Source organism: Mytilus trossulus, chromosome 9 (genome assembly GCF_036588685.1).
Source record: "Mytilus trossulus isolate FHL-02 chromosome 9, PNRI_Mtr1.1.1.hap1, whole genome shotgun sequence".
NCBI lineage: Eukaryota > Metazoa > Mollusca > Bivalvia > Mytilida > Mytilidae > Mytilus > Mytilus trossulus.
The window spans coordinates 3,488,938-3,546,719 of record NC_086381.1 but is presented as its reverse complement, the minus strand read 5'-3'; the positions used below and the strand labels follow the sequence as shown (position 1 = coordinate 3,546,719).

Genomic DNA, 57,782 nt, shown 5'->3' with positions numbered 1-57,782 from the left:
ATATTAAGACTATAAAGCAACTCAATTTTTTTTATAAGGTCAATGTTACTTCCAATTGACAGAATAAAAAAATGTACTGAAATTTATTAGGACAATATCAGCCAATCAAATTGCGAGAAATTACTCTAAATCAGGATAAAACTGTTTACAGGCCTACTAAGCTTTATTGCTTTTAAAAATAATAATTGTATCAATTTTGGTAATATATAGTCTGAAAATAACACATGAACAAATGAAAATTGATGAATTTATTGTTTACATTGACAAATGATTACAAATACATTTGTACATTGTTCTATGAACTCTACTCCATGTTTTTTCTTTAAATTCTAATGACACAATAAAACTTGTGACTAAACATCTACTCTGTGGACTTGGTCCTGTAGTAATTCTATTAAATTATTGCAGTCTGAATAATTAACAGACCTTTTTTCAACATAGTTTAGATACTTTTGATTTGTATTAGGGCAACAATGAGCATGTTGGTCATTTTGTAACCTTCTAACTTATGACCTTTAGCTAAGAAATTTTAGAATGTGGTGAAGTAAAACATTTCAGAGATAGTTAGTGGCCTATTGTATTTTACATTATTCTTAAAGGAAGCAAAAGGTCTCATAAGATTGGTTCAGTTTGAGAGGACTCTTATAAGTTGATTACCTTCATAAAGTCAGTAACATGCCTCCACCAAACAAACAAATAACATTGATTGTCAGTTAACTGAATCAAAAGTGTATAACTGTGTAGAATAAATGCTTCATACCTTAATCAATAGCATGTAAGCTGGCGTTTTAAAAGACTTTAACAATGAAAACTAATTTGATCCTTTTTTATTACCAATGTAACCTTACTTCTAGACAAAACTTAGATTGTGTAATAAGTTGTGTTTTGACCTATATAAGCTAGATTGACTGTTAGTTTAAACATATTTTATTGTTCAAAATGACAAAAGGATCAGACACAAGTTATACAACTTAGTAACGTCTTCTTCGATTGACTGTTGATCTCTGTGTAGCAACAGTTAAGAACCAGATTGACTAAACTTTGGTTTACAATAAACATGGTACTACTGCCAACAAATCATCCAGTCCAACCGATTAAGATTTCACTGTATTTCGAAAAAATCAAAGGATCAAATTTTCAATGATATAAACCTTTACTGTCTGCATCTTTGCGTAACTGTCATGACTGTTGGGAAATTAATGTGTTCAGGCAAGGAAACTTATCACCCTTTCTGATGGGGAATTATTCCATTGGATATTGTAAATCTAATTTACACAATTTCTCTATTGAGCTTTGTAATCTGCTCAATTGAGACAAATGTTCCTGTCTGATTTGGGGTGCATGTGTTCATAAATGAGCACAAGACTGCATACTTGTTTCTATGTAAAACAGTTATAAGATTGTGTTTTGGTCATATCAATGATTGTACTTGTCAACTGTTGAGGTATTTTTTTTAAATGTAATTACCATGGATTTTTATCTGTACATGAATGATGGGGTGGACAGATGCTGCATAGGATGTCAGAATCAATTACTGACCATCTAGAGAACCAAACTGACCAGGTGACCACTGATCCCTTATTATTGGTTATGAATGTGTTTGCACCAATTAATACAACCAATGTGGAACAACATGTAAGTGTATGACAAATCATAAAAATAAAATGCATTACATGGTTAACTCTGGTTTTTCACAAACTGACATCCTGGAAACTGTTTGATACGTGTCTTAACCAGTTGCCTATGTTAAAAGATTATTTTTGGATGAAATTTGGAAGACTGGTACAATCACTTGCCCGAAAATTACTTTATATCAAAAAATAAAACAAAAGGGGGGTTGACAACTGAAGCTTTTGCTATTAATCCAAGGGAAGTAATTCGAAACAAATAAATTTAATTTAATTTGATTGAAACCCAAGCTGAAAATCATTTTAGATGACTTCCACATTTAAACAAAATCAATTTTACGATATTTAATAAAAAACAGAAAAAAAGATCAGGAAAATTATGAAAATCCAGTTCTGTTACACTCTCTTAAAACAGTTTTACCAAAACAAATTATAAAACTTATTTACTTCAAATATCAATTACAAAATTGGACCAATCAAAAAGTGTAAAAAATAATTGCAATAAAGTGAGGTCAGGCTGTGTGTCCAGCATACAGCAACATTTTATTTTGATGATAGCAGAATGAAATTAGATTAAAGGAACCTCATGAATGCTGTTTTTTTCTAATTTTGTATTTTATTCATTTTTTCTTCTTTATACAAATACAAATGAAATTCTTGTATGTGTGCGATCATCTACAAATGATAATATGGACAATGTAAAAATACAGTATAAATGAGAAACATTAGTTTTTATATTAAAAAAACAAAAACATGTTTACATTTTTACACTGTTTTGGGTATATACCTAAATTCATTTTATTGCAAGATTTTTTTTCTGTTATTGCAGCAACTTGTCATTATACAATGTTATGGTGACCTTGATCTTGACTTATGAACAATTAAAATCTTAGCGATAACAAATTTATCAAAAAAGTGCTGACTATGGTCCTGTACTCTCATGCATGGTACCAGTTTAACATAACATGCATGGTACCAGTTCATCATCATAATTATGAAATATACAATAGTTCTCTTAGTTGTCAGACTTATTGTTTAAAAATAGTTGCCTAAAATTTGTTATTGACAAATCAGAAGCTTAAAAATTTACAGTGCCTACAGCAATCAGTTCCAAGTTTTATATATATACACTCCTACAACAGTTAATGCCCCAAGTCCTAAAACAAACATCATCTGGTTTTTTGGTGTTCCAAAATATTCTTCAATGGCTTCCTACAATGAGAAGGATAAACAAATGTTTATTTTTTATGAGAAACATACCGGTATTGTTCATACAACAGAAATTGTCTTTTGTTGTACTGAAAAATACATAATACAAAAAAATGAGTTCACCAATAGAAGTTAGATAACAAGTTAGATGAACAGAAGTAGAATTTTTGTACATTTTTTTTGTTGTTGAAAATTTACTGTAACCTGTATAAAGCAGAAATAAACAGTATAATCTCACTTTAAGTATTTCAAAGTGTTATTTACAATGAACATGAAAGTAGAGTTTCCAGATTGTGTGTGCTATATGTAAATAAGGAGATTTGGTGTGATTGCCAATAGGACAATTTAACTATAGACAACAGGACAAAGATGTCTTTTAGACAGTTAAGAAATAAAGTATTAAAGTACTGGTTTTTCCATGTTGATATTCCAAAGAACTTTTTTTAATATGAAGTAGCTTTCAAAAAGTAAAAACTGATGTATTCTAATGAAATGTCATGCAATTAATAATACCATTTATAAATGTTCAATTATGAAATAAAGTTACCATGGTTATTATACTTACCCAACCTCCTCTCTCTATAATCCAGGGGGCAACATAATCTGTTATAAAGTTCACCACCCAATTTATTATTGCTCTTATTAATGCTATTTTATTCAAGGCCTGTAAAAAATAAATAAATAACTTGATTTATATCCTGTTGATAATCAATCTATTAAAAAAAAGTGCTTACTTACTACCTTAATTCTGAAATTATATCTTATGCAGTTGCACAACATTCTCAATAACCAGATGTGTTTTATTGTTTTGACAGTGTAATTCCACCTTATGTAATCATGGTAATAATGCTGTATTTTGATTGGATGAGAAACATGGTATTTTTCACCAATTTCTATATATTGAGATTTTCTTTTCTCTGCCGGGGTATTTGCCATTAGGGAATTCCATGTGCCGGGGTATTTGCTAGCAAATACCATGGCAGATGGGAAATACCCTAGCAAATACCATGGCAGATGGGGAATACCATGTCGAAAAAAATAACTCAATGAATTATTTCTATTCTAATATGACAAATTCATGGTCATTCCAAATATATGGTTCCAGATGAAAAATTTAGGATAAAAAGCATCATTATTGAACTTGAACCGACTGACGTAAAAAATCCGTGAATGACGTCATAAATAAAACTCAAAGGAAACGAATTGTCAACCGGTCACATAAAACTGAAATCCACTTGTATTAAGCTTCACTGAAACTGATGAACAAAGTGTAGTAGTCAGTCGAGAACCAGCTTATGATCATAAAAAGGGAGAGATATATACAGTCAGTGACTGTACATCAAAAAAATGATAAGAAATGATTATACGGTTAATGCAACTTGACCTCGCGAATAGCACAGCTGCAGTGTATACAAAAATTATACATTCAAGTCGAAGTTTCATATTAAAGATACCTGATTATAATCAACTTTCTGAGGTGGAACATTCGGTGGAATTAAACAATTATATCATGCTTACAAGGGGTATTTGCCAAAAATACTGGTTTCGAGGTAATTAAATTTCCCTCGCCTAACGGCTCTGGAAATTTGTACCTCTCAACTGGTATTTTTGGTAAATACCCCTTGTAAGCATGATATATTTGTATATAAAGTTTGTTATCATGCTAGCACCTACAATTCACCTTTCAAGAAAATACATAATTAAGGGGAAACAATCCAAACAAAATATGAAATGCATTATGAATGTTTCTGGCGGGGGGGGAATGTAAAATTCTATGTATCCTGATAATATATATTTTGTCATTCTATTTAATTGTTTAACAGAAATGCATCATGTTCATACATAGTAAAAAAAATCCAAAAAAGGCTCGGAAATTGTATTCAGACTAGCTAGTTCAGTGGTGTCATAAAGTGTGTCTAGATGAATCATGAAACATGTACATGGCAAACTTTGAATTCCCTGACATAGTTAAGGGCGTAAGTCACGACAACATAATATCCTTACCTTGACTACCATTTTATAGGCAAAATAAAATAGACTGCCTACACGTCCCCAGTTATAAACTCCATCGGAGAAAAAACTCTTAGCCACTGTTAGGAATGTATCTGTTGTTGCTTCTGGAGAAACTTGTGAACATAAACTGAAACACAATAAATACTGGTATCTATAACAAGCTTACATGATATTAACAGTGACTGTAGAGATCTTTTAAAAACCTAGCAACAGTCATATCAAACTATTTTTACTCCATAATGACTTTTTGTTTACCTCAGTTTTTTTTAGATACCTCAGTTTAAAATCTATTCATTAATTATGGAATCCAAGGTTTAAAAACTTTTGAAAAAGCACAAGAAGAGTGATAATTAGCATTGATATGTTTAACCCTGCCACATCCTGTATATCCCTGTTGTTTGTTGCTCTTTATTTGCTTTGATTTTTGTACAGATTCTTCTGGTTTAGATCTGCAGCACTTCTGTTGAGTGTTCCAGGTTAAGGGGGAAGGTTGGTGTCTGCTAGCCTATTAACCCTGAAACATTCTGTATGTGCCTGTCCAAAGTCAGAAGATTGTCTGTTGTTGCTGTTTATCATATATTTGTTTTTAAAATAATATGTTTTGCACATAAATTAGGTTAGCAGAGAACAGATATCTCACACCGATCAAGAAATGTAAAAAAGCACAAAAATTAGAGAAGCAAAATTCTATGTCATTTGGTCTCTTGAGGAGATTTATCTCATTGACATCTTCTTGTAATTATATACTTGTAATCAAATTTACCACATCAATAAGGCTTTAACTGGTTTTTTTATTTAGTATCTAATAGCTGATGACATGTATGTAAAACAAAACAGACCCATGATTTGAGAATTTTATTATGTGTTTAAGAAACACAGGTTTATGCAACATTTGTCTGTGTGCATATAATAAAAATCTAGTTTAATGTAAACATGTTTAGGTATTGGATGAATATATATGTATGTAAAATGTGTTTATCATGTTTATGTTTATGCAATTTACCAATTGTTGAAAAAATTTATGAGCACTATTGATTAAAACACTTGTATCCTTCATTTTTTTGTTTTGCAATTGGCTCTTACTAATGAACTTTTCTTCATTTTATATCATCTTCATTTATCATGTTTATATACTATACCTCTGAATGTTTTCATTTTTGTCTAATTCATCTCCTATACATCGTAATGCTCGTCCTATTTCTTGAATGTGTTCTAATGGTGGACCTACAAATATAATCAGCTTATATTGTAACTTAAATCATTGGGTGATGTTCATGAAGGTAGTTTCAAAAAAATAATTATTAACAGGAATTAGTTTATATGTTAAAACATTTACGTACATCAGGTGATTTGAGAGAAAGGATACATCAAATTTCAGGAAGCTCTGACAAACATATCTGATTTATAATTGGTGAGGAAAAAACATGTTTCAAACATACAGAGGAAAACATTTGACATTGTTTGTAGCTTGGGGTATTATAACAAGGGCTGTCTTCTCTAACCTGTTAGGGTACCTGGCTTTGTAGCTGGGGTATAATAACAAGGGTTTTCTCTAACCTGTTGGGGTACCTGGCTTTGTAGCTGGTAGTATAATAACAAGGGCTTTCTCTAACCTGTTGGGGTACCTGGCTTTGTAGCTGGGGTTATAATAACAAGGGCTTTCTTCTCTAACCTGTTGGGGTACCTGGCTTTGTAGCTGGGGGTATAATAACAAGGGCTTTCTCGAACCTTGGGGTATCTGGCTTTGTAGCTGAGGTATAATAACAAGGGGCTTTCTCTAACCTTTTGGGGTACCTGGCTTTGTAGCTGGGGGTATAATAACAAGGGCTTTCTCTGGACCTGTTGGGGTACCTGGCTTTGTAGCTGGGGGTATAATAACAAGGGCTTTCTCTGACCTGTTGGGGTACCTGGTTCTTGAAGTTCCTCGGTAGATGGCACTTGTTCCTCTCCTTGTTCACGAGATATTCTGTCGTGGATGAAGTGGTTCAACAATACTCTAGCTTGGTTGCCTATGTCATCTTTACTTAACTGTCGCTTGTATTCTCTTGGCATCTTTTCTAAAAGAACAAAAACATCAATTTATTTCTGGTCTAAGCATTCTTTTCGTTACTTGTTCAAAAGAAGGTTTAATATAGATCTATAACAGAAATGATACAAAAATTAACAACTATACATGAAGGTCACTGTACCGCATTCAACAATTAGTAACATTAGTCTGGTTTATATTAAACTGACCTTCAAGACCTAATAACCTAACTTTAAAATGGAAAATATGGAAAAGTTTCTTACATGTTTAATTCAATACACTATAGCTTAATAATACCTATGATAACCAGGTTGGGCAAATAAACTAGATCTGTGTAAAAAAAAATCTTACATCTCTTATTCACAACATGCAAAAGATAAAATGTCTGACACAATAATGACCAGAGCATGTAATGAGGTTCCGTTTAACCCATATGAACTTTTGATTTCATGCAACTATCACATTTCCATTGTGGTGTAAGATATTTTCTAATGTGACATGTTAAAGGACCTGTGCGACGTCCAGTAATGGTGGACAAATAGCGATAAGGGGTGTATTGCAATGACAAATTATTATGGGGACGAAGTCCCCAATAACAGTAGAAAATTCAATAAAAAAAAAATCGTGAAAATTCCCCAAATTTTTTATTGTACTAATGAACTCAAAATCGTTCAATATTTTCTTATGTCATGTTTTGAAATCCCGGACCTGCGCAGAAATATACAATGTACTTCCTCGTATCCTGTTTAGCTGTTTAGCTACCCTCGTTATGTAGAGGCTTTTACATGTTTTAAAATTTTTTGGTTCTAGTATTGTATGAAATTACACATGGGTCAGGGATATTTCAGTGACCAAGATTCAAAATTTTGAATGCGAGGATATATATAACTTGCCAGAATATTCATCATGTTTATTGTGGGCATGGTATATTTAGTGTGGAAAAGAAAGAATGCGGCCAAAACTTATACAAAATTGATTTACTAATTGATAAAAGTTCTGAGAGAGAGAGAGAGTGTAACAATCATGACAGACTGTCAGCTTACTGGAAAGTAAGGGGTTGTATGTTCCTTGTGCTGCTGCCATTTAAACTAAGGTGCTTTCTGTCCGATTCGGTAAAATGTTGAATTTCTTTTCGACAGTGGTAACCTTCATAACTTACTTCCGGCTTTAATTCTAGGTCGGCGATACGTTTGGATTTTCAGGTAAGATTACTAACCGAAATAAAAATATAGACAATAGAGGAAAGGAACGTAACGGTCTTACTAATGATAGACAAAACAAAAAATAAAAGCGAAAAGAAAGTTAATCAACTTATAGATTTATTGAAAATAAATTATCTTATTATACCATAACAAAAAGAGAAAAATGGCAATTGAAAGTTAAAAAAAAAAATATATATCAAGTTTCAAGTTTTTATTAAATCAGGAAAATCAATACAAGTATAATGATGTCTTCCCCCACATTAACATGATATTACATCACATGAATAAATATATATTATGTATGACAAAATATCAAATCAAGGTTAAATGAATAAAATTACAAAGATTCAAAGCATAATTGTATGTAATGGCATATATTTTTTGTATCATCAATATTTTGTGGGTTAAGTAAACTAATAATGGTTTCCATAACTTTTTCAGGGCACAGATCTTGTGAATTAAAATTTAGTTTATTAAATAGTTGTTTTCTATAATTTTCAAATTTTTTGCAATAAATAAGGAAATGTTTTTCATCTTCTATTTGATTGCAGTTAGAGCATATTCTGTTTTCTCTCTTAATTTTTGGTCTGAAATATCTACCCTTCTCAATCAAAAGAGGGTGGGAACTAATTCTTAATTTTGTAAGATTTCTTGTTATATTAGGAGAACATTTATAAGATAGATAATTTTGCAATTTAAATTCTTTTGAATAAATATTGGCATAGAAATGTAATTTATTGTCTTGTTCAATTGAACGTAATTTTTCTAGATTATGCAAAGTGTTATTAGAATGTTGGTTATTAATATTTTCCTTTAAGTTCTTTAAATTGAGATTATTGTCTGTTAAATTATATTTTTCAATAGAGTTAGAGATAAATTTGTGCCAAGATCTGTGTCCATCAGTATATAATGAATGATCTAATTTATATGTTTCACTAAGCAATCTGTCAGATGGAAGCTGTTTAAGTCGATCATAATATTTAAGGGCTAGGGTTAGTATATGATTCAAAGTAGGTTGTCTTCCTAATTCACACTTCACTGCCATATTTGAACTTCTCTTGTGAACTCCTAAAATATTTTTACAAAATTTATTATGAATTTTTTCAAAAGGTAATTTATCAATATTTGAGTCTTTTATATTGTAGTCACTAATCCATATTTCAGATCCATAAGTACTTATGGGTTTTATAAGAGTATCAAAAAGTTTTAATTTTAGTTTATGATCTATAGTATTGAATCCAAATGTCTTAGAATGCAGAGAAAAAAGTGCCTTTAGGCTTTGTTTGTATAAGTGTTCTGCTGCATGTTTAAAATTTCCATTAAAGTAAATGATAATACCCAGATATTTATATTTCTCAACAATTTCAATTTCTTTGTTATCATAAAAAAATTTAAATTTTTTAAAATCTTTTTTACCTTTACTGAAGATCATAATTTTTGTTTTATTTAAATTGACATTTAGCTTCCATCTATCACAGTATGTTTTTAGAGAATTTAAACAGGATTGAAGACCTTCTTTGCTTTCAGATAGTAACAGTAAATCGTCAGCATATAATAAGCAATTCATTCTAGTGTCTATAAGCTGCACCGGAAAACACGATTCTTGGGGGAAAATTGAATCAATGTCATTGACATATATATTAAATAAGAGGGGGCTTAAGCCATCACCTTGTCGCACACCTTTTCCTAATTTAGATGGCTCAGTAATAGTGTTATCTTTTTTTACAACAAATTTTGCATTATTATACATATGGTGAAGTAATTGGAAAAAATGTCCTTTTACTCCAAGTTTTAAAAGTTTTTCAAATAATCCATCATGCCAAATTGAATCAAATGCCTTGGAAAAATCTACAAAACAGGCATATATCTGTTTTTTATATAGAATAGAATTTTTTCTGCCTTTTTTATCATGTACATGTACCTTTTGTGTTTTTTTTTTTTTATTATTTCTTATCAATGATGTAGATATTTTAACAGTTTGTCGTGTCAAGACCAAAAAATACAATTGAAATTTAATAAAAGATGGAAATGACCCCCCTTTTTAATCGAAACATCCGGCGACACCTTTTATTGTTGTTTTGTTGTTTTTCTTTTTTTTATCAATGATGTAGATATTTTGCCGCGTTAAGACAGAACAAATTCTGCTTTGCATTTATTTGTATTTATCCTGCAATTGGCACGGTGTTCTACTATACAGATTATACAGCCCTACAGATATCCGGCGCTATGCTGTATCATGCTGTATACTATACAGGACCGCGTTCAATATCGTAGCAGCTACGTAGTGCTACCTAGATTTCGACTATTGAACGTGTACCTATAGACTAGTTGTTACATAGATATTGATAGCAGCTACGTCACTGCTACGATATTGAACTTAACCCAGATATCGTTTTAAAGTCCGCCCACTGCCGCCTTAGACACAGAAATATAGTACACGTTATAATTTGTAAAATGCAACTTGAAATACAAGTTTTAACATGCACAAAAGAACTTTGTACAACATGCTTAAAAATGGTTTCAACAAATCTATTTATTTAGAATAATTAATAAAAAAAAATCTAACGCTAAAATTTGTTTTCTTGGCACTAAATTATACCTTTTGTCGCTAATTTGATTCTTCTTGTCTTTAATTGGTTTTTTCTTGTCGTTTATTGACGCTTCTTATCGCTTATTGGCGCTTCTTGCCGCTTATTTTAGTGAGACTGAACGTACGAAAACGAATATATTTTATTGAATAAAAAAAGACCAGCCAACTATCCAGATTCATGAGGAATATAACCCATTAGAGGTTTCTACCTGAATTTTGAACATCTTTATTCTATAACTTGAACATGTTAAATCAGACATTAAAATGTCACCATGGGTTAGAAGGGTATTTAAGCACATAACGTGGCAAACTCATTCAAACAATAGACATGTATAGAAGTAGATAAAACACTTTCTGACAATAACAGCGGAACATAGCTCTTTTTATGTTTTAAATTCCCCACGGAGACTCTCAGATTTCAGTGAAAACTGGACAGTGGTTGCCAGTTATTAAGATCTGATCCCGAGCATGAAGTAAAGGGGTCTCCAAAATCTCAAAACTCAACTGTAATAGAAAAAAATATGATTACGTTTTGCTATATGTGAACGTTATTCTCAACCACTTATCATTTTTTTTTTATATGTTTATAATGCCAAATTTTATTTATTGTCCGTTAACTTTGCATTTTTCTCAGTAATAATAAATGAAATGATATATAATTGCTTCAGTTATCGTAATAGTTGCTACAGTATGCGCTTCTCTATTAATTTATATATATATGCTTAATATATGCTTCAAATTCGTTCAGTGTATGTTTTGTTTACCGTTTTGTTAATCGAGTTGAGACTTGCAATTGATATTTTATAGTTTAGTTTGTATTTTGTACTGTTTTACTGTTTCTGGTTAGGGTGAAGGTTAATAAATTGGCGCCTGTTAAAATGTTTAATCTATTTGTTTGCATTTAAAGGTTGCTGTTCGGTGTGAGTCCAGATTCCGTGATGAATGCCGTACTTCAACCTATACGCGTATATGGTTTACTTTTTACAATTGTGACTCAATGGATTACGAATTCTCTAATGAACACTTATACAACTAGTGACATATATATATATTCCTATATCTATCTATTTAAGGGCAATCGGTGGCCGAGATGTCTAAGTAGTAACACTACTGTATTCCCTAGTATGTCAACACTGAGGTTGTTAGTTCGAACCCGTTTGCACCCTGTTCGTGCGCTCGACTCCAATATCTTAATTGACTAGGATTGCCAGTTTTCCTATCGGAGTTCGGTGGGGTTGGGGTGGGGTGTTTTTTTCGAGCACTCCGGCATCCTCCACCAATATAAACTGGCCACAACGAAATATTCTGAATTCGGTGCTTAAAAGTGGCGTTAAAACACAAAAAATCAACCAATCCATTAGATCTTTTAGTGCTACTGAATTATGTGTAAACTATACGCTTATGGTTGATATGAGTCATTCCAATTGAAATTTTATCGTGTGTCTTTCTATATTGTGATGTTACACTATTGTTTCAGATAAGGGACCAGGAGTGGTACCATTGAAGATTTAATCCTGCTACAATTGTTTGCATCTGTCCTAAAACAGGAGTCTGATGTTTGCAATAATTGTCGTTTTTTCTTAAAGATTATACCGTTGTTTTTCACGTTTGAATAGTTTAACACTAGTATTTTTTGGGCCCTTTCAATAGCTTGCTGTATGGTGTGAGCCAAGGCTCTTCGTTGAAGACCGTAATCTTGACCTATATTAACGGTTTATAACAAAGCAAAACAATGTCAGTATTCACCTCAAAGCTAACAAAACTTTTAAACAGACTTACTATTAAGAAGGAATATAGTTATTATACTGTTATTAGGTCATTAAAGGTTGCATATTTTGGCTTCAATATTGATACACTACATCGGAATTAAACACATTTATTCTAAAACCAGTTGTTGGCATGACATGGGTTATGTTATTCTTATATATTTCATGATGATATAATTTTAAAACCCTAACAGAAGGGATTATGCCCGATATTCATAATTATGATGTAGACATAATGTTACACTGAAATAGTTTAATTGAAGTCTGGAGCTGGCATGCCGTCAGTTAACTGCTAGTAGTCTGTTGTTATTTATGTATTATTGTCATTTTGTTTATTTTCTTTTGTTTCATATTCTGTAATCGGACTCGGACTTCTCTTAAACTGAGTTTTACTGTGCGTATTGTTGTGCATTTGTCAGTTTTTCTACATTGGCTAGAGGTATAGGACGAGGGTTGATATCTTAAAAAAAACATATGCTGTTTAACCCGCCGCAAATTTGTACCTGTCCCAGGTCAGGAGCCTCTGGCCTTTGTTATAGTATTGTATGCTTTATAATTTTAGTTTCTTGTTAAATTCGGAGTATAGTATGACGTTCAATATCACTGAACTAGTATACATTATAAGAGTAGAATAAGAATAAGAACATTTTATTTCCAATTAAAGGGCCCTATAAAGAGCTTTCATGACATTACATACAATAACGTAAGATTAGACATGTGCATAAATTAAAGACATATAAGAAAACAACATTGTTTAATACTATTAAGAATTCTATAAAAGGCCAGGACAGAACCAGATAATACAATTTACATCTTTAAAATATATCATTTAAAATCATATACCACTCAGAATATGTATATGTGTGGCTAATTTGCATTTATTATTTTTGAACTTCTCCATATCTCTAGATTTTTAGATAAATACTTTCCTAAAAATTTATACACATTTAAATTTTCTTGTGTAAATAGCCATAAAAACTTTGAAAAATTGTCTAAAGATTGATTTTTTTTACAATTTAGAGAATGATTTCAGTAAAAAAATCAATATATAGTGGACATTCAGCAGTTACCGAAAGTGTATCTCATCTTCAACTTTATTTGAAGTACAGTATAAACATTTTCTCAGTGTCCTATTCACATAAAGTTTGGCATATCTACCAGTCTCAATCCTTAATCATGTTAATGGATGAGCGCTTATACTAATTTTACAGATTGATTGTCATTATACATATTTGTTTAGGGGCCAGCTGAACTTGGACGCCTCGGCGGTGGCGGGAGTTTCTCGCTGCATTGTAGAACCATTGGTGGCCTTCCGCTGTTGTCTGCTCTATGGTCGGGTTGTTACGTTGTCTCTTTCACACATTTCCCATTTTCAATTTTACTTTAATAATTGACTTATTGGATGGAGAGTTGACTCATGATTGGCATTCATACTGGGGCACATCATCGTATTATATCTATCTCCCTCAAAATCTGTCAAAATCAAAGTTAAAGAATTCTTAATAAAGAGTTAACATAATGGTCCCAGGATAAGTTCATACATGATAAAAAAAAATTAGCCTAATTATAGATCATAAAAAATAAATGAGTCGCAAATTCTAAAGTCAGACCTCGCCTGAGAGTCCGACAAGCTATTTGGAAAGCATTTACTTTATTTCTATTTTATAGATATTTATACACGATTACTATTTAAAGATTACCTTCAATTAAGGACTACACCAGTCCTAGTAATGTAAATCAGTGGTTAGATTTATCATGGACTTCCATGGATTTATTAACTAGAAAAATGCAATACAAATAGTCAGAAAATAATCCGGATAATTTTGCATCTCCAAACCGACATATATTTTTTTACAGATTTCATTTCCTCCGCATGCGCAAATATTTCTGATCGAAAATTGAAAGTTCAAAAGAAATAACTTTATTAATTCTTTTGATTGCTTGTTAATAAGGAAATGATGAGTCATACTTTTGACAGTTATGGTAAAAAAAACCACATAGTGATTTAGAATTTGTATTTACTTTGTGATATATCGGACAGCATCAAACAGGCACTGTGCACACTGTCAGAATTATGTTTGGCTGTCAATCAACACATTATTTATGCACACTACATACCCTAGTCCGAGATTACTCTGACGTCCGACGGCTGTTTTGCCAGACAAGCTGGGGCCGTGGGTGGGCAAATATCCACTTTTTGATATGGGACAAGCTCTGACGTCCCACGGCCCCAGCTTGTCTGGCAAAACAGCCGTGGGACGTCAGAGTAATCTCGGACTATACATGTACCCCAACATGGGATCAACTATGTAGTGAAGTAAAGTCATGAAATGAATAACTTGGACCTAAACATACGTGTACTGAGCGGCAGATCCAGCCATTTTAAAAAGGGGGGGGGGGGGGGGGGTTCCCAAACCAAGATAAGAAAGGGGTTCCAACCATATGTTCCCATTCAAAATACATTGGTCTGTGTGTGACGGCATACACCTTATCACTATTCCTGGCTGACCGGGGAATTTGTCCTGCTTGAACTATTGACACCATACAACAATCATGACAATTACTTTTTCATTGGGAAGTTTTACACTCCTACAGGTCTAGGAGTCTACTCCAGTATTAGGAAGAAGATGAAGTGGTGTCAGATAATTAAAATTATGACGTCAAGATTTATCAGGAACCTGTGTGATCAATGGTGATCATCATCATCCAGAAATGGCAGTCAAATAGCAATCAGGTGTATTGCTACCATGAGCTAGTAGATACTTAATCAGCTGTAAGCTGTTGAGCTAAGGGAATACTTCTTTAACTCATTTTGTTCCAGTGTTCGAGCTAGGCCGTTTTCAGAGGGCACGGTGCCCGCCCTTTTCCGAGTGGCGCCCTGTGCCCTTTTTAGACTTTCCAGGGCGCCCTGCCTTTTTTGAAGATCGATTGCATATTTATTTGTGCGTATTGATATGATACGCTAATTACTAAATTTTACCTGGGGAAAAGTTTATGACTTTGTTTACAACCCCAAGCTAATCAATGGTTACAACTGGTGTCATAATCTGTTGTTATACATGTAGGTAATCGGTTTATCGGATGGGTCATTAATGATCATCAACATTAATTCATTCAAATAGAATTGGTCAGTCGGCAATTATCTTTAAAGAAATGTGCATACAACAACTTGGGCACAATTTGCGATGTTTACCGTAGTTTCATGGAGGAAGCGTAATGACAGAAAGTTGGAAAACCATAATGAACTGGTTGAAGACATGGTTAACTTGTTTTCCGTAAAATAAACAGAAAATTCAGACGTATTTGTCATTGACTGCCTTCATTTTTGATACGAAAATAACAAAATCGGCCGCCATATTGTGATCATATTTACATCATATTTACGTACTGTTTATAATCCTCCAAAGAAGGAGCACACCCGAATAAAGAAAGATTACTCAATCTGATTTTTTCCCTAGCATTAAGTAACCCATTTACATATTCTAAAATATGTCTCCATACTTCTTGCTTAAGAATATATATGTTTAGGTATTTATTTTGAGTTATGGGAAAAGTTAAAGAGGGTCTTAATAGCTGTGTTGGTAGGGTGCCTTGGTCATCTTTTTCTGTATTCTTTATTTTTGATACTATTTTTCACTGGTGCTTTATATCCTAAACTTGTGAATTTACTGAGCACAGCTGTTTTGTGCTGTATTGCCATTAAGCACAGCAGGGGTAGAAAGGTGAAACTGATAAAATGTGGCAGACCATAGAAACAGTATGAAACAGGTCACCTTTCAAAACATACTGCATATAAAGTTCAACTGTGCCAAGCGATGATAAAAAAAACTTGAGTGACAAGCTGCTTGACAAGTTTTTCAGCCTTAAAAGTAGAAAGATAAGAGTTCTATATGGGCTAATGATGTTGTTCTTGTATAACCTGTGATTCAAGGAATAAACACAAATGTTTGATTAACATCTTTTATTAAAATATGCCCTTTTCATATTATCATATCGCGCTTTAAATGCCCTTTTTCAGTAAATAAAAATTACTTGAATAAGTAGTACCCCTGACTTGCATGTGTGTACAAGTCATAATGATATGATGACTAGAGATGGAGGAAGTGTGACTGGATTGCCTCCCTCTACTACTATGATGACTAGAGATGGAGGAAGTGTGACTGGATTGCCTCCCTTCACTAGTAGTAGTACATACTTAGTGAAATTAGTCAGCCATACCATGTCATGAATGTAATCAGTCATGTGTCAGTCAGGGATAGTGATTTTAAGATCAATTGAATATAATTCAAGTTATGACATTAAGAAAAAGACAAATTTAACATACATTATTATTAATTATTATTTTAATTTTAGTTTCTTGTGTACAATTTGGAAATTAGTATGGCGTTCATTATCACTTAACTAGTATATATTTGTTTAGGGGCCAGCTGAAGGACGCCTCCAGGTGCGGGAATTTCTCGCTACATTGAAGACCTGTTGGTGACCTTCTGCTGTTGTTTTTTTATTTGGTCGGGTTGTTGTCTCTTTGACACATTCCCCATTTCCATTCTCAATTTTATTTATACTTTATCATGGTTATCCTTTATTGTTTTACATGTTGATATTTATTTGCAGGAGAATCCAGTCCTATGATGATGGGGTCTCCTAATAGTCCAGCTAGTCCCCACCAATCACAGTTCCTGCCAGGCTTTCTTCTGGGTGAAACTTCACAACATGCTGGATCAGTAAATATCCTATTATATTCAAGATATTTAACATACATTGTACAATCATTTTGTTAAGCAATAGATATTATCCCAGCCTAGACCCAGGATCAGTTTTAAGTATCATCAGAATGCAGTTATCATCTCAGTCTGTGGTTTTGATATATTAAATCTTTTTGTTTTGTATTGATGTTATGAGTTTCGAAACATATACCATCATAACTACATTGAATTTGTTAGTTGTTGCCAACCATGTACATTTTTTGGGATGTTTTTCAAATTTAAACTATAAGAGATGTGGTATGATTTCCAATGAGACAGCTCTCTAGCACTGCAGCAGATACCAAATGACATAGACGTAAACCACTATAGGTACATTTCTTGTATAAATGACAGACAAGAAAATAAGGAGATGAGCCCAATATTATGACAACCTTCAATACAAGAGAACTGATATATTGTACTAAATAATATGAGTATACAATTTGTAAATGAATATAACATGATCATGTAAACTTTTATTTACAGCCTAGCACACGTTTATGGTCAGCAGTTACTAGCCCAAGTCCTCCTAAGTCAGCACACAGAGGTAGCAATATAACTTCACCGTTAAGTGCCAGTTATATCACATCACCAGGACCCAGGTAAGACATGACTTGGTCCTTCTCTGGTTATAATGTAACCATTAGGTACCAGTTGTTTAACATCACCAGGACCCAGGTAAGACATGACTTGACCCCTCTCTGGTTATAATGTAACCATTAGGTACCAGTTGTTTAACATCACAAGGACCCAGGTAAGACATGACTTGGTCCTTCTCTGGTTATAATGTAACCATTAGGTACCAGTTGTTTAACATCACAAGGACCCAGGTAAGACATGACTTGGTCCTTCTCTGGTTATAATGTAACCATTAGGTACCAGTTGTTTAACATCACAAGGATCCAGGTAAGACATGACTTGGTCCCTCTCTGGTTATAATGTAACCATTAGGTACCAGTTGTTTAACATCACAAGGACCCAGGTAAGACATGACTTGACCCCTCTCTGGTTATAATGTAACCATTAGGTACCATTTGTTTTACATCATTAGGACTTTGGTATTGCTAGATAATATCCAAGTCCAATAAAGTAACAATTTAAGTTCGAGTTGTATAAATCTGACAGTCACCAACACTTTTGAATACAGGGAAGATGTAATTATTTTTGGACTCCCCTTTTTTTGGATGATCAATGCATTTGCCATTTGTGTGGGGACTTGAAGCTGGAACCCCCCTTTGTCCTGGGTTAGGACACAACCCTCCCCCTTTTTTTAAAAATGGCTGGATCCGCCCCTGTATTCACATCATCATGTCTTACTTAATATGCATTGAACCTCCCACTTAATGTTTATCGGCCATCCATCATCATAGGATCAGGTCAATATCTATGAGACAGCAACCTTACAACAATAAGAATAAATATATATTAGATGAATGCATTGAAAGTTCCATTAAACCCCATTAGTTAATCTATTTATGATGTTATTATAGAGAGACAATCAGACCAAAAGAAAGACCTGGGGCACCACCAACAAAAAGTTTGATGTCATATAGCAGTCCGTCTACAGCTAGTCCATTCGCTACTTCATTCCATCAGGTAAATATTATCAATAAAAGGAAGTATGGGGTTGACATCAAGGAAATAGCAACCCGAGGTAGTGTCATACAAAAAAGAAAAAGACATCTTAAAATCCTGTAAGGACTCCAACAATCATGACAAAAGTTATAAAACATCCTAAGTATAAAAAAAAAGATGAAAGAATTCCACTGAGACTATCTTTAATCAAAACACAGAATTTCTCACAGGACAATTGTAAAAAATATATGATAAAAGCATGCAGCCTTTTACAATGAGAAAACCAATACCTCATAGTCAGAAAAAGAAAAACAAGAAAACTGATAGCTTAATTTATTACAATACACAATTTACCAAATAAAATATGACAGACATGAATCAATGGCAACCACTAAATTATAATGTATTGGTATGCATGGCATGATGGGATTTTTTGATCAAATTCCTCATTCTTATTCAAATTTTATACAAAACCTGAAGTATTGGAACAATTGATCCTTTTTAACTTTAAGACAATACTATACTGATTGTGTACATGATCTGACATATTTTATACAAAACTTGAAGTATTGGAACACTTGATCCTTATTAACTTTAAGATAATACTAGACTTATACTGATTGTGTACATGATCTTTCATATTACTACATTTTATTTTCAGACACCTTCACGAGGATTCCATACACCTGGAACAAGTGCTTGTGCCCCACCTATATCAGGTATACTTTATTTAATGTAGCATGTTCTATCAAATTCTATTTTTGTATTGTAAACCTAACCTTCCTATTAAAGTGAAGTTAAAGTTAGTATATCATATATAACCTTATGCACACATATTGTTTGTTATGTAGGATAAGAATAAAGGTTAGTAGGTCATTTTATTTTTTGTTTAAATGTTTTATTATAGAATTATTGTGCTAATCTAAAAAATACCATAACATCAGATTGCCTTCACATAGTTTCAAAGTCAGGGCTACATGAATGATTTTTTTTGTTTTATCTTAAAAAGAATAGATATTTTATTAATAATTTTAATTACAGGTCTTTCCTCCAGTATTATGGAAAATATGAATGACACATCACAGTTCCATTTGGCAGCAAATACTAAACTACCCCCATCTCCTGCTCAGATGGACCCATTCTATACTCAAGGGTAAGTTAACCTGCTCAGATGGACCCATTCTATTGGTGGATAGGGGGAAGTTAACCTTAATGGTGAATGTGTCAAAGAGACAACAACCTGATCTGAACAGCTGCAGCCCAGAAAACAGCCTAAGGCCACCAATGGGTCTTCAACACAGCAAGAACATCTGTTACCCAGGGTTGGGCTTTAGCTGGCCCCTTATCAAAATGATTACTAGTTCAATGAAAATGGATGTCACACCAAACTTCAAAACATATAAATTACTGTGTATTAAAAATAAACTAGTCAGATTTATCAAAAGATTGATCAATTCTACTTTCACTAAAAAGTTTCTGCTCTTCATTAAATAAAGGATTCTATTTTTATGCCCCATTTATGGGCATTATGTTTTCTGGTCTGTCCGTTCATACATTTGTTCGTCAGTCCATCCCTCCGTTCGTCCAACTTCAGGTTAAAGTTTTTGGTCAAGGTAGTTTTTGATGAAGCTGAAGTTCAATCAACTTGAAACTTAGTACAAATTTCCTTTTATATGATATGATCTTTCTAATTTTCATGCCAAATTAGAGATTTTACCCAATTTTCACCGTCCAATGAACAAAGAAAATGATAGTGCGTATGGGGCATCCGTGTACTTGGGACACATTCTTGTTTAAAATGGATTAAGTTTTTATGCCCCCACCCTGTGGAGGGAGCATTTAGTTTTACCCTTGTCTGTATGTACATAAGTCCCAAAGTTGGTTTTCCGTTCTCTAACTTTCGTTAGTCTCACCCAAATGTAATGAAACTTATACACAATGCTTATTACAACAAAGCACAGGTCAACTATGAATTTTGGTGGTGTCACTTTAACCTTTCTTATACATAATGCTTATCACCAGAAAACTCAGATCAAGTACCAATTTTGGAATATTCACCTTCACCGTTCGTCAGTTATCTCCTTTTATAACTTTATACTTTATGCAAGCAGGGGCATCATTTATTCCCCATTTATTTCCATGTATCACTTCAATTTTGTAACCATTCCTTATAGTATCTAAAATCAAATGGTCTGTGGTAATATTTCCTGAAATATCAGAAAATTCTATGACTAATCCAGCAACAAAAATTTGCTTCTACACAAGCCATAAACATGATATATAATTTTGATATTTATTTGTTTTAAAGGGAAAGTTTGACATCAGAAGATGTTTTAGATGAAACCTGGATTACAGTTTTTGGGTATGTTAAATTGTGATTAATGTTTCATGAAACTTTTATCTATAACACCAATAATCATGATAATAACACCATTTTTTTTATATTATGTGATTTTTTAGCTAAAAATCATCAACTTTTTGTATTTCATGACTGCTGCTAATTCATCAATCTGTCAACTTGATAATTTGAGTCAGATTTACAGCATGCTAGGTCACAAATTGTCAGTTCACATGAACTTTTTTTATTCTGTTTTGACAAATTAACACATTAAGCTTACCATTATTTGTTTTAATTCCCTATTTTTGTGTGGTTTGTCGAGGAGCATTTGTTACCATCAAGTCCATTGTGTAGGTTATATGGCCAGCTAAATTAACAGAAAGTATTGAATATTTATCAAAAGTATGTTCATGATGTTTTGAATATCTGAATTTTGGTTGTTAATTGATATCTTTGTGTAAAGAGATGCATATCAGGGGAGTTAATTTATCTTTTTAGCTCACCTGACCTGAAAGTTTTTGGCTTATATATCTAAAACTAAAGCATTTAGAGCAAATCTTACATAGGGTAAAAATGTTCATCAGATTTTAGAAGAATCTGACATCATATTTTTGGGTTGCTGCCCCTGACTTATCTTAGGTGTCGTTATAGTATCTAATAATATCCAATATTTAATGCTATTAATTATAATGTTTACCTTATTTGACACGACTTCCAAATCATCAGTAAATACAGGTGAGCGACACAGGCTCTTGAAAGTCTCTAGTTTAATGTATTGAAAGAAGCAGAATTCTCTTTTATAAAAAATACATTTAAAATATCTGTTATTTTAGAGATACAAGAGGTTTGACAGGGGAGATAATTTATCTTTTCTGTATTTTAATAGCAGCAGAATCCTCTTTTGTACAAGTTGCCTACATTTTAATATCTGTTTTCTTGGATAGTTTTCAAAGGGAGATAATTGTTTTGTTTCAGTTTTCCACCAGCGGCAGCATCCTTTATACTCCAGCAGTTTTCTCAGTATGGAAACATTGTCAAACATGTGGTAAGTGATGAATAATAATGCTCAAAATAGTTTTGATTAACTTACAAAACTGTTTATGAAAATCTTAACCTTTGATTTCCATTTTATCCTTAACACAGAATAAAATCTATCATGGTCAGTTATGTAGGCAGACATTTCAGGGTGTGCACTATTTGTTTATTTACTGATTTTAGATGTTATTTTTGGGGAAATACAGCTTCAAGCAATCAATCCTCTATGAGATTGGTCAGAGTGACAAGCCCTCATGTCAATTGTTTTGTTTTGATAGTATGGAAAACCCTCCAAAAAATCTTACTGAGATTGATGAGAAGGCGACACAAAAATAAATAGATTGAATTTAAACACTTTTTAACACATTTCCCTTCTGTTTCTCTCGAAATTGTCGGATATTGAGCTCTCCCTTACACTATATACGTTTCTTTTACAATCCGCAAAATTCTATATTTCGAAATATTCTAAATATATCCAACCTATTATTGTAATGACGTCAGTGTTGGAATGCCCCACTACATAGAAGCAGGGATATCCTTTACTGATTATTAAAATCATTCTCGGAATTCATGCACTAATTTAAAATCGGTGTTTGTTTCCAATAAACATAATTACCTTTGCTGTAGATGATTCAAACATTAACATGATGCAATGATTTAATTTCTAGGTCAAATTGCAATATATATAATCATAATATGTATGTAGACTATCAAAAGATACCCCCCTCCCCCCCCCCCCCCCCCCCCCCCCCCCAAAAAAAAAAAAAAGAAGAAACAAACTATTACCGTCTTTCCCTTCAGAGCTATTCAGCTCTTTAATTAAGTAATATTTATTAACATATTTTTATATTTATGTATTTTACAAATTATTTATTGTTTTGCAGATAGCTACTGAAGGAAATTGGATGCATTTACATTACCAGTCCAAACTACAGGCAAAAAAAGCTCTCAGTAAAAATGGTAGAATGTTTGCTGGTAATATAATGGTTGGCGTTACTCCTTGTATTGATAAAGTAAGTGGATCTCCATCACAACTATTTGGGGGCTACAAATAGGGAGAAAAATCAATCTCAGTTTACCAAAATGAAAAACCCCATTATAGAAATAAGGAGATGAGGTATGATTGCCAATAGGCAATTACTCTGAAAAAATTGTGATGATGCTTCAATTAAATAAAAAAAATCTGCAGATGTTTCATGTATTTCAACCCTAGGCTCTTTTTTATCCTTGTTATATTTGGAAATACATGTATAAAGTATCAAGTCACATCGATTGAACCAAATATACAAAGAAAACACCTTGTGTATGTAGTATCTTAATTAATATCACGAATGAAGCAAAAACCTCAGATTTTTAATATGTCTAAGGGAAAGCCTTCCTCCTTATGTATCTAATTCATATCAAGATGTTTCTATTTATTAAAAACACACTATGTATTTAGTATGAAACCTAACTTGTTTAATTTCAGTCTGTGATGGAAGATAAGGAGAATCCTTCTTTCTCTGGAACACCTGTATTAGGATTAATGGATACACCTGTAACATCAAAAGGAACACCTGGGACATCGAAGGGAACACCTATCAGACCATTGACAGCTGCTTATAAATCAGCAAGGAGTGAAAATGATGTAACTATAGGTTTTTCTTTGTATTTGTATTCAGTTCCTTTAATATTTTGAATTTAAAAATATATTAATTTAGATTAGAAATCAATTGTTTGAGAAAAAACCAAATCACAGAATATTCAATGGTTGTGCAGCTTCTTTTAAATTTTTACAAAGAAACTGCTTTTCTTGTTGGTATTTATCTTCATCAATATACTCTCAAGTGTAAATAGATAAACAAAAATTATATATATATATATATATTTCAAGATGTGCCAAAACCTTTTTTTATTTTATATATTTCAGGTTAATAAATATGAGTTTTAAAACATGCAAGATTATTTAAAAAATTTTCCTTATTTTTTGCAGGTAGTAAGAAATAACCAAGTTCCTCAAAAGTCTAATACATTTGCCTCCAAGGCTATGGAGTATATGTTTGGTTGGTGACGAAGATAACACAGTGACATTATCACAGGGTTCTGTGCAATGGCAAAAGTTAACATCGAAAACACCATGATCTGCAAACTTTGTATTGTAGTTAAAAATGTCAGCTGAGATTATATATTATCATGTAAAACAATCAAAAGTATGAAGAGTTAATAAAGGGCTTTCATGCATTGCTAGATTAAGACTAACTATGCATTAAGATAATGTTAATTAACTGTGTAGTAAAATACGCTCAAATGAAACAACTAATTATGTAAACATTAATAGAAGCATCTTTTTCAGAGCTTTAATGCTGTATGCTTTTTTTTGGCAATGTGCATCATCGATCATGGAAGAGTTGGAGGCTGAGTATATTGACAACACTTCTGTTTACTGACTTTTGTATGTTCACACATACTCATTAAGTTTTGCATATATTATAAAGAAGCTTCACTCCATGTAAAAAACTAGGTCAATTTGACATATATTTCATGCTAGAGTAACTCTTAAAAATTAATGTCAAACACTGATCAGTCACTTTATTTGAACTTGCAAGGGGTTACACTTTGTCCCTTTGGCACATTCCCCATTTTCATTCTCAATTTTACTTATTGAGAATTTTCTTTTCCTTTAGATTGGCTAACATACCATATCTCTTTATGTTTTTAGCATTCAAATTATAATAGGTTATTTTAAACTTTTTTCATATTTCCCTGACTTATATGTTTGTAACACTGTTAAATGTACAAATAAAACCAGATGTATGGTATACATCAATAAGGAGTGGCTCGTGGAAAATAAAACATCTACATTCTTTTTGCCTTCTTATTTAATATTTTATATCATTAAATCATGTATATTTTATCCCAGTTTACGTATGACATAATATATTTATCATTCTTCCTTAGTTCATCTCATATTGAGGTTAATTTCCTTGGAATATTGTGTAATTTATGTATGACTTTTCCAACTGTTGCTTAATAGTTTTTTATACTTTGCTAAAATTTATGGGTAAATCACCAGTAAGTGATTTCTACTTCAGGTAAAAACCATATAACAAGAAAATATATTTTTATCTGATGAAACTTTAAATTTATGCTGGCTTATATAGTATATATATAGCTATATTACTATACAAGGAAATAATGATTATTTGTGATAAAATATTCTTTTATATTTTAATGTATTGTATATATTTGAACAAATAAATGATTATATGAAGTAATATATCTCTGTGGTGTTAATAAGTATTGGTGTGTAGCAAACACAAGTAAAATCAGGAGAAGAGTATGTGAAAAAAATGGTGAGGTGCTGTAAATTTTCTCATGGTTGCACTTTGTAAATACAGCTGTTTCTCAAACCAAGCCTCTTTTGGGGAGAGTTATAATATTCATAGAAAATTAATTTTGTTAACATACTGGTTCCCAGTTATGCTCTCTGTGTTCCATCTCATAGACACATAACTCTTGGAATGTTACCAATAAATATACACGTGCATATGGTTTACATTGAAATCTGTGGTACCCTTTATTCAAGGTAGGGGTAGTTAAGAAAATGAGTTTTAGGTTAAACTCTGAAAAGTTCAGGGCATATAAACATTGAAAATATGCCGCACAGCCCTATATTTTAACCTTTGAAACAAATTTGTAGTGCATATGAGCTTTCAAATCTAGGATAAGATTTTTTTCAAAACTTCATAGTAAAAGTGGTACAGTTTTAGCCGTAAAAGGAGTTTCTATCGGAAATTGCATTGTCAATATTTATAGAAATGCAACCTTAGACTTATTTTTGTTGGGGTGTAAGTGTAATGAATTGGCATTAGGGGAGGATATTGTGAAATGAAGAGGTAATTCTGAGTAACTGATGACAATATTCACAATACATTTAAATTCTGTATTAATTTTGAGCCTTACACCTCATCAGTGTATTCAAATGCAATTAAACAATATAATACTTCAGTATACTGCAAACATCTTTTGATACCTATAATGATTATACCAGTATTGTTTCTTTTATTCTGTGGTCTAAATTATCTATTTTACTGTTAATTAGATTGAAATCTCTCAGGACATGCAGGTTTATGTGTATGGTCTACGTCAGGAATTTGCCAGTATTTGTCTATTGTCATATCCAAATCCTCTTTTGTAAGATACTGGATAGTCTTGATCAAAAGTAACATAACAAATGCATCTTAGTGGATCATCAGTTTTTAGCTCACCTGGCCCGAAGGGCCAAGTGAGCTTTTCTCATCACTTGGCGTCCGGCGTCCGTCGTCGTCGTCCGTCGTCGTCGTCCGTCGTCGTTAACTTTTACAAAAATCTTCTCCTCTGAAACCACTGGGCCAAATTAAACCAAACTTGGCCACAATCATCATTGGGGTATCTAGTTTAAAAAATGTGTGGCGTGACCCGTTAAACCAACCAAGATGGCCGCCATTGCTAAAAATAGAACATAGGGGTAAAATGCAGTTTTTGGCTTATAACTAAAAAAACAAAGCATTTAGAGCAAATCTGATAGAGGGTAAAATTGTTTATCAGGTCAAGATCTATCTGCCCTGAAATTTTCAGATGAATCAGACAACCCGTTGTTGGGTTGCTGCCCCTGAATTGGTAATTTTAGGGAAATTTTGCGGTTTTTGCTTATTATCTTGAATATTATTATAGATAGAGATAAACTGTAAACAGCCAAAATGTTCAGCAAAGTAAGATTTACAAATAAGTCAACATGACCAAAATGGTCAGCTGACCCCTTTAGGAGTTATTGCCCTTTAAAGTCAATTTTTAACCATTTTTCGTAAATTTTATATATCTTTTACAAAAATCTTCTCCTCTGAAACTGCTGGGCCAAATTAATCCAAACTTGGCAACAATCATCTTTGGGGTATCTAGTTTAAAAAATGTGTGGCGTGACCCGCCAAACCAACCAAGATGGCCGCCATGGCTAAAAATAGAACATAGGGGTAAAATGCAGTTTTTGGCTTATAACTAAAAAAACAAAGCATTTAGAGCAAATCTGATAGAGGGTAAAATTGTTTATCAGGTCAAGATCTATCTGCCCTGAAATTTTCAGATGAATTGGTCAATCTGTTGTTGGGTTGCTGCCCCAGAATTGGTAATTTTAAGGAAATTTTGCTGTTTTTGGTTATTATCTTGAATATTATTATAGATAGAGATAAACTGTAAACGGCAATAATGTTCAGCAAAGTCAGATTTACAAATAAGTCAACATGACCAAAATGGTCAGCTGACCCCTTTAGGAGTTATTGCCCTTTAAAGTAAATTTTTAACCATTTTTCGTAAATTTTATATATCTTTTACAAAAATCTTCTCCTCTGAAACTGCTGGGCCAAATTAATCCAAACTTGGCCACAATCATCTTTGGGGTATCTAGTTTAAAAAATGTGTGGTGTGACCCGCCAAACCAACCAAGATGGCCGCCATGGCTAAAAATAGAACATAGGGGTAAAATGCAGTTTTTGGCTTATAACTCAAAAACCAAAGCATTTAGAGCAAATCTGACGTGGGGTAAAATTGTTTATCAGGTCAAGATCTGTCTGCCCAGAAATTTTCAGATGAATTGGTCAACCTGTTGTTGGGTTGCTGCCCCTGAATTGGTAATTTTATGGAAATTTTGCTGTTTTTGGTTATTATCTTGAATATTATTATAGATAGAGATAAACTGTAAACAGCAATAATGTTCAGCAAAGTAAGATTTACAAATAAGACAACATGACCAAAATGGTCAATGACCCCCTAAGGAGTTATTGTCCTTTATAGTAAATTTTTACTATCGGTAACATTTTTTCACAGAAACTACTGGGCCAAGTTTATTATAGATAGTGATAATTGTTAGCAGCAAAAATGTTCAGTAAAGTAAGATGTACAAATGTACAAACACATCACCATCACCAAAACACAATTTTGTCATGGATCCATCTGCTTCCTTTGTTTAATATTCACATAGACCAAGGTGAGCGACACAGGCTCTTTAGAGCCTCTAGTTTTGCTAGGTTCGTACTGTTCAATATTTAGTTTTGTGTGTAAAGTTTGGTTATTGTTTTTTTATGCCCCACCTACGACAGTAGAGGGGCATTATGTTTTATGGTCTGTGGCTCCGTTGGTTTGTTCGTCCGCAGGTTAAAGTTTTTGGTCAAGGTAGTTTTTTATGAAGCTGAAGTCCAATCAACTAGAAACTTAGTACACTTGTTGCTTATGATATGATCTTTCTAATTTTAAAGCCAGATTAGAATTTTGACCCCAATTTCACAGTCAACTGAACATAGAAAGTGGAAATGGGAGTTTCAGGTTAAAGCTTTTGATGAAGCTGAAGTCCAATCAACTTGAAACTTAGTTCACTTGCTGCTTATGATATGATATTTCTAATTTTAAAGCCAAATTAGACTTTTGACCCAATTTCACGGTCCATGGAACATGGAAAATGATAGTGCCAGTGGGGCATCAGTGTACTTTGGACACATTCTTGTTTATTCATTATTCTTAGAATGATTGTAACTTCCCTAAGGCAACATTTTCTTCTTCTAAGATGAAGCTTCAATACCAACTCAATTTATTCACTCCGAAAAGTAGTGTTTTTAATTCTAGGTCATCAAGACTTTCCTCTACTCCTTGCTAATGTCATTAGTATAAAGGAAAAGCAGCAATACCATTTCGTTTACTTTATTTGATTTTTTTTAATACTTTTTAAGCAACTTATATATAAAGAAAGAGATGTTTTTAATATATCGGGGAGATAGCAGTTCAAGATCCAAAGACCAAGGGTTTGATTCTTGTATTATTTGTTTTTTATCATTAACTTTAATGACATGATGGTTTGTACACCAGACAAGTCGGAGTTTGTCACTTGGTAAAGACTCATATTTTGGTCTAAAGGGCGTTTGTTGAATATAAGTTGTGAGTTTTTATACGTTTTTAATTCTGAAACCGCATTTTCCCTGTAGTTCCTCCTTGTGTTTAATGCATTTTCCTGACTTGGTACATGACATTTTATTTCAATGTTTAATATAACACTTTAAAGATAATATTTCATGACAAGAATTCAGTACAAATAAATGTAAGAACATTCTGGTTGGAAAAATGCACAAATAAACAATACAATAGTTCATTTCAACATGCTAACCACTGAAAAAAAACTGAACACGTAAAACAAAATAGGACAGCACACACAAAAGCAGCACTGATCTACAAAATATATTACTTTTCTTACAATTAAAAAATGAACAATTATATCAAAACAAAACAATGTATATTACATTTGGATCGACTTGGCAAAGAAAGACAGGGTTCATACAACCGTTAAATGTAATTATTTAACACAAAGATCAATAATTATGCACTTCTTTTCAGGCTGTTCATTGGGCTTATATCATATATCTATTTAAATCAATATACAACTGCACATTTTATTAATTATTTTAACTATTGTATATAGTGTCTCTATGCGATATGGTGCGTTTATATTTTGAAAGATAATAGAAAAAGTTGTTTGCAAGGTATGCTATATATATTTTTTTTTTATAATTTTCTAAATCTACTTATGATTAGAATTCATCGTTCCATGTGTATAATTTTCAATTGTTCGAATCATTCAATGAATTACAAAAGTGCCTTCATAATTTGGGTTTTCATCGAGACTCCTTAATTAAACCGTTTATCGTAGGATAATATTACTGTGTAATATTGTATGAAATGTTTGATCTTTGAGTGATTGGTTAAAGTGTGTATCCTTCAAATGTTTTGAAAAAGCCATCTGAATGTACAATAGAATGGAGAGTGGAAAGGGAGAATGTGTCGAAGAGATAACAACCTGATAAAAAACAACTCAATGCCACTAATGTCTCTTCATCACAGAGAGAACAATCCCCACCGGAGGCGGTTTTCAGTTGGTCCCTTAACATCTAATTCTATATAAATGTATACAAATCCGCTTATTAGTCATTACACTTATTTCCGAAACATAAGTATAAACCATTTAGAAAAAAAACCACAAGACTAACAAAGACTCATGGGTTAGATAAAAAGTATGTGTCTGGGTTAAACATAGTTTGTGGTATCTCAACCATCTCTCCTCACATCTAGCCAATTCGGAACAAACAAAAACAGTTAAAAAAACCCAATAAAAATGGAATTAATATAAATATTAGGAGACTACTAACAAGAGTTTACATGCCAGCGTCAGACCTCTAGTATTCTTTTTAAGGATAAAAAGAATGTCATCTATGTATCTATTAAACATAGACCAGTGGCAGTAATGTTTTAGTATTAACAAGAACTATCTTTAAAAAAGATATCCGACGTATTTAAATTTGAGTATATGCTTAAAAAAACAACGCGGAAATCTCACATGCGTAGGTGCGTTCTGAAAGTCATGTACGTTCGTAGAACAAAGTTTACATTAAAATTATATAATTGTCCGGAATAAACAGCTGTCATGATGCAAAGAGCTATTGGAGAAACAATTATTTCAATAAAAATATAAATCTTTGTAAGATCTAGTTCAAATATTTATAGTTCTCCCTTGCTTTCCATCACGATATAATTAACGAGACGTTTTTTCAAACACAACCAAATCACCCACCATGACAGCATTTTGTCCAATCACAGAAAGGATTTTCTAGCGTGCGTATTCTGTTGCCATAGTTAAGCGTCCTTAAGTTCAAAGGCCACAAACCGAAACTATATACCGACTACGTCGGAAAAACCTTATCACTGTGATAAGCCACTAGTCTTAACGCCGACTGTTTAGAAAGTCGGTAATATAAAGTCGTTACATAGTGTACTAGTGAACTAATACGACATATATGGGGGGGGGGGTAGTAAATTTCGATCTCATCTTATAAAAAATGTCCCAACCCCTTTTGTATCGTCGTATTATATCAGAAAAACTCTATGTAACTAATAATATTTAGTGCCTCGGATAGGTAAGTATAAAACACAAATGTGTATGGTTTAGGAAACGCAGGAGTAAAATATAACATGCAATCTGAACCAAAGCCGCAAAGACTGAAAAAAATAAGACTTATAATATAAATACTTTATATATTGTAGATGTTAAGGCAAATGCTGTTCAAGAATTTTATCCACTTCAAAGAATTCCAATTGTTGACTTTTGAGAATGGGTCACATTTTTTCATTGGGGCTAATTCTTCTGGAAAAACAAGTGCAATAGAAATAATCAGAAGATGCATGTCATCCGATATCAACACTTCAATATCATCGTCATATGACGAAAGTAAAATAGCTTATGCTTTTTGTAAATTTCATATACCATCTTCTACAAAAATAGAAAACTTTAAAAACATTTCCAGCGTCTACACCGGTGTGGTTAAAACAACAGATAAAAGTTATATCAAAATAATATGCCTCAAAAAGCAGAAGTTCCACAGATCCATTATTAAAGTTATCGCTCATACTATCGGGGACAATGACAAGCTTACAGAAATATACCAAGTGACAACCAATGCGGAAACATCGAAAAAACTGACTGAAATTCTAACGAGCCTTTTCTCATCTTCCACAACAAATAACCAAATGTATTTTGAACAAAACTTTATCAAAATAATTGTAGGGTCCGTAGAGAAACTGCCGTCAATAACAGACGAGGAAATCAAAAGATATTGGACAGAAGGAAAAATTACTGTTAGGAAATTCAAAAAGAATTTGGCATGTATGCAGTTTCTAAAAGATATAGAATCAACTTATGTTGCTACAATGGCTATGAGAGCCATTGGTCCTCTGCAATGGACGAAGAGTGATAAAATTCAAAACAAAGACGAAAATTTTCGGGAGACATGTGTAAAGGCCGAAATTCTTCAAGATCTAATGACGTCAAAAGATGTCTGTAAAGAAAAAGAAAAGCGCATATTAAATTTCCTCACTCATCCATTTCAATATGTATTTACTCTGTGTAAAGGACTAATAACTATAAGAGAAAAACATTCTAAATTTGAATTTCCTCTCCTGAAAACCCCTGAATGTATCATCGAAGCTAAACAGTTCTCGCTTATAATGGCGAATGAAGTTTTCCACACAATTTGCTTAGAAGAACCTGACCGATGCATGCATCCACAGATGGTCGAAAGGATTCGAGATACATTCCAAAGTGAAAGTTAGAACAAAGTTGTAATCATTATATCCCATAATCCTTTCCTTATAAACAGCATTACTGCAAAAAATACTCGTGTGTTCTTCCGAAAAAGCCAACAAACGCCATCTCAAGTTCAATGTGGTATTATATCAATTGAAGCTATAAGTAGGCAAATAACTGATGTGGATAATCTAAAGAAATTATTATTCGCAACTAAAGTGTTGTGCGTAGAAGGCAAAACAGATAAAATACTAATTGAAGGTGTATTTGACCTTATTTATAAAAAGTCAAATTACAAACTCAATGAAAAACATGATATGATTAGCCATCAACTGATAGACATAGAGTCTAAAACATCCGATTATCATGTCGGGGAGTTTTTGCAAAAAAACAAGTTTGCCTTGTAAATTCGTTTTTGATCGGGACAAATATGTCCAATTTGGGCACGGCAAAAGCCAGACCAAACTAGTTAAAATTCACCTACATGAGGATGTTAAAGAAGACTACTCAGGATTTGTTAACAAACCGATTCAGGAGTTTCTTGATCATTCAAATGGTTTCCATAAATTGTCAGATGAATTGTACAAAAAAGGAATTTTCTTTTGGAAATTTGGCGATTTGGAGGACACCATCATGGATGTCTTATCTCCAGAGAAACAAAGCGATATATTTGATGAAAGTTTCCCAGGATTGACCAAACAAAAAATAAAAAAGAAACTATCAAACATCCCAGGCGACAATTTGGAAATTCTCGCGAATGCAGTTATAGAGAGTAAGGAAGGTATCAGGTTTTCAAATTTTCTAAAATTGTAATTAATGAGAATTAAAAATAAAAGTACGCAGTAATTCAATCATTATTGGAACAAGAATTCGTCTAAAAAATGCAACAAGTCCTCCAAAAAGGGTGGCATGTATTAATGAGCAAGGTAGAGTTAATTTAAATACAAACCAAACAACTGTAATACTTGTAGAGATTAAAATTACTAACAATTCACTTTACTGAAATTAAATTAATTCAATATACTTTCTAAAAATCTGGGTGCATATTGGACCGAGTATATTGTACATCTGATATATAAAAAAAAAAGAAGAAGATGTGATATGATTGGAAATGAGACATTTTTTCACAATGACGATGAAGTTATTTGAGATTGTTATAACACAGCGCTAATAAAATTGAGACTGGAAATGGGGATTGTGTCAAAGAGACAAATGTATACTCGAAGTACATAATGTTCAATAGAATATGACAAACTTGTAAACGTTGTTGTGAAAAGGGATATAAAATGAATTTTAAACCTTTTTGTATCACAATTCTTGTGAATGAAAAGTAAAATCACCAAAATACTGAACTCCAAGGAAAATTAAAAAAGGTGTATTTTTTTTTTCTTTTTTTCTCATTATCGGCTTATTAGTTAATGATTATATACACATTGAAAAAAAGTATTGCAACACCAAATTGAAATTCAAATTAAAAAAGCACTCTTTATTTTTTGGTGATATAAATTGTTGAAATAGAACTAGGTAAATATTATTTAAATCTCACTTGAGTTTAATCAATAAATATTGAATCGATAAGTTCTTATCTGCACATGCAGCAACTGTACCCGTAAACAATAAAACAGATGTGTTTATCCTTATTGTTTTCAACATTTCAATAACCAAGTTTATAAATTTATGTGATTGACACCTTGAAATTGGTCTTATACAACTCTCAACTGCAGCAAGATGGCAGATTATAAGCATGAGAGAAGTAGGTATGTCGCTGTTACAATTGCACGTATCATTGGTCATCACCATTCCACTATAAGTCGTCTTGAGAATACAAATCAGGCAACAAAGACCCTCCGAGATCAAAAAGACCCCCTATAACATCTGCAAGGGAAAATCAAGCATAATGAAAGTTGGTCAGAAGGAAACCCATTACAAACAATACAATCCTAAATAGAGAGTGGTAGTCATATATGAGCCTTTAAACAAGAACTGTTCGACATCTACTCATCGCTACTGGTTATCATGCGATAAGACCATTTTGTGAACCCTTGCTTACGAACAGACACACAGTTGCCCGTATCCAATGTAGTGCAGAGCTCGCCAAAGGTGGAAATTAGCATCGCGGAGGATGATCCATTGTTCCAATGAAATTCTGTTTATCTTCCTTGGCTCGATTGTAACCCGGATTTGAACCATATCGATCATTTATGGGACACTATTGGGCGTAAAGTGCGCGTAAGGACAACCCAGTTCAAACACGTCATGACATAAACAATGCCCTTCATCAGGAATGGTTGCTGCTACCTAAGCAACAAAAAAGTCGACTTATGACATGAATCAGGCGGTTATCCGTTTCAATGGAAGCTGCTCACAAAGTTCTAATTCTTGGCGTATAACGATCAACGATGATGTGAACAATCATCTTAAGATTAATTTTGAAATATCTGAAATTGTAATGTTCGACTACAGTAAAAGTTGTAAAATGCATTTTTTTGTACAAAAAAACACTTCCATTTGCTATATAAATTGTTGTTAGATTAACACATTTTTTCATATATTGTTTTGTTCGTTTTAATGCCAATGTTATCATTAACTATGTTTCAATATCATTTTACAATTATTTTATCATATTCCATCCAAAATAGGAGGCTGATTTTTCAAGAAAAATCAAGGTGTTGCAATACTTTTTTCCATGTGTATATTTACTAGTAAATCTACTGTCCTGCTACTTTTAATCATGCCAACAGTGTTCCCATAACTGACTGTTGAAATGCATGTGTCCCATTGTCATCTGTGCCCATGATCCAGCGCAGTTTACTTAAATGAATCTGTAATGATATTGAAACAAACTTTCTAGTCGATATGAATGAGGATTATATTTCCTTAATGATTTTTTTCTAGTTGCAATCAGATACAAAAGTTTTGCAAACTTAGCTTGATAATAAAACCGAAGACGTATCATCAGAAAGATTTTTGTGCGTTTAAAGGGAGCGTACGCCCCTTACTACTATCTTATATCTGCTATTGATAATTGACTGAGGATTGGAACATCCACTAGCAAGTACGTTTTAAAAGAAGTTTGAATTTATATTGTCAATATAATAGACTTAAATGGGCTCTTGTATATGTGAGAGGTTTAGCTATCTAAAATAGCACGTTTTATCCATCGTTTTCTATAAAAGTAATTCCTGTATGTACCAAGTCAGACAAATACACCACACCTTCAGAACAAACTGTAAAAATCAGCCGAAATGAAGAAGTTCATAGATTTAGTTACATTTATGGTGAAAAGTGGTTTCATTGACCATAATATTACATTTCTAAATTTTTAAATTCAATCACCAGATCAATCAACATCATTTGTTTTTCGTTTATTTTTGTAGTTAAATCAAGTTTGTTTTCATACTCTTTTGAATTGTATTTGTACCCACTGTTCCAGGAAGGGTAATGTTGAGCAATCATAACCATGTTAAACCCCGTCATACTTTATATGTGCCTGCTTTAAATCAAGTACCTGTCATGTATTGGTTTTATTGTTTGCTGTCTACCATATCTTTTTTTTTATTAATTGGGTTGTACAAATATAAACAAAAACAAAAACGCAAAGTACTGCTCATAGGAACGTCAGTTACGTCAGCATTCTTTGCAGTATTTTCTGTCTGATTCAACGCGTAACCCATAGTAAAACTTTAATTCATGCTGGCTGGTAAGATAGTAAGTATAGTTATATTACATTACAAACAACAAAATAATGATAATTTGTGTGATAAAATATTCTTATTTTTATATATTTAAACAAATAAATATTTATATCAGTTGAATGAATTCGTATTAGGGGGAGGGAAGTAGACCTCCATGTCTATCTTTTCATAAACTCAGAATTAAACATATGGTAAAGAAGTTAAGTCTTTGATAAAAGACCATCTGGTGATCTTTTATATGTGATTTTTCAAATGTTTCCCGAAAAAAATTGGATACATAGTCTTTGCATTGTGTCTTAAATTTTGCTTTATTATACTATCTTCCATAATCAAAAGAATCTTAAACCAATAAAAGAACTTTTGAAAAGGATGATTAGAAGCAGATTGATCTTTGAACTGTTTTACTGAAGGCGTATATATTTTTTAGATGAAATCTAGTATTACTAAATATCAATGTGCAGTTTGGGGAAGGAATGTTGGTTATATATCTTCCTGTTTTATTCATTTGTTTGAACTTCACCTGTACAACACAAAAGACGCACCTATTGTCGCACGAAGAATAATCTTTTAGATTTGATAGTGTTTAGTTCCATATAGTTTTAGAAAACTTGAAGCATTTAGAACATTGCACGATCATTTCCTTCAAATTTCATTTATTGCATACTGAAAGTCAAGTGATAATTTTAATTTGACATTTTTTTCGAACACACGTTGTCCGGAATACACAGACCTTTTTATAACTCCTCATCCCAAAATGATTCCAATGAGAATGGGTTCTATAATTGGAATTTTAAAACACGTGATGAAGAAGAAGAAGAAGAAAATGGTCGATATTTTGATATGTATATCTTTTGTTTAAATTATTTGTATAACCGTAAAGTAATTTTTATATCGCATCAATATTTAAACAGCTTGATACCAATAATATGTCAGTGATCTATATTGCAGATCAACATGAACATTGTACCCCATATTTCATAATTAGAAACAAGGACTTGTTTATAATAACATTGACCTTGATCACTTCGTGTTTACTGCGCATTTCACAGTTTAAGTAAACGAGGCAAATGTTAGCTTGTTTTCTTTTTAGCAATAGAAGGTTTTATGCAAAAAGGAGCAACTTAATTATGTCCAAAAGGTTTACACATTCGCCACTGTATAGCATATAACAATTACAAAGGGATAACAGAAACAACACATACTCAAAGATTATAGAATAATAATGAAAGAGAAACTAATCTATTCTTAAAACCTCAAATCCACTACAAAAAGGTTTAAGAGCAATATCTACTGCATTGCTATGTGGAATTTACTTTGAAGTATTCGAAAGGTAAAGATCTCAAATTAACTTCATTTGTAGCATAATAAGATAGAAAATCTGACTTTGACATTGTACATTGATACAAACTTAATACGACATCTTTTCCAAAATAATCTCTTTTATTGATCTACAATTTATCGCTCGAATCCAAAAAAGTTAAAAACAATAAAAAACAAAAGGAAAAAAGCCAAATAAGTCCGAATTGAAGAGCATTGAGACCAAAATTCCTAACAGTTTTGCTTAATACAGCCAGGGTAATATATTCCTGAAATAGAAAAGCCTTTGTATTTTAAAATTTCAAAAGTTTTATAAACATATGATTTATAAATATGACTATATCAATGATAATTCATGTCAGCACATACGTGCTGACTACTGGGCTTGTGATACCCTCGGGGAATTAAAACACCACCAACAGTGGCATCGACCCAGTGGTTGTAAACAAACTCATCAAAGATACCAGGATTAAATTTAGTACTTACGCCAGACGCGCGTTTCGTACAACTGTGTGTGAGCAAAGCATAAGATTGTGGAAACTTTTTTTTATCAGTCTGTTGGTTTTGAACAGATATATAATGTAATTGAGGGATATTTGCGAAAAATACCAGTCAAGTACATACCCCACCATAACATGTTATATCTGTTTAATTACACTGTATATATGTAGGACTCAGAACCGCGATGGTACTCCGAACCGCGATGGTCACGCTGAAGTGAGATGGTTCACGCTGAAGTGCGTTGGTTTAATACGCTGAAGTGCGATGGTGACATTGTGACGTTAACTTGTTGATAACTATATGTACGCCGAAGTGCGATGGTCTTCCTTTGATATTGAGTAAAAAGCAAACTGTATATATGTTCTGTTTAAATGAAATAACATCATTACGATAGACAAAAGTATAGCCCTTAGCTAAAATTCTGTTTAGGTCAAACAAAAGGATTTAAATTTTGATTTTTTTTAATCTAATTTTAAAATATGCTTATTCTCCGATTAGCACGCAGAAGTTAAGAGTAAGAAAATATGCCGTTCAAGACAAAAAAAAAGATGTAGGTCTATATAATAGAACTAAGAAGGGTCCATCTCATTTCCTTAAATATTACGACAAAACTTAGAAATTGCTCACAACAATTATTCATCCATTTATATATATACATGTACCTGATTGGCCATGGAGTAAACAACCGCTCAGTGTATTTATGTTAGACTAATAGCGACTCTTGTCAATTATTCCACGAAAATATAAGGTGATGACATATTGTAAAGTACACGTAGGGATCAGTAAGGTCAATTATGGTCTAACATGTTGTAAAACATCTACACTGTAACCACTATAAAAAGACTAGAATGATGGTGTTCTTGCAAATAAGGATTAATCTCTGGTATAAAACAACATTATAGCAACTTAATATAGTACTAGAAGTATTATTTTTTCTATAAAATTGTCGACATAGAATCACGAGACTTTTACTTAAAGGTAAATCCAAATTAATATTTAGATCAATATACTTAATTTCTCATGCAAAAGGTTTGTGGCATAATTCTTAACACTGGTTTTCTCATTTGCAGACCAAGTTCATCCATCAGCTGCTTTGCTCTCAATGATTTGATGCACGACTCGTTTGTAACCTCCACTTGTAATGCTCAAAAGTGTTCGGAACTTGAATCGTTCCGTACTTTCTTTTTCCCTTCTTTTGCTTTGTTAACACGAAACCTTCATCTACACAACCTTATCGTTCTGCCTGCAAATCTATATTGTAATTTATTTAGACTAAACGTCACAATATGCTGACGTCAAGCCAAACCATCGCAATTCAGCGTCCCAATCGCACCTCCGAGTCCTACATACATTTTGATTGAAACTCTGTACAGGTGAAAGGAAATCTTTTTTCTTACTAGAAAGCTGAAATCAATAAATATGATTATGCATACTTTTCCGGATTAGTGGAGGCTATCAAAGTACCGCGGGAATTATATATGTATGTATATGTATTAGCGCAGTCTGTGTTTAACGTCATATCCAATTATTTTTGGCGGGAAGAGGATTCCGAGGGTAAAAAAGGAATATCCAAAATGACATAATAGGAGAATTGAGGTATATTAACCAAACAGACAAAATCGTTTAAATGAGAAACAATTGTTAGAATAAGCGAAAATTCACTGGCTACCAACCCATCAAAATACACCAGTCTTATAAGGTGTAACTATTACTGTAAGTTCCCCATTGAAAGTTATTTGTAAACCGAGCTGAAAGCAAAATTCTTTAAATTTTCATAAATGTGTCAATGTATTCAAAAAGGATTTGATCTTAAAAGGTAATTTCTATTGAAGTTATCTCTGCTTTTATTTTCCAACTATTGGTCACATATTTTGTTAAGTCGAAATAAAATTGGAATCCAAGACTTTATTTTGTCTGTAAGCAAATCTAAAATGTGCACACGTTTTGAAAATGAGCCTTATCTTTAATCAATAGTTTACCATTTGGATACTTCCCTATATAGCTTATCTATTTATGCATACGTATATAACGTAAGGGTACCCAAATTTCACCGAGTACCCAAATTGCACCTATTTAGAAAAAATAGCAACAAAAATCTTACAAGATTTCCTAGAGACTAAACAATTTGTATTTTTATGATTTGATACTATGCACGTCTTTCAACATAGGTAAACATATTTAGATATACACAAAACGTTCATAGCTTTTATCAACAGATGGACTGTTTACTGAAAAAGCAAAATGTACGAAAACGTCACCATGCGACGTCATCAAAACGTCATCTTTTTAAAATTAGCAAATACAATATATTATAAGTATCCATTTCGTAAAATATGAAGAGTAAGCATGGAAAAATATCCAACTGTTCAAAATATTTGAAGAAATTAAACAAAAGCCCGGTTATTAGACTTTTGACGATGTGAATCTAAGCATGGATGCAATTTGGGTACTCCTCATTACAGAATCATGGATAGTTTGGAGGTTGATTCAAACCCATTTTTTAATGACTCAATATGGATTCAAATGTTAATTGGTGTACCTATACAATCAAGAAGGATAGGGCTACAAAATAAAATATAGACATTTTTTTCTTGATCATAAAAAAACATAGGTGTAAAAACTGTCAAAATAGGTGCAATTTGGGTACCGTCACGTTATGTACATTGTACTAAACATTTTCATTATCAGAGACAAGGATGCATATTTAAACATCTGCCTTTTCATTACATGTACATCTGCACTTTTAGTTCTACTATGTGTAGTGTTACTTAACAATTCATACGTTAGTTTTAATTCAATTAAACATTCGAAAGGAGCAAGGTATGCATTTTACTTTCGTTGAAATTGTCTGTTTCCAATGTTCGCAACTTTACAGCATGTTTTGTTGAATATAAAAACAAGAAGTTATATTAACAGCAAAACATCTAATGAGACAACTGTTAAGTAGGATATTGAGTGACCAGTATATACAACATGTGAAATAATTCAAAAGAGTTGAGAAACTAACACGATTTAAACTAAAAAAAAATAAACGAAAATCGAATATAGTTGTTTGATCTGGTGATTGAATATAAAACTTAGAAAATATAGTAATATGGTCTATCAACCAAACATTCACCTGTGATGCAAACAAAGTTGTCATAGATCCCAGGGGAAAATCGGTTTTGCGCCAGACGCGCATTTTGTCTACAAAAGAATCAGTGACACTCGAATAAGAAAAGTTAAAAGGCCAAATAAAGTACTAAGTTGAAAGCATTGAAGACCAGAAATTCCTAAAAGTTTGCCAGAAACAGCTAAGTAAATGCACTTCTTCATATAGGCTGATTTTTACAGCTTGTTCTGAAGTTGTGATGTTTAATTATATTCACTGTTCCAGGTAAGGGTTATGTTGAGCGATCATAACCATGTGAAACCCCATCATACTTTTTATCTTACCTCCTATACATTTCTAGGAATGTGATTGGTTAAAAGCGTCCTCGGGGAGACCGTGTATATTTCATATCAGGTTAGTAGTGGTGTTACATCCCTTTATTAACCATATAAGGCAGTAGGGAGGAGAGACTTATTATTTCATACACGGTTAGCAATTTCAGAGGGATTACACTTTTTTACAGCAACTGCACCTACTCGAAAGATTGTAGAGATAACTAAAAAAAGAAAAAATATCAAATCTATATGCTAGACACGTTTCTAAGACTGTTTTTTTTTTCGCAGAGTCAGTAGAATAAATTTGTAAGAGGGGGAAGGAAGTAGAAATGTCCATCCTTTCTGATCTCAGATTTTAGATATGGTAAAGACCTATTATATGTGACTTTTCTAATGTTTCCCTGAAAAAAAATAAAGTTATACTCTCTTGTTTGATTGATTAATTCTTAAACCAATGAAAGAAATTGAGCAGAGGATGAAGCATATCGATCTTTATGTCGAAGCAGGAGTTTGTTGGTCGCTGGTTTGTTTTGGATGAAATCAACTTATACAATCTATCAAGAATAAGTTTGTGGAAGATTTGTTGGTTATCTTTCTTCCTGTTTTATTCATTTGTTGTTGATTGATATTTGATTGACATATCTATCATTTTAATTATTCTAATAATCGTCAAGTAATTTGTATATCCTTTTTCAATATTTAAACAGCTGAATGTCAATACTTCAAACTGATATATATTGTAGATCAAGATGCATATTGTAGCTAACATGTCATTATCAGGAACAAGGACAGATTTATGATAATATTAGCCTTGATCACTACATGCTTACTGCGCATTTTAACAGTTTTATTAATAAAAAAAAAGGCTCACGTAAGCTTATGTTCTATTAAGAAATATAAGGTTTTGCGCCAAAAAGAACGATTAGTGCAATTAAGTATGTCCAAAATTATAAAACATTTGCCACTGTTTTGCATATAGCAATTTCAGAGGAATTACAGCAACTGCAACTACTCAAAAAATTGTAGAGATAACTAGTAAAAGAAAAAAATATCAAATCTAAAAACATTCAAATCCACTACAAAAACAAAAAGGTTTACACCCAAATGTGAAACTTTCATTTAAGAATGAGACAGGTAGAGTAAATTAAGATCCTAAATTAACTTTTTATGTAGAATGATAAGATAGCAAACCTGCCGTTGGCATTGTAATTCATACAAATTTAATTATGCATTTATTTTTTAAAACAATCTATATCATGTATATTATTGATCAACCATTTATACAAAAATGTAACATCGATACGTTAATAAAATGGGGCAATATTATCCCAATGCAACAAGAAGAGCAAGGAGTACGCCGATGTGTTGCTTCCATATCAACCATCAAATTCTCAATGAAGAAATCGGACAAGCGACCGGTGTTAGGAAGATTTTAATTTCAGTTTCCAAAATTGATTGATCAGCATTGATCATTAGTTATCAATATCGTTAACTATTTGTTTATAGCTTAACGCTTTAAATAGATGACCACGGCTGGTTGCCTGGTATTCCTGTACACCTTATGCTACGAATGCTTGAAAAGTACAGTCCTTTGTTATGCGAATTTCATACTTATTATGAGAAATAAGGTAATTAAATGTGGTAGATGGGTTCCGTGAAATATTTACATGACCTTCAGACAGGGTAACATTACTTCCAACTGGAATCACGGCTCCGGCATAATTCCATGTACTTTATACAGATAGTATCTCAGAAACGGACGTAAGCGCGTAACTTTAACGTGGTTATGTTTTTATAATTTAGTTTGTATTTCAATTTCTTGTAGCAACAGGACAACCATATTTTGATTATGGAATAATGGCAGGTATCATCCCACCTTGAACTAATTTCTATGGTTCATTGGTCAATGTTGAGTCCTCGTGCATTGGTATATTGTTGTTTTCAATAACCATAAGCAATATTTAAACTTTACTGAGCCAAGGAATTGTATATTTAAATTTATGCAATTCCTTGACTGAGCCAACATTTTGCTACAGAACTATAGATTTTATTCTATTCCAAAATCATAACAACATATAGTTTTGATAACAAAAATGGAATTATGACATGTAAGAAGCAACAAGCATGTTTATCACTCACATAAACTATGACTTTCTTCGTTTGGAGTGCAGTGGGGTCAAAATGCGGAAATAAGTATAGTGTTATTCATTATAAATTTCTCGTACATACTCCACATGTAACGATGACGGATTGGCAAGCACTCCAGTGCCTGCCCTTAGTCAATGCACTACTCGTGTGGTCGGAATAAACTTATGCACACTAAATCGAGCCGCGACGTCGTCAACACTCATTTCGACATCAACCATTCCAAGAGGTTTCTGACGGTCATTTTCAGGGGAGGACTGGTTAACGCCCCATACATTTTTTCTAACGTTAATTTCTTTTTCTTATCAATGGTGTGTCTCTTTCGCTTCGTAAGTTGTCAAAGAAACCAGAATTATAATTGAGTACGCCAGACGAGCGTTTCGTCTACATAAGATTCAGCATGTTGTTATATATATTGTCAATGTATATGTTTTCTTTATAAACTATTGTCACACTCTTGATACAGGCATTTTTATGTGGAATAATGGTTGATTAATTCTGGGTTTTTTTTGTAATTCAGTCGCATAGTTTTCATTTTTACTATTAGTTCCTCATTGAATATTAATTTTAAACCGAGCTGTAAGCTAAATATTTTTTCTTATGTGTGTCATTGTATTCTAAAATAATTTCATCTTTTAACGTAATTTCTGTTAATGTCACACCTCTGCATTTATGTTTCAAACTTGTCTATTTTCTCAAATTTTGGTATTAAGTCGAATTAAAAAATTTCGACACTATTTGCGAGGATGGTTTTTAGGAACATGGACAGTTCGTTGGAATGAGACGGTAGGTAGCTGGCCCTTGTTATGAGAGAGAAATATTTCTAGCTCATAAAGACACGTTTAAAGATGTCGCAAAAGAGCAGGCTAATGCTTCTATAAGGCAACACTCGAACTCGCAAAGTGGAAAGGGGGTTATATTAATTAAATTAATAACTTGTTTTCCAGACTTGTTTTTGTCTGTTTGCTAGTTGAAAACGTGAACACTTTTTATCTTGAGTCAAAACTTAAACACATGTTATCAATTGCATATATAGGTAATCTATATTGCATCACATATGTACATCGTACTTTAAACTTGCATTATCAGAGACAAGGACGTATATGTAAACATCTGTCTTTTCACTACATGTTCATCTGCACTTCTACTATCCGCCGTATAGAACATTCTACAGGAGCAAGGTATGCATTTTACTTATGATATGTTTATATTGTCTTTATGCAATATTTGAAACTTAAAATACCTAAGCGGTCTTACAAAAAGGACATTACTTTCAAAATCAAACATACAAAATGTGCTGCGTTTGCTGCAACTGTAGATTTGATTAAAATCAAAACAACATATTTTAAAATTTTAAAACAGAGGACATATTTAATTTAAATGTACTTAATATACACTAAGATTAATCAAACACATATTTATACGGGCTGTACATTGTGTCTCTGTCATAGCGATTTAAATAAGACATAAAATGGAATTGAAATGAAATTGGGAGTATTTTCTTAATGTGTCGGATCATCCTTGTGTAAAAAAAAGAAAGCTGTCCAGACAAAATTGTTTATTATCCTTGCTTAAATCTAAAGTATTATAAACGCATACACCAATAGATGATTTAGATTAGAAGAGAAAGTGTTTATTTTACTTTTGATGTCAGTTATGATCGCTTTTCCGGCAAAATATCTTTGTTTAATCAAAAATTATCAGATTAAATATTGTTAGACTTGCTCGTTTCAAGGCTTTTTATAGTCCAACTAGTCTTAACAGCAATTAGGAAAAAAGTAAATAAAAAACTTCGGAACTCCTAGGATTACCTTATTCCGTATTCAAATGGCAAAATCACAGGCTGGAACAATCAAACGAAACTACTTTAACTTGAACTTTCAAACTCAAAAATATATAATTGTTTTGCAAAAATGTGCTTAGCTATGTAAAGGTGGGAAAACTAGTAAAAATGAGAAAAAAAAAGGAAAATAGTCTCTCTTCAGTGTCAGTATATATGTAAGATCTGTACATTAGAGGACACAATTGGTTGTCCTGTCCTGTCCGTTTACAGAAAGTCCTTTTTGTTTTTATTTGGCAAATGATTGGGTATATTTCAATATAATTTTAATATAAACATTTATTTTCTGTTTGCAAGTTTCAAATGTAATAAGCATCCGTTAATGAGACCCGTGGTGTTGTGGTAAGTGCACCGGAATACTAACACGAAGGTTCCTTGTTTGATTCCTGTTCCGGGATGAAAATTTCATGGACTGAATTTTCGGCTGTCCCTTGACACTATTTGCGAGTATGGTCTTGAGTATACGATGATAGTCCGTCGGTAGGGGACGATAAGTATCTGACCAGTGTTAAAAGACAGAGCCATATCTCTTGCACATAAAGGACACCCCTGTCGAAAATAACAGGCCAATGCCGTTACAAGGCAACACATGCACCTGCAAAGTGCAAAGGTATAAATATAAGTTGTAAAAAGTAAAATCACAAAAATACTGAACTAAGAGGAACAGCTTGTTTCCCAATCTACTATAAATAAGTATGTTTTAACTAAACATCTAAATTCTAACTTGACGTACTTCAAACGCTTTGAGTACACACCCGTGGTAAAATACGAATATTTTGAATTGGCTGTTCCGATCGTACTTCCACGTCATAAGTCTTTTTTATGAATTAAGTAACCGACTTCATAGAATGATGACGTAATAATTTAAGCATTTTACGAGAAATACAAGTTTGTGAACCGTAAATCATCACAACAAGAAAACGTAAACAACGCTATCGTTCAGGGTAAAATATTCGTCATAAAAGGCCAACCCGTGGTAAAATCACGATATATTCAAGATCCCATGAATAATTTCTTAATTAAACCAAGGATTTGTATAGTTAGATATAAAACTTTAAATAAAAGAATGATCAACAGTAGATGTTAGTAGGTTACTCTTATAGAGGTGTTGTCCGTTTACGATTATCAACGAATCGATTTGGTAGAAGATGCAGGTGAGCGACACGTGCACAGGCTCTTGATAAATAAAGGCAACAGTAGTATACCGCTGTTCAAAACTCATAAATCCATGGACAAAAAAACAAAATCGGGGTAACAAATTAAAACCAAGTGAAACGCAGTAAATATAAGAGGAGAACAACGACACAACACTGAAATGTAACACACACAGAAACGGACCAAGCATCAGACAAAATCCCACGAGAATAACAAGTATAACACCAAAACCAAATACATGAATTTGGGATAGACAAGTACCGTGCCACGTCTTATCTTAAAATTGATAAATTATGGTTTGTTTGTATATGACCGATGATATCAAAATGAATGCAGTTGAAGACGGTAGGTTATATATTTATAAATGTTAATAAATCCCTGTTTTTTGTAGATGTTACGGCAAATGGTATTCAGTAATTTTATCCAGTTTAAAGATTTTCAAAGCTTATCATTCAAAGATGGTCCACACTTTTTCATTGGTGCCAATTCTTCTGGAAAGTCTAGTACATTAGAAATACTCCGAAGATGCATGTCAACTGATATCAACTCTACAATGTCATCCTCATATGACGAAACTAAAAATGCATACGCATTTTGTAAGTTCGAAATCCCTCGTTGTACCAATTTAGAAATCTTTAAAAACATATCTACCATATGGTCAGGCGTTGTTAAGAGAACAAATAAGACCTTCTTAAAAATTGTCTGGCTAAGAAATAGCATGCTGTCTACATCCACACTGGTTCAGGTCGTTGATTACATCATCGATGAAAATGGCGAATTTACAGTAAAAAGACAAAAGGTAGTGAATGCTGATCAATCGATCGGAGAAGAACAATTAAGTAGAACGATGAACAAACTTGTGTCCATTACACCACAAAGAGACCAGACGAATTCACAACTTAACACACAGAAGGATGATCATCTTGAACTTGCTCTTGACTTGGTTGACAAAATGTCGCTTATAACTGACGAGGAACTGCAAGCGAATTGGACATCGAATATCGATGATTTCAAAATGAAGTTAGAAGATATGCAATTCATTAAAAAATTAGAATCAACATACGTTGCGACAATGCCTATGCGAGCAATTGGTACATTACAATGGACAAGAAGTACAAAAATTGATAAAAAAGAAAAGAACTATCAAGAAGCGTGTGAAAGAGCCGAAATTATAAATGAACTCAGAACATCAGATGACGTTGATCAACCGGAAGCGGAACGTATATTTAAATTTCTCACTGATCCATTTGAATATGAATTTTTTACGGATCCACAAAAGCCAGGACTAATGTTAGTAAAAGAAACGAATACAGCTGAATTTCCACTTCTGAAGACACCAGAAGGTGTTTTCGAAGCTAAACAGTTCTCATTACTGATGGCACATAAAGTTTTCCACACAATTTGTCTTGAAGAACCCGACCGATGCATGCATCCGCAGATGGTAGAAAGGATGCGAGATATCTTTCAAAGAGAGAGTTTACATAAGAACAAAATGGTGATTGTAGTATCTCACAATCCTTTCCTGATCAACAGCATTACTGCAGAAAAAACTCATGTATTCTTCCGAAAAGTTGAACAAATGTCATCTAAAGTTTCCTGTGATATCCGGGCAATCGACGACATAAACAGGCACATAACAGATGTTGATAATCTAAAGAAATTAATTTTTGCTGCCAAAGTACTTTGTTTGGAAGGAAAAACAGATAAAATTATAATCGAAGGCCTCTTTGAACATCACTTTAAATATTCAGATGACGATGACAATATTAGACGTGACATTCACAGTCATCAACTGGTAGTTCTTGGTTCTAAAACATTCGATTCTGAAGTTGAAAAGTTTTGTGAACAGACCAGTTTGCCGGCAAAATGGATTTTTGATCGTGACAAATACATTACATTAGACAAAACCAAAAAAAAGATAGCGAAAATTGACACAAAAATAGATCCTAAAGGAAACTACTCACAATTTAAAGATAACACGATTGAAGAATTTTTACAAGATCAAAATGGATTCCAGAAATTGTCTAAAGAATTATACAACAAAGGATTATTTCTTTGGAAATCGGGGGATTTAGAAGACACCATCATATATTCTTTAAATTCCGCCCAACAGAAGGAAATATTAAGTATGACAGCACCAGACCTGACTGGAAAGACACCTGAAGAAGCACTTAAAGCGACAGAGACATTTAAGGAGAAAATCAAACGTAGAATATCTCATATTGATAGAGACAAATTAAGAGTATTGATAACTTATATGTCTCAATCGAGCGAAGTGAAACGATTCTTTGATTTTTTGCGAAGGAGATAAAAGGATGCTTGGAAACTTTTCTCGTTAAATCACCAGACAGTTGAAATAAGGTTTCTTGAAGTAAATCAATTAAAAAAATGTAGATATATTTTTGTTAACAATTGACACGAGCAAGGCAGATTATAATTATGTCAATAAAAATCAATACTTTATATACAAAATATATATATTCACGTTTTTTTATTAAATAATTTTTACTCTATCATTCTTCATCTTTAGGTTTCATGAACTCCTCAATGTATTAAATTGCAAATTGCACGTATTTATTGCAACAACTGCAAAATAGACTTATATATTACAAAGTGCTCGAAAATAAGACCTTGGATTAAAACTATGTACTTACTCGGGGAATTTGTGAGTTACGTGAAGGTGTGTGGAACATTTGAGATGAGATGCTCTTTAAATGTTTTAGCATAGAGGTATTTACTTTTTTGTGTGGGTAATGCATCCAATTGATTAAGCGTACGCAGCAAATTTTGAAATGAAAGAATTAACATGCATCGATGGAGCAGAAAATTGTCTATATATAAACTTGGAGGTTGCGCTGTTTTGACTGTTCGATAGGTTAGGAATAGCCGATTGAAATGCTATAGTTCAATTATAGTTGATTAGTTTCTTTCAGTTTTAATATTGCGCGTAGCATTTTCTCCTGTAGGGTGTGCCTAGTTAGGGTGTTTATCATTTCTGTTACCCTTCTTATATTACGATATCGGTTGCAGACATATATGAATTATCGTCTTTGAAATATTTTAAATTTTCAAGTCTATTTAAATAATTGAAGGTCAAAAACTGAATACGTGTTTTTCTTTTTGTGTCGAACTTTTAAATGATATTGTCAGTTTCTTTTGGACTTTGAGTTTGATTATATATTTGTATCTTTCGTTATTGTTTTGTGACCGATATGTCTGACTCTTGGTGTTCCTGATTGGTTAAAATTTGTATTAAAGCTTAGCGATTTGTTTTTGAAAGCTATAATGTCCCCTGTATATTTTTACATTGTTTGTTGTTGTTTGTTTAGCTAGACACCTGTGATTGTGATTGTGTACGCATTGTTTCTTAAATTTGTTCTGATTATTTTTTATCGGCCTGGATCATTTAATGGTAGATCAAATTTATAAGGTGTTGCTTTCAATTTCCTGGATCAGAGCAGACACTGTGATCGATATTGAAGTCACCACTTTTGAGTATGTTAGCTTTTTGTAAATGTTTGAGTAATGCTTCTTTAGTGATGATTCTAATAGAGTTACCCGTCATCTAAGAACTTCCGGTAAAGATGGCTGCGTCCAGTACATTGTAAAAACTCGGCGTGGTTTTGTCCTTTTAGATGACTGACCAAGAAAAGGATGAGAGTTTTACCCTTCTATAAACACTCATAAGCATTAATATGTCAATATAGATAAATACCAGTGACAATTCGGCGTTATTTCTACACATAAAATGTCAAACTCCTCGTCTGCACACGACGCACAAATCAGCATGTCAGATAAATTTTCATTTGAGATACACGAGGATGAAATTGACAAGTCAGTCACCCCAATATTTAAGGATTATCCAAGAGAATGTCTTCCAGAAAAAATTTAAGAATCCCTCGGGTGCAAAAGCCAAGAAACTACAATACGAGATAATTGATCCAAATCTTTATGAGCCCCCCCCCCCCCCCCCCCGCAAGAATGGTTGCATGTAGAATTAAGAGAAACAGGTTGGAGGCTTGGATACGTGCACTTGGTGTCTTATATTATGAACATTTTGGTAAAAAAGCTGAATTGTTTCAAGTTGACTGGTACGATGATCCTCACCAGTGGGAGGGGGAAGGTAACAAAGCTATATGCATAAACCTTACCAATTGCAATGATAAACAACTTGTATACAAGATAACATTATTCATCACTACTGGTGTGTTGCAAGCTCAAGGACTTAGCAAAGACCTCTTCACCACAAGGGACTTCCCAACATTAATAAAACTAGTTAATTATATTTGTGTACACAATCCTTCGTTAATAGTCAACACGGATGTTGATTCTACATGTAAATCTTCAGACAAAAACTCAATCGAAGAATCTACACGTGTAAAATCAGTTTTTAACTCAACTGCTAGTTCTGTAGACAATAAATTAACAGATAGCAACAACAACTCACATACAAGCATTCAAGCAAATGTTCCCACTTCTAATACATGTACAGAACCTACAATTGCCACAAAGGCTAAGATTTCTATCGGATATGAAGATTTAGATAGGCTTCAGTCTACTTTTGTTGAAGCTTTTGCTGGTATCACCAAATCTCAAACGGCACTTATAGTGCAAGCAGAAAAAAGCTTTTCGGATGTAATAAGATCAGCAATTACACCAGTTGTAGAAACAGTTAAAAAGCTACAAGAGCAGGTTAATAACAAACATTAATCAGAAACAATTTTGCATAATGCCTCTACGTGTAATATAAAGGAACACAGCAACATGGAAAAACAATTCAATAAACTAGAACATCGCATTGTAGAACTAGAAAACAAAGTCCATAACCTTTCTATGGACAAACACAAAGCTGCATCTGATTACGCTGAGCTTGATTTCAAATTTCGCATTGAAAATAATAAATTTGAAATAGCTAAAACTAGAATGGACCAGAAAATGGAGGATATAAATCATAATAATGATGATCTCAAGGTAAAATTGAACAACTTTTAAAAGAGAAAACTGACTCTCAATTTAATGAAATATTATCTCTCAAATCACAGCTATCGAGCATGTATTTACCTACACAGCAACAAAATTAGCAGCAATGTGCTAATGGGTCCTTCAACAATGAAGGCAAATCTAACAAACCTACAGCTCTATTTATTGGCACATCAAACACTGATAGAATTAATGAAAACAAACTCTCAACGGCAGTGGATATAACGAAAACTACAGCATATACTTTAGATGAAGCCTACGAGGTAATCTCAACCGCACAGTGTAGCCCTGATGTTGTTATCATACATTCCCTAACTAACGACGTTAAAAACAACAATCCAAATGAATGCATGGACAAACTACAAATGGTAGTAGAATCAATTTCTAGCAAATGGAAAGAAGCTAAAACCATAGTGTCAATAACTACTTCCCGCCTTGATAATCGCCTACATCGTCTTAATTCAGAAATCACTGATGGACTAGTAAAACGAAGATATCTAGATAATAAAGATGTATATGTTTCTGACAACTCAAACATATGGCATGGGCAAGTCTCAATACAACAACTCTTAAATGAAGATAAATTTCACTTGTCAGAGAGGGGAACATCAATGTTGGCTCCTAACATTAAGAATGCGTTACATACTGTCTTAGGTATTAAGGTACAACAAAGGAACAACAGATATTCCAGATCCACTGACCGTGCTCGTCAACAGAATCGGTCACAACATCGGCAATCATTTGACAATTATCATGATCATAATGAGCAAAATAGGGTCAAGTTCAAAAGAACAGGGTAAACCATGAAAATATAATTATTGTACTATCTTTTTATTTTTTCCTATAATAGAATCAGCAAGGTATTTGATTAAGTCAGATAATAGCCAGCTTATTGATCTTTATTTGTTCAAGTGTTATCTGTATATTTTTGGTAAATTAAAAGCTGATAAAAGGTAGTTTGTTACAAGTGGTAATTTTTATTTTTTTTCTTCTTTTTCTGGCAAGTAGCCAATTTGTCTCTAAGACTTAGTTTTTTGTTGTTTATTTTTTTTTTTTTTAAAAGATTTTGTTCATTATTAGTAGCCTATTTTGTTACCAATTAAGAAACATTACTTAAAACATGGTAATTTGGTGTCTAATTTAGATTTTTAAATATGGCTATACATGGTCGTTCTATTGTTAAGAACAATTTGAAAATATGTTACTGGAACATTGGTGGTATAAATACACATAATATGAATAAGTTAGAAGATCACCTTTTTGTACAAGAAAAAAAGAGTATGATGTGGTTATTTTAGCAGAAACACATATTGGATATGATGTTAACTTACATGTTGAAGGTTTTAAATATTTTCCCGTTTGTAGAAATATTTCAACCAGTGGAAGATACTATGGTGGGTTAGGCATTTTTCGAAGGACATCTTTAAAAGATCATATCAAGATAATTCCTGGGTTGTCCAAAGATTTTCAGTGGATAAAATTTGAAAAACAGTTTTTCTGTCTTCAAAATGACATATACTTATGTGCAGCATATTTACCCCCTGCTAATTCATATTTTACTAAGAAGTTAGATTTTGATATAATTGATCAAATGGAAAAGGACATTGTGTCCTACAAAAGTAAAGGGGATATTTTGTTTTGTGGTGATTTAAACGCTCGCACCTGCACTGAAGAAGATTACATTGCACAAGATAGCTCCAGATATCTTCCATTGTTTGAATCTTATAAACCTGATAATCAAATTAGATTTAGAAAGAATTGTGATGAAACACTTGATAGTAGAGGGAAAGAGATTATTGATTTATGCATAAGCAATCAAATGCGAATTGTAAATGGTAGATGCATTGGTGATTTACTTGGTCATTTTACTTGTTTTAATACACATGGCCAAAGCACTGTTGATTACCTTATAGCAAATGAAAGATTATTTAATCAGATACTTTATTTTAGAGTGTCAGAGTTTGTCTCAACATTCTCAGACTGTCATTGTAAATATCGTGGGAAATTTTGGCTAAATATCAATTAACAGAAACTCAGTCAAATAATCTTCATGCTGCCCCCGTTAATTTTAGATGGACTAAGGACTCCCCACTTAAATTTCAGCAAGCACTTTTGTCACCAGATAACCAGCAGAAAATTTCATCTTTTCTTATTAATGATAGTGATTGCTCTTCTGAAGACATTAACAAAAAGGCACAGGATTTATGTGATATCTTTCTTTCTGCAGCCAAAATTTCCCTGGTAACCCCAAAAAAGAATAAAAAGGGTTCCAGACCCCAGAAAAAATGGTTTGATAGTGATCTTTTAAAATGCGCAAAAATGTTATATCCTTAGGTAAAATTTATTCAAGATATCCTAAGGATCCTGTTATTAAAGGCAGATACTAAAAACATTTTAGAATCTATAATAAATGTAGAAAAGTTAAATATAAGTAATTTATCAATTCCATGCTACAAAAACTTGATACTCTTAGAGTTGAAAACCCTAAGCAGTATTGGAAATTAATAAATGACATTCAGGATAGCAAAAAAGAAAACTGCTCTTCACAAATTGATTCTGATACATGGGCCAAACACTTTCGTAATCTTCACTCTGAAATTGATAACACATTTTATTCACGACTTAACCAGTTGGAAATGATCCTGAATGACAAAGAAAAAAAAGAAGTTTTTAATGATTTAGATAATGATATTAGTAAAAATGAATTTTTGATGCTATTGCAAGCTTAAAATCAGGCAAGGCCTGTGGACCTGATTTAATTTCAAATGAAATGTTAAAATATAGTCGGTCATATTTGATAGGTTGCTTATATAAATTATTTAATTTGTACCTCAAGAATAGTGTGCACCCAAAGATTTGGGCTGATGGTTTTATTTCTTATATTACTTGTTTTGTAGACTTTCGCAAAGCATTCGACAGTGTAATTCATATAGGTCTTAAACTGAAGCTTATTAATATGAAAGTTGGTACTTAATTTTATAATATTATATCAGATATGTATAACAATAGTCAAGCATGTGTCAAAACAAGTCTACAAAACAAGTACTAATATATAATCTGCCCTCTTTACTGTGACAGTATTTGTCTATTAGTGTTTTTAAATTAAATATATGATCTGAAGTTCTGGCATTTTTTGTAAAGCCAATCTGAGAATTATGAATTAAGTTGTTTTGGTACAAAAATTTGTCAAGTCTTGTATTCAAAATATTGTTAAAAAGTTTACCAATGGTACTAGTAATTGTTACACCTCTATAGTTAGATGGATCACAAGGATCATCTGATTTAAAAATTGGCGAAATAAAACCATCAGCCCAAATCTTTGGGTGCACACTATTCTTGAGGCACAAATTAAATAATTTATATAAGCAACCTATCAAATATGACCGACTATATTTTAACATTTCATTTGAAATTAAATCAGGTCCACAGGCCTTGCCTGATTTTAAGCTTGCAATAGCATCAAAAATTCATTTTGACTAATATCATTATCTAAATCATTAAAAACTTCTTTTTTTTCTTTGTCATTCAGGATCATTTCCAACTGGTTAAGTCGTGAATAAAATGTGTTATCAATTTCAGAGTGAAGATTACGAAAGTGTTTGGCCCATGTATCAGAATCAATTTGTGAAGAGCAGTTTTCTTTTTTGCTATCCTGAATGTCATTTATTAATTTCCAATACTGCTTAGGGTTTTCAACTCTAAGAGTATCAAGTTTTTGTAGCATGGAATTGATAAATTACTTATATTTAACTTTTCTACATTTATTATAGATTCTAAAATGTTTTTAGTATCTGCCTTTAATAACAGGATCCTTAGGATATCTTGAATAAATTTTACCTAAGGATATAACATTTTTGCGCATTTTAAAAAGATCACTATCAAACCATTTTTTCTGGGGTCTGGAACCCTTTTTATTTTTTTTTGGGGTTACCAGGGAAATTTTGGCTGCAGAAAGAAAGATATCACATAAATCCTGTGCCTTTTTGTTAATGTCTTCAGAAGAGCAATCACTATCATTAATAAGAAAAGATGAAATTTTCTGCTGGTTATCTGGTGACAAAAGTGCTTGCTGAAATTTAAGTGGGGAGTCCTTAGTCCATCTAAAATTAACGGGGGCAGCATGAAGATTATTTGACTGAGTTTCTGTTAATTGATATTTAGCCAAAATTTCCCATGATATTTACAATGACAGTCTGAGAATGTTGAGACAAACTCTGACACTCTAAAATAAAGTATCTGATTAAATAATCTTTCATTTGCTATAAGGTAATCAACAGTGCTTTGGCCATGTGTATTAAAACAAGTAAAATGACCAAGTAAATCACCAATGCATCTACCATTTACAATTCGCATTTGATTGCTTATGCATAAATCAATAATCTCTTTCCCTCTACTATCAAGTGTTTCATCACAATTCTTTCTAAATCTAATTTGATTATCAGGTTTATAAGATTCAAACAATGGAAGATATCTGGAGCTATCTTGTGCAATGTAATCTTCTTCAGTGCAGGTGCGAGCGTTTAAATCACCACAAAACAAAATATCCCCTTTACTTTTGTAGGACACAATGTCCTTTTCTATTTGATCAATTATATCAAAATCTAACTTCTTAGTATAAGATGAATTAGCAGTGGGTAAATATGCTGCACATAAGTATATGTCATTTTGAAGACAGAAAAACTGTTTTTCAAATTTTATCCACTGAAAATCTTTGGACAACCCAGGAATTATCTTGATATGATCTTTTAAAGATGTCCTTCGAAAAATGCCTAACCCACCATAGTATCTTCCACTGGTTGAAATATTTCTACAAACGGGAAAATATTTAAAACCTTCAACATGTAAGTTAACATCATATCCAATATGTGTTTCTGCTAAAATAACCTCATCATACTCTTTTTGTCTTGTACAAAAAGGTGATCTTCTAACTTATTCATATTATGTGTATTTATACCACCAATGTTCCAGTAACATATTTTCAAATTGTTCTTAACAATAGAACGACCATGTATAGCCATATTTAAAAATCTAAATTAGACACCAAATTACCATGTTTTAAGTAATGTTTCTTAATTGGTAACAAAATAGGCTACTAATAATGAACAAAATCTTTTAAAAATAAAATAAAATAAACAACAAAAAACTAAGTCTTAGAGACAAATTGGCTACTTGCCAGAAAAAGAAGAAAAAAAAATAAAAATTACCACTTGTAACAAACTACCTTTTATCAGCTTTTAATTTACCAAAAATATACAGATAACACTTGAACAAATAAAGATCAACAAGCTGGCTATTATCTGACTTAATCAAATACCTTGCTGATTCTATTATAGGAAAAAATAAAAAGATAGTACAATAATTATATTTTCATGGTTTACCCTGTTCTTTTGAACTTGACCCTATTTTGCTCATTATGATCATGATAATTGTCAAATGATTGCCGATGTTGTGACCGATTCTGTTGACGAGCACGGTCAGTGGATCTGGAATATCTGTTGTTCCTTTGTTGTACCTTAATACCTAAGACAGTATGTAACGCATTCTTAATGTTAGGAGCCAACATTGATGTTCCCCTCTCTGACAAGTGAAATTTATCTTCATTTAAGAGTTGTTGTATTGAGACTTGCCCATGCCATATGTTTGAGTTGTCAGAAACATATACATCTTTATTATCTAGATATCTTCGTTTTACTAGTCCATCAGTGATTTCTGAATTAAGACGATGTAGGCGATTATCAAGGCGGGAAGTAGTTATTGACACTATGGTTTTAGCTTCTTTCCATTTGCTAGAAATTGATTCTACTACCATTTGTAGTTTGTCCATGCATTCATTTGGATTGTTGTTTTTAACGTCGTTAGTTAGGGAATGTATGATAACAACATCAGGGCTACACTGTGCGGTTGAGATTACCTCGTAGGCTTCATCTAAAGTATATGCTGTAGTTTTCGTTATATCCACTGCCGTTGAGAGTTTGTTTTCATTAATTCTATCAGTGTTTGATGTGCCAATAAATAGAGCTGTAGGTTTGTTAGATTTGCCTTCATTGTTGAAGGACCCATTAGCACATTGCTGCTAATTTTGTTGCTGTGTAGGTAAATACATGCTCGATAGCTGTGATTTGAGAGATAATATTTCATTAAATTGAGAGTCAGTTTTCTCTTTTAAAAGTTGTTCAATTTTACCTTGAGATCATCATTAATATGATTTATATCCTCCATTTTCTGGTCCATTCTAGTTTTAGCTATTTCAAATTTATTATTTTCAATGCGAAATTTGAAATCAAGCTCAGCGTAATCAGTTGCAGCTTTGTGTTTGTCCATAGAAAGGTTATGGACTTGGTTTTCTAGTTCTACAATGCGATGTTCTAGTTTATTGAATTGTTTTTCCATGTTGCTGTGTTCCTTTATATTACACGTAGAGGCATTATGCAAAATTGTTTCTGATTAATGTTTGTTATTAACCT

General features: G+C 32.5%; 3 protein-coding genes across 4 annotated transcripts; 2 read left to right on the top strand and 1 right to left on the bottom strand.

The window, feature by feature from the left end:
- Positions 1–233: 233 nt before the first annotated feature.
- On the bottom strand, positions 234–8,077 carry LOC134684981 (apoptosis regulator BAX-like). Of its 2 annotated transcripts, none has more exons than XM_063544304.1 (6): positions 7,920–8,077; positions 6,746–6,907; positions 5,990–6,074; positions 4,842–4,977; positions 3,403–3,501; positions 234–2,840 (listed from the first exon to the last, which is right to left on the bottom strand). In XM_063544304.1, exons 1-6 carry the CDS (start codon positions 7,957–7,959, stop codon positions 2,733–2,735), a joined length of 630 nt encoding a protein of 209 aa, XP_063400374.1. In that variant the 5' UTR covers positions 7,960–8,077; the 3' UTR covers positions 234–2,732. The 2 variants fall into 2 exon arrangements, with proteins under 2 accessions (XP_063400374.1, XP_063400375.1); XM_063544305.1 differs by having other exon boundaries at positions 6,758–6,907.
- A 6,206-nt stretch (positions 8,078–14,283) lies between these two features.
- LOC134684980 (nucleoporin NUP35-like) lies at positions 14,284–25,297 on the top strand. The gene is made up of 11 exons (XM_063544303.1): positions 14,284–14,417; positions 17,049–17,158; positions 17,666–17,781; positions 18,670–18,775; positions 19,416–19,473; positions 19,796–19,907; positions 21,063–21,116; positions 22,068–22,137; positions 23,012–23,140; positions 23,596–23,754; positions 24,100–25,297. The coding sequence occupies exons 1-11, from the start codon at positions 14,390–14,392 to the stop codon at positions 24,175–24,177; spliced, it is 1,020 nt and encodes a 339-aa protein (XP_063400373.1). The 5' UTR covers positions 14,284–14,389; the 3' UTR covers positions 24,178–25,297.
- A 21,432-nt stretch (positions 25,298–46,729) lies between these two features.
- Positions 46,730–48,758, top strand: LOC134683586 (uncharacterized). Its single transcript, XM_063542892.1, has one exon. It carries the CDS (start codon positions 46,730–46,732, stop codon positions 48,647–48,649), a length of 1,920 nt encoding a protein of 639 aa, XP_063398962.1. The 3' UTR covers positions 48,650–48,758.
- The last annotated feature ends 9,024 nt before the right edge of the window (positions 48,759–57,782 follow it).

Coding starts and splice junctions, on each gene's coding strand:
- LOC134684981 (XM_063544304.1), bottom strand. CDS start 7,959: ATGGCAGCAGCACAAGGAACATACAACCCCTTACTTTCCA. Junction 6,075..6,745: donor AGAACCAGGTACCCCAACAG/GTCAGAGAAAGC, acceptor TTATATTTGTAG/GTCCACCATTAGAACACATT. Junction 4,978..5,989: donor AAAAATGAAAACATTCAGAG/GTATAGTATATA, acceptor ATTGTGTTTCAG/TTTATGTTCACAAGTTTCTC.
- LOC134684980 (XM_063544303.1), top strand. CDS start 14,390: ATGATGAGTCATACTTTTGACAGTTATG. Junction 17,159..17,665: donor CTTCACAACATGCTGGATCA/GTAAATATCCTA, acceptor TTTTATTTACAG/CCTAGCACACGTTTATGGTC. Junction 17,782..18,669: donor ATCACATCACCAGGACCCAG/GTAAGACATGAC, acceptor ATGTTATTATAG/AGAGACAATCAGACCAAAAG.
- LOC134683586 (XM_063542892.1), top strand. CDS start 46,730: ATGTTACGGCAAATGGTATTCAGTAATTTTATCCAGTTTAAAGATTTT.